The sequence below is a fragment of the Agelaius tricolor genome, unplaced genomic scaffold, assembly GCF_023055355.1.
Source record: "Agelaius tricolor isolate 1412-34295 unplaced genomic scaffold, bAgeTri1.0.p SCAF_23, whole genome shotgun sequence".
In the NCBI taxonomy this organism is placed as follows: domain Eukaryota; kingdom Metazoa; phylum Chordata; class Aves; order Passeriformes; family Icteridae; genus Agelaius; species Agelaius tricolor.
This window is the reverse complement of record NW_027269283.1, coordinates 12,726,499-12,796,636: the sequence shown is the minus strand read 5'-3', so window position 1 is coordinate 12,796,636 and position 70,138 is coordinate 12,726,499. Positions and strand designations below refer to the sequence as shown.

Below are 70,138 nucleotides of genomic sequence, written 5' to 3'. Positions count from 1 at the left end.
AGCATCCTGGCACCTCGGGGACATGGCCAGCACCCTCGGACACTGCCACCACCCTCGGACACTGCCACCACCCTCGGACACTGCCTGGGAGGTTCCCTACAAACAGGTCCCACCTTACATGACAATGGGACATCAAACAGGGCCCAGCCACAGCCCTGGGGACACACATTCCTCTGGTAAGCACTAAAGATTAAACCTGGCAGAGGAGGGGAGTTTGGGGAAATGGCATGTAAATGATCACACTGTGTGGGAACACTGATCCCTCTTCAAGTGACATCAGCCACGGACAGAAAGTCAGCCTTGCACATACTGGAAATGCAACAGGTAACGTTAGAACCACAAAATCTGAAACGACCACATCTAACGTTTACAAAAGCAAAACTTGTTGAGTCATTAATAATTACTCTGCCAGGGAGTAAGGCAATATAAATTGTTAGATTTAATCTCTTGATTACTCAGACAGAACAGCCTCAAGTACAGAGTGCTTTTCTTTGGCAAGTACACTTCCAAGACAAGACACTACAACATTTTAAGAAATTAAAAAAGACAACATTCTTAAACTACTTCACATGGCAGCAAACCTGAATATTGGAATATTGTGTGTGCTTTATTTAACAGCATCACCCATACCCTCAGCCACCCAAAGATGGGTCATGTTGTTTCCCACTGGATCATTTTCTGACCAGAAGGCAGACTTTGTGTCCCTGTGTGTGTCCAACAAGTCCAAATGAACTCTCTCCCAGGGAGTCCTCCCTGCAGCAAACACTTCTGGGTGAGGAGCCATCAGCCTCGAGAGCAGATCAGTGGCAATTACTGCATCAGGCTGATGACACTGAGCTCAGGGAAGTACTTCATCCCTGCTGGGTCTCCCAAACACTGAGGATCATTTCCCTGTGCTGTGCTGCTGACAAGGATCCCCAAGCATCTGGCATGCTTCTTATGTCATCCAAATGTCTTTGATTTTAGCCAGTATTTTGCCAGTATTTCAAGCTGAAGAAGTTACTGGTTTATACCTAAGAGCCCAAGACAGAATCATACATCAGAGCTGGCAGCAGCTCTGTTCCCCTGGGCAAGATGAAACAAGACTTGGTTTCTTGATACTGTGTATTTTATTTCCCTACTCCAGCTGCTTTTGAAACAAGGTAACTTTTAACAATTTGCCCAGCAAACTGCCTTTCATAGCCTGCTCTAGGAGCCAGCCACCAAACAGATTTGCAGAGAAGGCTGGTAGTGCAATGCTAAGTGAAATCTCTTAAAATACACGGAAAATATGCAAGAAAATGAACCTGTGGTTCCCACAGCAACAGAAAAGCTGCCTCTCTGTGTATGCAGGTTAAATGATGCTCTGTGGTGTGATGATGGTGTAGAATATTCTATATTCACATGAGGACAGTGATGGCCTGTCCCTGAGAACTGACAATTCCAGGACAGCTGAGCAAGGAACAGCGATAGATGGGAAGCACAAGGGTTATCTCAGGGAAGAGTGAGCAAGTGGAATAGAAGTATCAGAAAAAAAGGTAACAGAAAAAAAGGTATCAGAAAAAAGGAATAGAAGTATCAGAGAGAAGAGAGAATTTGGGAGAACAGAAACTGCTGAGAGCCCTCCTGAAAGTAAGAGTTGCAATTAACTCTCTCTGCTCCCTGTACAGAGAGAGTGATTGAAGAGTCTCTTCCAGCACACCTCTCACTGGCTGACATTGAGAATTTTCACTTTCTTCCCCAGGACTCTTCCCTTTCCTCCTTACTGAAGCATTTCTGACCTAGTTTTGCAAGGGCTGTGCACCCACACTCCTGGGAGGGTAATGAGATTTGCAGTTCAGCAGCACACCTGAAATGCCAGACACCGAGGGCTCCTTTGCGAGGCGCTGTGATCCCGAGGGAGGCTGTTCTGTAACCGTGGCACTTCCAGCTGAGGGCCCTCCTCTCAGAGCCCTGCCCCTGGCCCACCTGCACGGGAAGCTCCTGCCCCAGGAGCAGGGATGCTCCAGCTGCTCACAGCTCAGCTCCAGCGGGATTTGGGGTGCAGAGCCTGCTCTGAGTGAGCCCCAGCCCTCCCGCTCGGGTGCCTACCCAAAACGGGACTGGGCACACAGAAGAGGAATCAACACAAAGCCCGAGTGACGCCCTCTGGAAACCCCAGCTCTAGAGCTGAGGGTATCACACTGAAGGAAAGCCCCAGCTGCAAGCTGCTACCTGGACAAAGCACTGTAAGACCTGAGCCATCTGTGCACAGCACACATTCCAGCTCTCCCTCCCAGGCATGCAGGCAGTTTGTTAACAGCCCCTCTGCCAAAAAGCCGAGGATTTAAAAACATTAAAAACCACTTCAGAGACCAGATCAGCGACTTCCAAAACCAGTTTGAAATTGTGTGTCAAAACAAAAGGACCATTTCACACCACTTCTCAGGGCATCCTACACAAACATGGCCTCAGGAGAGAAGTCCATCTAAAATGTGGTACTAAAGAAAACCCCACCTTATCCTTGGGAGGAAATTCTGAGACTAAAAATGTTTAACATCCTGTTTCAGTGGTTACAGGCAATTTTCAGCAAAGGTTTATGAAACTCTGGTTTATACCTTTTTGTTTGGGCTTGCTGCCTAGCCTCAGCTTGACTCTTGCATTAGGAACTCCCAACTTGCCATCCAAGGAAGAACTATGGAAGGCAGTTGTAGTGAAAGGAATCGGTAAGGCTGACACGCCTCAGTCTCCATTCATTTTTTATTTAAAGGCTATAAAACCACCTTTTGCAGTCCTGCAGACAGGGATCTCCTAAGTCATTCACACACTTCTCATTCTTGCTCAATTTCTGGAATTTTCCACTGGAGCCCGAAGCTCCATCTGGTGGGTGTGGACACTCACTGCAAAACTGAGCAGGAATTAACTGTTTCCTCATCAACTTCGGTTCAGCAGGAGTCCTGGGCACTGTGGCATCTCTGTGCCCCAATCTGAAATATAAAATGGTCAAATTTTGATTGCTCTGGGAACCACAACTCCTTATTTCTGTTCTCACGAACAATCTGCTTCCCTAGGCTCTGCTGGGAACTCCTGGTGGATTTTCTGATTTTGATGATGTAGGCTGAGGTATGTAAAGAATGCTGGTAGCTGCAGTTGAATGTTTTCTGAGGGATCTTTTCAACACACATGATAAAGGCCACATCAACTCTGGCAACCTCTGCTACATTCTGAAAAGCACTTTGAAATCAAGTTTATTCTCTAGGCCACAAGAAATCCTGAATCAGAGACACTCATAGCTCCAGAATCATGCTTGCACACCTCCTGCCATCTTAGAGAATATCTTTTGTGGCTGTTCAAGACCTCCACAGATAAATGTTTATATGCACACAACATGGGCAGTTCAATCAATATTCAATCCACATCCTCAGTGTGAGAGCCGGGCTTGTTCAGGGCTATTTCTAAAAGATTTTGGTGTGAAATGCAATAAAGCCTGCACATCTTGCAGAAATTTGAAATCCAGACTGGAGATCATTGAAGCACAAAGGATATTATTTGCTTACACCGTGATATCCACACCTCAGTGATCAGGAAAAACGGCTGCATGAATATGCTCTACAATTCCAAAATAATCCTCATCTGGACTGTAGCTAAGCATGAGCAATCCCAGAATAAAAAGAATTTTAGAAACAGAAGCATGATTAATGAATGAGCAGTTACCATTTAAATTAAATCAAGAATCACCTTTAAATTTTCAATCCAAAGCTCACAAAAACATTTGTGTAATTAAACAAAGCAGCACAGTAGTTGCTGTAAAACGTGCAAGAACAAAGCAAATAATCAATATACACGTAATTTATGACTGGATTACACTGACTGGGAAACTGCAGCCAGATTGGACTGCAAGTGAAAATGGTCCCCTGCCCTCTGTGTCATGTTTCCTGCCATCAGCATTGTGTCAACAGCCAGAGCAGAGCCCTGATACAGCCAGAGGAGTGGTTTGGGGCAGAGCAGCTCCTTCCCTCACCCAAACAGCAGTGCTGGGCTCCAGCCAAGCCCCGGGGCAGCAGGAAGCAGCTCCAGCCCTGCCCTGGCAGCTCCCACACACACAGACATAGGCACAGCTACACACAAACACTCACACACAGGCACAGATACACACACAGACACAGCTACACACAAACACTCACACACAGGCACAGATACACACACAGACACAGCTACACACAAACACTCACACACAGGCACAGATACACACAAACACTCACACACAGGCACAGATACACACAAACACTCACACACAGGCACAGATACACACACACACACAGCTACACACAAACACTCACACACAGGCACAGATACACACACACAGGCACAGATACACACACACAGGCACAGACACAGATACACACAAACACTCACACACAGGCACAGATACACACACAGGCACAGCTACACACAAACACTCACACACAGGCACAGATACACACAAACACTCACACACAGGCACAGATACACACACACACAGACACAGATACACACAAACACTCACACACAGACACAGATACACACAAACACTCACACACAGACACAGATACACACAAACACTCACACACAGACACAGCTACACACAAACACTCACACACAGGCACAGATACACACACACACACACAGATACACACAAACACACACAGGCACAGATACACACAAACACTCACACAGGCACAGATACACACACACACAGATACACACACAAGCACAGATACACACACAGGCACAGATACACACACACAGGCACAGGCACACTCAAACACACAGACACAGCTACACACACACAGGCACAGATACACACACAGACACACTCACACAGTTACACACACACACACAGCTACACACACACTCAAACATAGATACACACAGACACACACAAACACTCACACACAGACACAGATACACACAAACACTCACACACAGGCACAGATACACACAGGCACAGATACACACACACACACAGATACACACACAAGCACAGATACACACACAGGCACAGATACACACACTCACACACAGGCACAGATACACACAGGCACAGATACACACACAGGCACAGATACACACACAGGCACACTCACACAGTTACACACACACACACAGCTACACACACACACACAGGCACAGATACACACACAGACACTCACACAGTTACACACACACACAGCTACACACACACACTCAAACACAGATACACACAGACACAGCTACACACATAGGCACAGATACACACACAGACACACTCACACACAGTTACACACACACACACACAGGCACAGCTACACACACACACACAGGCCCAGGCCCTCAGGTATTCACACCCAGAGCACAGAGCAGCCCTGCTGTGCCCTCAGCACACACACCAGCACACAAAAGAGCTCAGCAATACTTTCCCCAGCTCATCCCCAGCCCCGCCAATGCACGCTGTCTCAGCCAGCAGATCCAGCAGATACTGGAGGGATCTCGCCAACTGGCTGCATCTGAGTTTTCCAAGGGTAAAAATAGGCACTGAAGGAGGCTGGTGCCGCTTGTTTTCCCTTGCCTTACACTTCACACACGCGAGGCACAAACGCTGCCATTCCAACACGGGGAAAGGCTGTAAACAAGAGCTTCAGCTCAGTCTTCCACTGCATTGCTTACCTCCCCCTCTCTGTCTAAGCACACTCCCAAGGGCTCCAGTCCCTGCCTACATTCCAGTGTTAGCCCACCTCAGCTACTGCTGGCTCCCATCTGCCTCAGGAGCCTTCGAAAGGCAAAGGGCTTCATAGCAGCAGCAATGGGAAACAAAACAAAAAAGATCACAAACTTGAGTTTGACTATTTAGGTGAAAAAGCATTTTAAGACCACTATCTTGCCCACTTAGACTTCCAGAGTCATTTTGTCCCCTGACTGCTGCTGCTATGAAGCTGCACCACCAACAGCTTCCTTGGCCCAGCTGCAGCACGAGCACAAGCTGTGAGAGCCAGAGTCCCATCAGAAATCAATGCACACAGAGGGAGAACAGGGTGAAAGAAAGCATTGGCTGAGACCTGGGAGAGGAGCTGGGGCAGGGAAGAGACAGCCAAAGGTGAAGGCAGGCTTGAGAGCAGGCCCTGTCCTCCACCTGCAGCACTGGAGGAGTGGGAGTGCTCCCTCAGGGAACAGCTGCTCACACAGTTGCTTTATTTTTGTTTACTGTTAAGTGTTTTAGATACAACTTGAGAAGTAGATGTTAAATGAAAGATTTTTGCCAAGTGATCTGCATACATCTGCAGGTGTGATGTGTCCTCAAGGTCAACTACACAGGCCTTGGACTCAACAGCCACTGTCAGTTTTCATCTAAATAATCCTTAATGCCACCTTAAAAAAAACCAAAACAAAACCAGTAAGGATATAATGGCGGTAACTGAAAGTGACTCACTGCAGAAAAAATGGTATTTACTCCATTCTTACTCCAAACCATCAACCCTCATTCACATTCAAGAGCACTACAGAGAAATCAGAGACACTAAATACAAGCTCCAGTTTGCCTTCTGACACCAGAGCTGCCGTGAAGCTCTGAACAATGCAGTTCTTGCCTGGAGGCACACGGCCCTCAGGTAGATAAACGGGAGTTACACCCTCTCCAAAGCCTTTATTCAAATCTGGAGCACCCATCTGATTCTAAGCCAGACTTCAGTTCTTGCTGAAAGCTCCAAAGGAACAGGCCAATTTGGCCATCCTGCCTAGGAGAGCAAGGGCATTCTTCCCAAATGTGTCAGGTGAGGCAAAGGAAACCTCCCACATATCCTGAAAGTATAGGATTTCTTTTTAGTAAAACTAAATTAACATCAACAAGGGTTCTTGTTTTCCAATGCAGAGACTCAGACACCTTTCATTGTCATCTCCATCTCATACACTATCAAGAAACACCACCAACAACAGATTTATTTATATGAGCAGAACTATCTCCACATTAAAAATTATCCTGTTACAATTATGTTCATAGGAACCATTACCTATATATATATATATATATATATATATATATATATATATATATATATATATATATATATATATATATGTATGTGTGTAAATCTGGGCACAGAGCAGCTCTTGACTCAATAGAACAAAAAAATTGGTGTGATGCTGGTTTAGATACAGGCCAGCATAGCCAGCTGCTGCCTTTTTAAACAAGCATGGTGCATGCATCTTACAGAAAATAATCCTGCTACATGTAGCATTACTAATATACAATCTCAGCTGCACTAATGACTTTTAAAAAATTGTCAATTTTGCCCATGCAGGTAGAGCAGCTCCAGTGGCACCTGTGAAACAACACTGAGCAGCTGCAGCCCCAGAGCTGCTCCCTGCCTCTCCTGGCACCTCTCCCACAGTCTTTACACTAGTCCTCCTCAGATCTGATACTGCTTTGTTCATTCCCAGACAGAATTTTGTCTCCCTTAAACACTTTAAGTAGTGGAGCAAAGATGACTTTCCCTTTCTGAAAATAAAACCCCACAAAAACCACCCCAACACATTTCCTATGAAGCTGCTAAATGTTACTTGCAGCTACCTCAAAACAAACACATTAACCCAGGAGCACCATCTTTGCTTCCACAAAATCACTTGTTTCAATGTTTTTCTTTGCATCAATCAAATCAGCTGCCATCTTAATAACAAGCTATAAAATACATATTTGGGCCATATCTCTTATGACTACTGATAAGATTCTGATACATTTCCGTATTCCAGAAATTCTACTGTAAACTTCAGTGTTTACTTTCAGTATTTATGTTATTACAGAGTGGCAAAGCTGAGCTGGGAATAATCAGCTGTTATTCACCCTGCAGTGTGTGAGCAGCCCCAGAACAGTCCTGCCTTTCCCGCCAGCTCACAGTGCTCAGAACAGCACAGGGACTTGGGCAGCACCAATGAGAGTTCACACTTAACCCACAAACTGTGGCAGGAACAGGGACCCCTGTGTTGTTAGTGGTAGGGAGCACTTCTGACCACTGGCAACTTCTGCCCTGCACACACAGAAAATCCATCCCGTCCCTGCTCTCAGCCTGAGGGCACACACACCTTCCTGGGGGCTGTGCTTGTGCAGCTGATGCTGAACGCTGCAGGGCATGAACTCTCCAAAACAGTCAGGAAGTTCCTCCTCAGTCTTCCTCTCCCGTGAAGACTTTTCACTGCCAACTGTGACTCCAGGTCTGTCTCACCTGCAGGCAAAGGAGTCACCTTTCACCTTCCCCTGCACACCCAGCAGCAGCCACCTCCCTCAGCCTAACACAAGTGCACTGCAGGCTCTTCATGACAACACACCCTGAAGCAGAAATAGTGGTAACCTAAAGAGATGCCTTCTCCAAACCCTTCTGATGGACCAGCACTTCGATTCAAAACAACAAAAAAATTACTTTTAGTAATGGGGCACTAAAACGGTATTAGTTTTCAATGATCTCAGAGATGTCCCCTGGGAGCATCTCATGTCTGTTGGATACCAAAAAGTCACTCTTGAATGCTAGCTAAGAAATAATGCTAAGTTGAGCAAAGGGCAGCTAACCACCAAAACCAGTGCAAAACCATCTAGCTTAGTGTCAGTTTTGGAGAACAGGTTATTTATTGTGTGTCAAAAAGGACATCTCTAGCTAGACTGAAGGTGGAAATATTTGCTGTAATAATCTTCAGAAAAGGTAACCATCATGTTACAACTCATCAGCATCTGGTGAAATTCTCTTAACAATTCTCTTCTGTTGTCTCCTTTAAGATTTCAGCACATACCATGGTAGATGTTCATCTACTGATATCAAATTACTGCCCAACATCTGCAACTGCACATCTGCAAAGGAACCAAGCTTTGGTTTGGTTTGTTATTAAAAGCAGGAAAAAAAAAGGCTTTTCTGTTTCTTAAACAGACTGATCCATCTTTCTCACCTAGAAGGATGACAACTTGTGATTATGAGTTTGCAGAGTCCTGAAGTGAAAGTTTTCCAAGTAGGAGACCCTGCAGGAGGGAGCACTGCTGAGGCACACTGCTGGCACAGCAGCCAGCTAAGGTCGGTCCGTGCTACCCTGACAGGCGGGAGTCCTCTGCCCCTGTTACCTCACACCTCCAAACAGAAATAGAAAATAGCAGCAAAAGTAAATAGAAACACAGCTAGGGAAATAAACCCCACAACTTAAGAAAAAGGGGGCTTTCTCTATAACGAATGCAAACCTTTTTGACCTACCAAACGGCCTAAATACACTCAACAACCATCAACACCTGGCAGTGCCCAGTTCCGGGGGCTCTGCCCTGCGGTTCCAGACAAAGCCCCTCGAGGCTCGCCCCACAGCGGGGGCTGCAGCCCCGTTCCCGGAGTCGGGACAGCCAGCGGGCCTGGGAGCCCGGCCGGACGGTGACAGCAGCCCAGAGCCCGGCCGGACGGTGACAGGAGCCCCGGCCGGGCGGTGACAGCAGCCCAGAGCCCGGCCGGACGGTGACAGGGGCCCAGAGCCCGGCCGGGCGGTGACAGGGGCCCAGAGCCCCGGCCGGACGGTGACAGGAGCCCAGAGCCCCGGCCGGACGGTGACAGGAGCCCAGAGCCCGGCCGGACGGTGACAGCAGCCCAGAGCCCGGCCGGACGGTGACAGCAGCCCAGAGCCCGGCCGGACGGTGACAGGAGCCCAGAGCCCGGCCGGACGGTGACAGGAGCCCAGAGCCCGGCCGGACGCTGACAGGGGCCCAGAGCCCGGCCGGGCGGTGACAGGAGCCCGGGCCGAGCCGCCCGGTGCCCGCTCCGTCCCCCGCCCCCCGCCGCAGCGGTGCCCGGCGCGCAGGGCGCCCCCTGCCGGCTGCCGCCGCGCAGCGCCCCGGCCGGGTTGCGGCGCATTCGGGGGGGCCGGGGGTGTCACGCCCGCGGCCGCTGCCCGGAGGCACCGGGGGTGCGCCGAGCCCCCGGCACCGCGCACGCACTGCCACTTGTCTGGGAACCCCCAGAACCGCCCAGGCTGCAGCCGCCGCGGGAAGGGGGTGCGTGGCACGGGGGTATCTGTCCGGTGCGGCTGCCGGGCTCCGGGTTTGGTGTCCCCCGCCTTTGTTTCAGCACCGGGTGTCGGTAGCTGCAGCCCGGGGCAGGGATGGGTGAGGCAACGGCGCTCCATCCCGCGGCTGCGGCTCGGGATGGCAGCGGCGGATCCCGCCTTTTCCCGCGGGCAGGGACCCCTCGGCTGCTCCCATTCATCGCATCCCCGGCGCCGCTCCAGCACCAACTCCGCCGGCGGGGCCCGGTGCAGCTGCACACCGGGATGCCGGACGCGGCCGGCAGCAAGCGGTCCCGCTCCCTCGGGCTGCCGGGACACGTCCGTGTAGGGAAGGGAGGCGGCCGGGGCCGGCGGCGGGGAGGGAGCAGCGCCGCGGTCCCCGCAGCCGCCGGGGCTCCTCAACATGTGTGCGGGCGGGGAGGGGCCGCTGCCAGCTCCGCACGCCCGGTGCGGCGGGCAGGGCGGCGGGCACGGCGCGGGATGCCCGGGGGAGGGAGGGGGCGGTCGGGCGCTGTCCCCGCCCGGGTCGCACCGCGGACCCGCGCTCGCACCTACCTGACCGGGCTCTCCTCGCAGCGAGGGCGGGCTGGGGCGGGGGGGGCCGCCGGACCCTCCCCGGCGCCGCCCGGTCCCGGGGCGGGCGGGCGGAGCGGAGCCGCCGGCGGCGCGGGGGAGACAAAGGGGGAAATGACGGGGGGGGGTGCAGTGTGCGGGGCGGGCGGTGCGGAGCGGCCCCGGGGGCGGGGGCGGCGGTCACTGGGCCGGGTGCCCGGGGCGGGGGCGCGGGCGGGGGCAGCGCCCGGGCCCCTCAGACAATACAGCCGGGTCCCGCTGCCCAGAGCCTGCCCGGGCCAAGATGGCGGCCGAGAAAGAGCGGAAGTGACGCCAGACCCTCATTAGCATACGGGACTCATTGTCCGGCGGGAGGGGAGGGGGCCGCGCCCCGGGGGGGCGGGGGAGCCCCGGGGGTCCCCGCGGGACCGGTCCCGCCGCTCCCGCGGCACCGGGCGGTGACACGGCCCCGCCGCGGGGGGGCCCCCGCGGGGCGCACCGGGGCGGCCGCGGCCATGGCGGCGGCGGCGGCGACGGCGGCGGGATCTACCCCGGCCCCGCTAGGAGGCGCCGCGCCCTGCGGCTGGGTCCGGCGCGGGGATCCCTCCGCCGCGCCCCCGGCCGGGACTACATCCCGTCCTGAGGGGCCGCCGCCGCCGGGGCGGGGGCGCGAGCGGGGCGGGGCACGTGACCGCGGGGGGCGCGCACGTGACCGCGGGGCGGCCCCGGGAGCGCGCGCGGGCCTCGTGCGGCAGCGGCGGCGCCTCCGGGCAGCGCCCGGGCCGGGTCCGGGCCGCCCCCCCGGGCCCCGGGGCAGCCCCTCCCGGCCCCACGGGCCTCCCACCCGGCCCCACGGGCCTCCCACCCGGCCTCGAGGCAGCCCGGGCCCGCCGTGCCCATCCGTCGGAGGTCGCGAGGATGCTGAAGGGCCTGGAGCATCTCCGTGCTCAGGAAGGGCTGAGGGAGCTGGGGCTGGCTCAGGCTGGAGAGGAGCCCAGGGAGAGGGGCCTCAGCCCTGGCTGTCCTTGTGTCTATCCCTGGGTGCAGGGGGTCAGAGCAGGCCCAGGCTCTGCTCCAGACCTACCGATGGCCCCAGAGCCACAGGCAGGGACTGATCGCAGCGATTCCCCCTGCACAGGAGGCAGAGCTGCTGCCCTGGGCAGTGCCAGCCCTGAGCAGAGCCCGGAGAGGCTGCGGGGTCTCGTTCCAGAACAGTGTGGACACGGTGCTGTGCCATGTGCTCTGGGCTGGCGCTGCTGGAGCAGGGAGCTGGCACCGCCTGAGCTATCGGGTCCCTCCCAGCCGGACTGGCTCTGGCTCTGGGCTTGTGCCCATCACAGCCTGGCTGGGGCTGGGGAGCCCAGCCCAGTGAGGGGAGGAGGCGTCGTGTGAGGCGATGGCCATGAGGGAGCCTCGCTGGGACACCCTGCCCAGCGTGCCATGGGCTGGGACAGTGGCATTGATCGGGAATTCTGTGAGGCCACACAGGAGCTGTGTGATTTATGCACTGCCACGCTCTGAAATCCAAATTCCTCACAGAACCACAGAATGTGCTGAGCTGGAAGGTGCCCACCAGGACCATTGAGTCCAACAACTGGCCCTGCACAGGAATCCCTCCGTGTGCCTTCACGTTTTGGGTTAACACCCTGAGAACGAGCAGCGCCCAAAGGCAGGGCTGTGATCTTTCTGGTGAGCCCTGTGCACGTGTGCTCACACACGCCTGTGCAGAGCCACTGGACATCCCATTTTGCAGCAGGAACATTGGATCAGGACAAGACCCCACATGCAATTCTTCCTTGTGGCTCACGACACTGCTCAAGATCTCTTCAACAAACAAGGATGAATTCTAAAAAGCCCTCTAGGAGTGGCAGGGATGGATGGCTCTTGTTACTTCAGAAAGAAACAAGCACTTGGAGGAGGAAGTAAAGTGTAATTCCCTTCATCCTCAGTGTTCACACCCTTTCTGGTTCAGTGACACACTGGGGCTCAGCCTCACAGTGCTAGAAAGGAAATTTGATTCCTTTCCTGAAGTATAGAAGCAGAGAAAAGTTGTCACCAATTCTTTAGACTTCATGTAACTTAAAGATCTCTTGCATTTTCAGGTGACTGGTGTCCTGACAATCTGTACATGCTGTTTATCACAATTCACTGAATTAGTGTTTATGAAGACTTTGGTGACATTTTATTGTGTCTCTGAGGCTGCTTTGGGACTTTCTGGCTCAGTGGGGCATAGAAATCCCCTGCTTGTCACTGCAAGTCACACCTGGGTTTCACTGGGTGCTCCCATGGCATCTTCACATCAGTGGTCATAAGAGTCAGGAAGCCACAAAATCCTCTTACATGGGAATATAAATTAAAAAAAAACAGGAAATACACAAAACTTTAAAACCAAAGCTGGTGCTTTGGTGTTAAGGAGACCCTAGAACTGAGGTACTTTGAGAGCTCCCTGAGACACGTGTGGAATCTGTCTCAAGGAAGGAAAGCAAAGAGAGCTCGTTTGGTTTTCCTATAACAACATAATTCTGCCTTCCAAGAGTAGATATTTTCCCTCTGATGGCACAATTATTGAAGCATGTTATTGAAGCATGTTGGGAAACATTTTGAAACGTTGCTAAGGCAGGACCATATTCAGAATCTCTCAGTTAACTTCATGGCTGCTTGAGCCAGTCTGCTCCTGCCTAAAATACACAGCCCCAAACCTGAGCACCTTCCTATTTCAGCACTATTCTATTTGTGCCTTGCCACTGACCACTTTTTAGCCATCACTTAATACAAAAAATACAACAGCTCCAGTAGAACCACCCACAGACCTACTCTAAGGGCTGGAGTAAGCAGGAGTGTCTGAAGGTTGGAGGAACTGAGAGTAGTGGGACATGATAGTGCAGCTGGAGATAGAAATGGTACTTGAGAGGTATTTAAGGGAGTGAACACAGCACAAAGATCTGTGCAAGGGACACAACAGCTCAAGCACAGAAACCTGGAATCCAGAGAGAACTGAACAGGCTGTTGGGCATCATTCCCTGCCCTGCATTCTGGGAGCAAGTGAAGGCATCTGAGTAAATTTGTATCTTGTACATACTTATCAGAGGACAAGGTAAGAGAAGGTTGGGATGGAGACAGAGGTGGATAGAGAGTTCCCCCAGAGCAGCAATATCTGGGAGTTTCCAAAAGCTGGAAACAATCCCAGCCATGATGTTGGTACTCAGTCCATGATTACAGTGTGGAAAACCATTTGAGAAGAGCTTAGAATCTGGAGTTTGGCATGGGAGGGGGTGAAATTAGACCCAGATAGAAAGGAGAGTGTCGGGAGGCAGAAACACTCAGTGCACAAGAGGGGTGGTGCAGGCAGAGGTTTTTAGGCTGGGGAGAGAACAGGAGGGAAGGGAGACGTGGCAGCAGAAGCTGGAGCAGAGGGAGCCACTGCCTGCCCCGGGGTAAAATCTGCAATGGCAGGGCTGGGAAAATGGGGGAAGGATGAGAGGGGTGTGAAAGCAGTCCTGAATGATGGACAAGATCTTGTTCTCATTCAGCTCAGGAGAGTTCTTGTGCTGGTTTGCAGTGTGACAGCTGTCAACAGAGAGCTGGGGAAGAAAGATGAGAATTCACAAAGTTTGTGTGAAAAGATTGATGGTAAAGTTAAATTCGAGCAGTGGGGAAGAAGGAGAAAAGGAGTCTTGATATCATTTTCCTCCTATGTGTACAGAGTGAACAAAATTAAACAGAAGTTGATGCTAATAGTCTTAATCTACTTTTTCTGTTGCAGAAGTGGGTATTGTTTCTCACAATACAGCCACTAGAAAAATCAGTAAAATCACTGCATTATAAGAGACGAAGCACTTCACACCGGAGGGGAGACAATTAGCACTCCCAAGCTGAATAGGTTTAATTGCACATGTTTGGTGCTGCGGCTTCAGGTCAAAACTGCCCACATTCATCCTAGTACTAGTTCAGGAGCAGTGTCATGCTTGGGTTTTATTCAAATACAAAATAATTAGGACAACTATAGATGGTTTTACACACAATGTAATTAATTATATAATAAATACAAGTAAGTTAATCAGCATTAGGACCACTGATCTCACAGTGATCTTTAAGACCCACTAAGCCACCCAGCTCCTGTGCTGCTCAGACCCCTGCCAGCACTGGTGCCAGTTTCTGTTGAACAGTCAGTTCAGGGACAGCTTCCCACTTTATGCTCTCTGCTTTGTTGAAATCCCTCTCAATGGCTGAGCTTTCAGATGTAGTTTTGGATTAAAAGGTGCAATTTGTTTTTCTCTCTCTGGTTCCAATATATTTCCCCCTGAACAGTAACAATCAGTCTATAAGAAAGCTTTTAATTGCCACAATGCCCGGAGAGAGAGGGTAAAATGTGGCAGGAACAGAGGAGGAGATGATGCTCGAGGTTGCTGTGCTTGGCACTGGTTTCTCTCTTTGCCCGTGTCTCCTGCAGCATGGCCCAGGGGAGCTAATAAACATGTTCCACAGCAAGGAGGGGCTGATAAACACTCCTGGCCCCTGCTCCTGCTGATCCTGGTATCTGCACTTGCCTCAGCCCTGGAATGCCAGCACTGAAATGTGTCACTGAAGTCATCCCTGCACTGAACCCAGCAGGCAATCTGTCACTGAATTCATCTCTGCCAAGATTCCCATCCAGCCTTGTACTTGGGATCCTGACAGGCCCTCAAATAAATATTATTGATTAGTCATCATTATTTTTTACTGTTGATATGCAGAAGATTGTGGAGCCTTGCAGTTGGATTTCTACATAGTCCACTGGAAAATCTATTTGATTATATTGTTGTTTATATTGGCAGTGAGTTCATCCTTATTGCAGGCTGAGGTTAAAGTCTCAGATTTTGTCAAAAACCCAAAGCAGAAGTGAAGCTGACTCCCCTGAACCTCAGAGCAGACAAATCCTCACCAAAGAGAGCAGCTAGGGGTCTGGGACTGACTCTGGATTCACAACTCAGAACAGAAATAAGCCAGAACTTGGGCTCTGAGAGGATGTCCCAGCTTCAGCACCATCCTGGGTCACAGGGACTGAACTGCTGGGCCTTGTGCCTGAGCCCCTAAACCCGCTCAGGGACAGGGAAATCACAGTGCCAAACGTGGGTTACCTTCTCCCCTGCATCCAACATGCTGCAGCCCTGCTCTGAACTGATGGGAGCCAAGCAGCAATTAAAGCTCCTGCTCCTGCCAGATGATTGAGTGCTTGCAGACACAGATTCCTGAGAAAGTATAATAGAGAAAGTGCATTAGCAGAGTATTTGTGCCTTCCTAGGAAATGAATATGGATGTAATTAAGAAAAGCTGATTTATGTGGAACTGTAAAGCCAAGGACATAAAATGAAAAATTCTCAGTAAATGTCAAGTCAGTGTTTTGTGGTGGCCAAAACAAGGCAAGGAGAGTATTGCAATGGTATTAAGGAACTGAGAATTAAAATGCCACTATATAAATCCCTAGTACATGAATATTTAAGACATTATATGGAGTTCCAAGCATCTGATCCTTAAAGATTATAGAAGTGCTGTTCCACTCTAGTCTGTTACTAACATTTTGAGAACAGCAAGATCACAAGGCTTTCTTTTGCTAGGAAAAGCCAAATGGTTTCCATGGTGTGTGTGGTGAAATGTGTGTGTCTGCAGATCCCAGTAAGGCAGGAAACCCTGGATGTTCCTAATGCTTCCTGTGCCCATGGGATCCATGGATTACTTCCTTCAGAGCGGCTTCCTGAAGCAGGTGGGTGCAGACTGAGCCCAGTTTTTCTAATTTCAGGCACTATTGTGGTGTCTGCTCATGTCCTGATGCCATGGAGCCCTTGGCTTTGTTCCTTTACAGCACTTTTTTTCCTGCTCAATCCATCACCTTTAAGCATAGTGAGAAATGTCACCTATTTACCTGAAACCTGACTGCCCTGTCACATTCCAAACTTTCACACACTGCAGCACACAAAATGCTCCTGCACTGTGCCCCTGACTGATATGTGCAAGCACCTTCCTCCAAACGAGATCTCATCCATAAATGAAGGAATTGTACCGGGTAATTTTCATCATTACAAAAGTAGCCATGGACCTTCTAAAAGCTGAACCCTAATTCACAACAGTCAGGTGGTGAATAATTCATACACTGGACTTCAGTTATATATCCCTACATAAACATGAGGAAAAGATGAACTTCATGAGGCTTAATTTGCATTCCAGGAAATGATCAGCATTATGTAAATTAAAAAAAAAATCGAAACCCTCATTATTTGGTCATTAAAAATTTTGTAACTATTTTTAACTTAAAATAATGATTTTTTCCTATGAAACGTTGAAATGAGACATAAATAGATAAAACTTATTTACTGCAGATTTCACTGACCCTTAAATCCAGAGATGTATTTCTGTGTACATGATTGCTCTGATTAGTCTGCAGCCAATGAAATTGTATATAATTTCTGAAAAAGTACAGGCAAATGTCACAAAATGTACAGTTCAGTCACTGTGATCCAGTTACATGTGGATTCAAAATCTGCATCTTTTATTATATGAAAGCAAATTCCATCTGTAGCATTTGCTTTGGGCAGTCAGCAAAGAAGAAAGGATCAGAATCTGTACAGTCCCACTAGAGAACAGAGGACTAGCTCCAAAGCTGTCCACTAGAAAATAACCTTTATTCCAAGTTTTGTTGCATCATTTTTATCAATGTGATGACTGTGAAATATAAATTTATCATTTATCTACAGACTTTCTACGTTTTTTCTAACATTAACAACTGCATCTAGTGTGTAAAGGAATGCAGACAAACATGAGCAAAACAGGCAGCATTTTTAAGATACTTGTTGCTTCTCCTGTCCCACCATTAATGTTCTGATCCAGGTGTCCACAGACTCCACAGGTATCCACCAAAAAAAAAAAAAAGAATATATTTTTAATATAGATATATAAAGCCATTATTGGAATAATCTCATCTTCCTCCCAATTGCACATCTGATTGCAAGAGCTTCATCATTTCTGATTTCTGGCTCTATCAGGCCAGAACAAAACAAAAACTTGCATTGCTCTGTTTGTACTTCCTTCCTCAGGATCTGGAGCAACTACAGCCTTCACTTTGCAAACTGGAACTTGACATCAGGAAAATCTGATTTTCTGCACTACCTTCCCTGAGTGAATGGGGTCTTCTGTTCCCCTAAGCCTGCTGAGGTCCCACTTCACAGACCCTAAATGGGTTTAGTTTCTAAAGAAGGGAAGGGGAGGGACTCATCTGCTTCTGGACAAACACACAGAATACAGAATTATTCCACACATATAGCTCCCTTTCCTGTCCAAGGAATATTCCTTCTCCCCAGTCTAGGCACAAACCACTGAACTCTGAATTCTCTTCAGCTGCCCCAGCCATGAGCACTTCTTTGGAGCTGCTTCATGACAATGTGTACATGTGCTGAGGGAAAGGAAGACACTCATTAGTATCTATTTAAATTAATATCTACAAACCACAGAACAAAGACAGGACACATTCCAGGGGTTTTTGGTCCTTGCTTGTCTTTATTTCAAAATTATCCTTAGCTTCTGCTGAATAATGATTCATTTCCAAATGCAAAAGATCATTTAGCTTTGTGTTCTTTATTACAATTATTCTTACAAAAATAGAAAAGCATTAGCCTTTATTAATTTTCAGTTTAACACACAGTCCATTTCTGTCGGAAGGAGCATTCTGGGCTGCAGAATGTTTGATTTATTCTTGATGGTGTTTAATTGTTAGGTCATAGCAGGTCTCCTGGCCACCACACAAATACTCAAGCTTTTGCCATTATATGTTTAAATCTACACAGACATCAGAAAATGTTTGTCTAACAAAATGACTTTAGGATGAAGTCTCAGGTTGTAGCAAACAAGGTCAAGAGCCCCTTTAGGAAGGAGACAATTTCGTTGCCTCCCAGTTTGGATTCCCCATAGACACGGTCCACAAAGGAGATGGGAACCTGTTGAAACAAGCAGAATTGGTTTTGAGGTTCAAAACCGAAAGCATCAGAAATTCTGGGAACAAAAGAAGGCCCTTTGAGCTGGAGCTTGTTCAGGCATGGGGAGGAGGCAAGCACCAGGCTGGCTCCTCTGTGGCAGCTCTCACCAGGGCCTGCAGTGGTGCCCCACAGCTGGGCAGTGTGCAGTGACTTGGGTTATCACCTTTCAAGCTGATCCAAGGACATTACTCATGCTGGATGATCCACCCAGGCAGAGCACACCAACAGCTCTCAAAGCCTGCAGCATTTCCTTGTCAGCCAAACCCAGAGCCCTGCAGGCAGTGCCTGGGGAAGCACAAATCTGCCCCAGCACAGAACAGCTCAACCTCGCCCTGGCTGCGAGAGGACTTCAGAACATGACAGTGCCTATTGTACACAACCTGTTTTTATCAGTCTTTGGCCATTTTATAGATTATCTGCAGCATTTACAGGCATTTGACACATTAATTTTGGTCTCCTTCACAAAGTGATGCTGTCCAGATGAACTCACTGCTCATGAGATGTGGGAATGTTCTGCTTTCACTCCTCTGAGCACACACAAGGGACACGTGACAGAACATTCTGCCAACCCTGTGTTAGAATATTCAACCATTTCCACAATGTTTGTCTGCAAAATTGAAATACTTCAAGAACTAAAATAAAGAACTGCAATTGTAATAGGCACTAAAAAATTGGCTTGGTGTTTTGCTGGCAATGTCAACCAGAAATCATCTGGCAAGAGGAACACACCAATCCCCAGCCCTCTGCACGTGTGCCAGAGGGTCTCTCACAATTCCAGCAGGTCAGGCCAAGAGAGGAAAGAGCCCAGGACAAGATGCCCAGAAAGGCAGGCAGAGGCTCAGCAATGACTCTGCTGTCTTAGCAGGGTCACCTTGATGATCCCAGTGACAATCCTGGCAACTCCACCCAGCTGAACTGCAGGAAATGGGCAGAAGTCACTGAATATAGAGCCAGGGCAGGATGGCACAAGTGGCATTTCCTGACCAGGATGAAGAATAGTTAATATCTCATCTACTGAGAGGACTCCAGTGTTACCCTTCAGCACAGGAATTGAGCACTGAGCTGTTTCTGGGCTTCTGCCTTCCTTGCACAAGAGGTTCCCCCATTGGTCTCCCAGGCTCTATTCCATGTGCTGGAGACACTGCACACCTGGTGAAGTACAGCACAACAGGAGAGATGTGTGTGCAACTCTCCAGGTACAGCCTGTGTGAGTTCTCATCAGCCATTTATTTTAAACTGGCACAGCTCAATCTCAATTCTCAACTTTGCTGAAGAAGTATTTTTCCCTGGGATGCTGTTCCATAAGCAAAAAAGGTGGGAGAAAAGAGCTGCTTTGTTGTGAGGAAATGCTCTACCCTGTGTCGAGGGAGAAATGCCACGTGTGAAGTTTAAGAAGTACAAGCACCACAATTCTCTGACAATTCATAGTCCTGGAAACAAGGATGAAGAACTGGCTCTGAGATTCTCCTGCAGAGAAATTCCCAGTGAAGCATCTCTAAAGATGCAGCAAGAGCAATTCAGTGAAATAAAAAAGGCAGCAGACTGCTGGACATAGAGAATCTAACAATTGCATGGAGTTTTTTCATTGACTGTAGACAGCACATTCAAGGAGTTTAGAAGCAGAAAGTTGTGAGAGCTGAAAAGTTGGAAAATAACAAGGCAATAGTTGACAGAAGAAATCTGAAATAGAATCAGGCTGCTGGAAAAATGAAATCATTTGTAAAGACTTGAGTAGAGATGTCTGTACAATAGGAAGCAAGGAAGAAAAGGCTCAGAGCAGCTTTGTGGTGTATTTTGACTTCTTTCCCTCCTTTGAGGAACCTTGTAAAATTGTGTGCTACTGAAGGAATGGCAACAGGAAGAGGGGAATAAATAACTGCACTTCAGGTCTGGCATTCACCTAACAAAGCTGGAAAATACAACTCTACACATGTAATTTCTTGGTATAAATTTACCATCTTGGCTGCTTCTTGGCAGTAGCCAGAAGCCAGCAATGTGTGTGCCCTGGAAGGAAGCACAGTGCACCCATCCCATACCTCTCCCACAGTGAATCCCAGCTGCCGAGCCCGGACAATCATCTCCATCTGGAACACGTATCCTTTAGAAACACACCTCTCCATCAGCTTCTGCAAGACCTCTTTCCTGTACAACCTGTAAACGATTCCAAAGGAAATAAAGCCTGGAGCCCAGTTTCTGGAACACAGAAATCCAGACAAGAGGAATCTGAACTGCAATCACTCAGCTCATTACTATTTATAAACTCTCTAACGAGGTCATGGGAGCAGCAGTTCTTGCAATCTAATCCACTGTTCCTTCCACCCTTTCCAAACAGATTTCACAGTCCACAGTAAAGAATGTCTGCTCTTACTCCAGTTCCTTGTCCAGCAGTTTTCTAATTTCCAATAAACTTTAGGAATTGCAAACCAGACCCTACCTGAAACTCCCTGTTAGATCTGATGCCCCTGGTCTCAGCAGGACCTGAGTCAGAAAATTGGCTCCACGACTGTGAAAGAAAACATCGATGTCAGAGTTGTTTAGTACAAGAGGATGGGCACTTACTCCAGCCATGAAAAACCAGGAACAATCCAGATCCACCTCCAGATCAGACTGCAACACGGCTTGTGCTCCAGATTCTTTGCAGGATAAATAAACCACCATGAACGTCTGCCTGTTCCCTGGGAGGGACAGGAGCATTCCAGCTGGCCAGGTGAGGGGTCCCTCACTCACACCTGCCAGGGCTCAGCCTCAGCTTGTTCCCTGTCTGTCCCAACCTGAGGCCACTGTTCCAACCCCTTTTCCCAGCCCACCCACGTCATTCCAGCCCTCCTTGGTGGATCTGAACCAAAGAGCTGCCAGTGCTGGGTGCTCCTGGTGTTCAGTGTGACTGCAGTGCCCAGCAGGGACAGCACTTCTGGGGACTGGGGAGCTCAGCTTACAGGGATGCAGTACTTGCAATTATTATTTACAAGTAACAAATTTCTGTGTGAAGAGCTGAGAGGTACTAACCTGATTAACTTTCTTTTCAAATCCCAGCCATACACTCCTCCATTTCCTTTATATCTTGTTCCAGATACAATATCAAAATTGCCTTCTTTCTGCTTTCTGTAAACAATTGGTTTTATCAGAAAAACTGGAGGAATGTTTCAAAGTTCAAATTTCAAAGTAAGAACAATCACTCTTTCAGTACAAAATCTGTATTTTACAAACTTCTGAACAAATAAGAAGAGACGAAGGGTGGCTATGAGCATTATTCAAACTGTTCTCTTATAAAGAGCTACTTCAGGGAATCTAATCATTATTTTTTACCCACTATGGCACAGAATTTCATGAACTGCCTCATAAATAATTTATAAAGATCAACTTTCATACTATAACCAGCACCTACCTGATAAACTCTGGAATGAATTTTGGCTGAAATGAAAGAAAGACAGATCAGAAAAAAGGGCAGGGGTAAAATAACAGCAAGCACTGGAAAATGCATTCCAGCAGACTGTACCAGAGCAGATGACATGCAGCCTTACATGGTGGGAGAGGTCAGCATCCATGATAACAATGAAATCCCCAGTGGCATACTTCATCCCATGAATGTAAGCAGTGCCTGATGGAAACAGAAACAACTGCCCTCACTCTTCTGACCCAGAAATGCACAGAGAAACTTCACCCGAGGGTGGGCCACTACTTGGAATGTCATTTACAAAGCAGCACCTGCACTCAGGAGCCTCAGGAAACAGACTGGGCTCCAAATCATCCCCAATCCTTCACCCCCCGTCCTGGGCTCAGGGGGTCAGGGCAGCACCGAGGATCTGGTCTGAGGTTCTGCTTTAGAAACACACTGGGATTTTTATCTGCATTTTTTAAGCTTGTTTGTTTACAAACAACTTGATGAAAATGTGTTTCTGCTTTTGGGCTTTACTGTGATTTTTTCTGGACCTTTACACACTGAATCAAAGTATACAGCAGATTCTTTTATTTGCTTTTACTAATCAGAGTTAATAAGGACTTACCCAGGCCCAACTTCTTTGCTCTGGGTCGCAGAAGCTACAGGAGATACAAAAACCACATAAATGACTCGACATACAGTTTTAAAAAAGACTTTGAAATTTCCTATACATTTTTTTAAACAATCTTCATACATGCAACTTAGTCCAAAAATACTTAAAAAAACTTGGCATTCACACAGTAACAGATTGGAAAAGTATCTGACTGCCACTAAGTAAATGACAGCATCTTGTATATAACTGAGGGTTATGCAGTAATATATTGCATAGATAAAAAAATAAATAAAAAATTCCTGTTCTTGAGGAATGCAATGAGACAGATTAAGAATAAATCATAAGCCCAGCCCAGCTTTCATCTTTCCAATTTCCTTACTCCTGCAGTCAATTAAAATGAAATTAAATCTTATCCAAACCCCATCTTTCCCTCAGGCCTGCACCAAGTGCAGCAACACTCAGGAGTCATTGCTCAGGAGCACACAGCAATGCACCATGAATTGACAATGTTTTGCAAACAATTCATGATCTTGCATATTTGGTCAGAATGAACTGTCCTGAGCTTACACTTGTCTGAAGTGGCGTACGACAACTCAAGGATGGGAAGAAAGGGCAGAATCCAGGGAATCCATCCCAGTTCTCAAGGACTTACAGTACTTTCCAATACAAAAAAAAAAAAAAATAGAAAAAAAATTACCAAACACACAACTCACTATTTTATCTGATCCATATATTTTTTCCAGCTGCTGAGCAATTTCCTGTGTCCCATCCGGGCTTCCATCATCTATGATGATAATTTCGAAGTCGATCCCACTGAAAGGAGAACGATTTCCCAATGAGCAGGCAGGGCTGCCTAGGGAGGGTTGGAGTGCCCATCCCTGGAGGGGTCCCGAGAAGGGCTGGAGGGGTCCCGGGAGGGCTGGAGGAGTCCCGGGAGGGCTGGAGGAGTCCCGGGAAGGGCTGGAGGGGTCCCGGGAGGGGCTGGAGGGGGCCCGGGAGGGGTTGGAGGGGTCCTGGGAAGGGCTGGAGAAATCCCGGGAAGGGCTGGAGCGGTCCAGGGAAGGGCTGGAGGTGTCCCGGGAGGGGCTGGAGGGGTCCCGGGAAGGGCTGGAGGTGTCCCGGGAGGGGTTGGAGGGGTCTCGGGAAGGGCTGGAGCGGTCCCGGGAAGGGCTGGAGCGGTCCCGGGAAGGGCTGGAGGTGGCACTCGGTGCCCGGGACAGGGTGGGGATGGGGCACGGCTTGCACTGGATGTTCTGGGAGGGATTTCCAACCCGGTGACGGGTGGCTCGGTGCGGGTCAGGGACACCCGTGTGCGCACGGAGGTCGGCACTGCCCTCGCTCACTCCATGGCCGGGCATTCCCAGAGCCGCAGGCACCGCTGTCACCGCGCGGCCCTGCCCGAAGCCCGCACCGGCAGCGTTTACCCCTCTCCGGCCGTGCGCCCGGTACCTGTCGCTGAAGGTGCGGGCCAGCAGCCACACGACGAGGGGCAGGTTGTCGCGCTCGTTGTAGGTGGGCAGCAGGACGGAGACGCGGCCGGGGCCCCGCGCCGCCATGGCGGCAGTGACGCGGCGCCGCGCCGGAAGCGGCGGGGCCGGCGGCGGCGGCGGCGGCGGCGGCGGCGGCGTTGGCGGCCATGGCGGGGGCAGCGGCGGCGCGGCTGCGGGCCGAGATCCGCCGGCGGGAGCGCGAGCTGCGCGGGCTGCGGGAGCGCCTGGCGGCCGAGCTGGCGCGGGGGGACACGGCCGAGCAGGAGGAGGACGGAGAGCGGGAGCGGGACGAGGCAGCCTGCGGGGCGCGGCAGCCCTCGGCGGCCGAGCCGGCGCGGGGGGACGCGGGGGATGCCGAGGATGAGGATGGAGCCCGCGGGCTGCGGGAGCGCCTGGCGGCCGAGCTGGCGCGGGGGGACTCGGGGGATGCCGATGAGGAGGATGAGGACGACGAGGACGAGGATGAGGATGGAGCCCTCGGCTTCCCCGCGGAGCTGCCGCCGCTGCCGGCGCGGTCGGCGCTGAGCGCGGCCGAGATCCTGCGGTACAGCCGGCAGCTGGTGCTGCCCGAGCTGGGCGTGCGGGGGCAGCTGCGCCTGGCGCGGAGCTCCGTGCTCGTGGTGGGCTGCGGCGGGCTGGGCTGTCCGCTGGCGCAGTACCTGGCGGCGGCCGGCGTGGGCCGCCTGGGGCTGGTGGATCACGACGTGGTGGAGACGAGCAACCTGCAGCGGCAGGTGCTGCACGGCGAGGCGCGGCGCGGGCGGCCCAAGGCGCGCTCGGCGGCCGCGGCGCTGCGGCGGCTGAACTCGGCCGTGCAGTACGTGCCGTACCGCGGGGTGCTGCGGCCGCGCTCCGCGCTGCGCCTCGTGCGCCAGTACGACATCGTGGCCGACTGCTCCGACAACGTCCCCACCCGCTACCTGGTGAGCGACGCCTGCGTGCTGGCCGGCAAGCCGCTGGTGTCCGGCAGCGCGCTGCGCCTCGAGGGGCAGCTGGCCGTGTACAACCACCGCGGCGGGCCCTGCTACCGCTGCCTGTTCCCCCGGCCGCCGCCGCCCGACACCGTCACCAACTGCGCCGACGGCGGCGTGCTCGGCGCGGTCACCGGCATCATCGGCTGCTTGCAGGCGCTGGAGGTGCTGAAGATCGCCTCGGGCATGGGCTCCTCCTTCAGCGGCTACATGCTGATGTTCGACGCCCTCGAGGGCAGGTTCCGCAACATCAAGCTGCGGCCGAGGAGAGCGGACTGCGCCGTGTGCGGGGACAGCCCCAGCATCACCTGCCTGCAGGATTACGAGGCGTTCTGCGGCTCCTGTGCCACGGACAAGTGCCGGGCCCTGCAGCTGCTGCCCGGCGCGGACAGGGTCTCCGTGCAGCAGTACAAGGCGCTGCTGGACGCGCGGGCCCCGCACGTGCTGCTGGACGTGCGGCCGCCGGTGGAGGCCGAGATCTGCCGCCTGCCGCACGCCCTGCACATCCCGCTCCGCCGCCTGCAGGACAGGGACCCGGCGTCTCTGCAGCGACTACAGCAAAGGATCTGCGAAGAAAAGCAGAGAAGCGATGACCAAACCCCTCTCCCTGTATATGTTGTGTGCAAGTTAGGAAATGATTCCCAGAAGGCTGTAAAAATTCTGCAGGAGTTACCTGCCGAAGAATTCGGTTCTGTGTTAGCTAAGGATATCAAAGGGGGGCTCATGGCTTGGGCCACTAAAATCGACTCAACCTTTCCTCAGTATTAGAATTTTAAATGATGAAAAAACCACATATTTTCAGAGTAAGTTCTATAGGGTTCCATCTCTGTGTAATGGCTATATCACATGGAAAAACCAGACAGAAATACCATACTGCTTTTTTATGTTACCTTTTTTTCCTAAGAAAAATGCTTATTTTTGTAGCTGTCTGATTATTTTTATAAAAATGTAAGTCTGTCCATGAAAGTGGAAAGAAATGTTGGTTATGTGGAAAGAATTCCTTGGTTATGATTTAATAGTAAAAACTTGGCATAACTACTGACTTGTGCACGTGATGATTGAGAATATCCTAATTAGCAATTGTAACCTGGAAAACAACAAAACACAGGAATCGTGTTATTACTCAGTCTCTGAAGTGCTTAACAAATTGAAACAGTGCATGAAATGAATAAAAAATAATTACTGTTAATCACTAGCTGGTCTGTAGCACTATCAATCTGTGACAGGGAATTGCCAGGACAGCACTAACGAGACCATGGGGCCAACACCTTTCAGTTCTGTGTAGGAGCCGTGTGTATTTATGGACTGGAACAGTACCAGGGTGTTAAGAACTTCCAGAGCCATCCATCCTCCTCTGTGGGATGGCAAAGCCGTGATTCCCCAGCTTGGATAGAGAAACTGAGGTTAACTGTTAATAAGACATAAGTTTGACCCCGGAAAGTTGGTAAAACAGACAGAAAATGCTTTTATCAGTGCTTAGAAGATTGGAGAGATGGAGAGATAATGAGGAGGTGAGAGAGGGCAAGATTAGGTATTTATCCTCCCTCCTGCAAGAACAGAGATCTGTTTGCTGAGTTTCCTCCCTGTTGCTGTGGCAGTGGCACCTCCCCAGTTGGATTTGCTGGCTGGCATGAAGAGCTCTGCACATCTGGGAGTGTCTGTACTTAACTGAATGAAAAGAAGGAGAAATAAATAGCTTCTCACCAGAGCTGCCTGAGGCCTCATCACCTCAGCATAGCAATTATCTCCTTATATTAATTAAGGTATGGATTTCTTTACTTTCTGAGGAGGAAAGAAACACCTGTCATGACTAATCTTCACATTGTACCGGGGAAAAAAGGAATAGTGCCATTATAATTAGTAGCTGAAAATGTGTATTTTGGTAAAATAAATTTGAGAACAGCCACACTCCCAGCTGCATTATAACATGCCATGGTTCTAGCCTCGTGAATAACAGCAGTGGATTTGTAAACAGAGAGTCAGATCTTGCACTTTGGAGGACAGTGAAAACATGAAAGGCCAGGACTTAAAGTAAACTTCAGTGTTAGTGGTGTGTGCCCAAGAGTTGGAGGCACAGCTCAGTCACTGATTGTGACTGGATTCTGGGGTTTCCTCTCTTGGGAATTAGAAACCAGGGGGACTTGTTGAAATGCCTGACCTGGGTTTACATTTTTCTGTCTTGACTGTGATTTCTCTTCACTGTGATGTCAGGAAGAGACTGGAATGTAAAAGGCAGCAGGAGCAGTGGTTCTGTAATTCCTTTGGTGGGTCACACATCCCTGTGCCCTCACAAAGGCATTCCTTCCAGTCATTCCAAGCAAGGTGAACCCAAGGACTTGGAGAGAAGGGAAAAGCTCTTTGATTCTAAATCTGAGTGTGTAGAAATTGTGTGTGAAGTCTTTTCCCTTGTTGCAGGACAGTTTTGCCCATGTGTTCTGTAAATGCAGTCCTTGGCAGTGCTGGACTCTTTGAAGACAGGCTGAACAATCAAGGATCATGAAATCATAACTAAGCCCAAACCATTCTTATTATTGCAGGCTTATCTTTTGTTTTGACTTGCTTTAATTCTTCAATTCCAAACACGTAGTGGTGTCTCTGTTCACTGGGAGAAGCTCTCCTTAGAAATTCTAAAGAAGCACTAAAATTTATGATTTGTATTGCTGCCAAGGCCCTGTAGAAAGGCTGGGGAGTGCTGACACTGTGGATGGAGGGGAGCTGCTTTGCCAGGGGGCTCTGAGTGTGGCTGGGCTCTGTTGTCAGGAGGGAGGAGGTCAGGACAAGAGCTTGGCCTTTGCCCTTGATGTCTTGGGGTTGCATTTTCTAATAAAAACTTCACTGTTCAAAGCAAAACTTTGCATTAGGTCCTTAAAACACTCCAAGCATAAGTTTATCCTTTTTTTAAAATGTGAAAGCTTTGAGCTGTCCTTTGTGAAACTACAGCAAGAATAATGTGAGGGTTGTGTGCTAGGTGGCACTGCAAGTTAATAAACCACAGCTCTCCCGAGCTTGAGAGATGCAATTCAAACTTAGCAAGAGCTGAGGTCCCTTGTACAAATCCATCATTGTGCAGGTCTTTTGAAAAAGACACCAGGGAAATAAAAGAAAATGGAGATGAATGTTAAAATGGAGATAGATGGATGAAGATAGCAAAATTTGGAGCAATGTAAACAACAAAATGCACCCACCAACTGATTTGTGGCATTAACCCTTTGTGGTTTGTGTTGCTCGGTTAAATATAGCAGCCCTGCTGCTCTACCTCCCTCTGCAGCTTCAACATCTTGGTGGGGAAATAGGTACAGGGCTGGAAAAGAAGCAGAGAAAAGCAGAATAAGGCAAAAGACAGAGAAGAAATGCAGTTTACAAAGTTTTATCCTGCACTCCTCTGGTGCACATCACTTTCCCCCCAGTCTCTGCTCTGTGTATGTTTGTTGAAATCTTACTCCAGTGAGCAGGTTCCAAGGAACCAATTTAACAAGGAAGTTCTAAAAGTTGTAATAGCTCAAATTCATGGACTGTGGGACCTGGACAAGGCAGTGGGGCACTGCACCTGCTCTGATGGGAGCACTGACAGAGCTGCACCCTCTGTGCTCCCCTGACAGCAGCAAGGCAGCTGAGATACTGCTCCACCACAGGAAAAGAAAATCACCTCTGTTTGCCCATTCTGCAGGCTTTTAGCCTTGACTGTGCTCGTTTGATCTTGTCTTCACAATATATTCCATGTGACTGGTTCAGAGCCGACTGAAATGTACCTGCACATGGTGCTGCTTTGCCCTCTTGTTCTTTTCATTGCAAAGTACCTGCAATTTGCTATTTCCTACTCTTGCTAAGAACAAAAAATAGCTGCCCTCCAAAGTGATGGCTGTCATGTGAACCTTGGCAGAAAAGGAAGCTGCTACAAATTCAGTCTCGTCCTGCTGTGGTACAAGTTTTCCAGCCAGAGAAGAGACTATTCCTGGTCTGCATTAGGGATGATTGAAATGGAGGTGTCCACTGGGATCAGGGTACAGCTGACAGCCTCTGTCCTGGCCCTGGCCCCCTCAGCTGGGTGCTGCTGGCCCTCAGGGTGCCCTGGCCCCCTCAGCTGGGTGCTGCTGTCCCTCAGGGTGCCCTGGCCCCCTCAGCTGGGTGCTGCTGGCCCTCAGGGTGCCCTGGCCCCCTCAGCTGGGTGCTGCTGGCCCTCAGAGTGCCCTGGCACCCTCAGCTGGGTGCTGCTGTCCCTCAGGGTGCCCTGGCACCCTCAGCTGGGTGCTGCTGTCCCTCAGGATGCCCTGGCACCCTCAGCTGGGTGCTGCTGGCCCTCAGGGTGGCCTGGCCCCTGGCTGGGCTCGCTGGGGAAGGACCAGCACAGGGATGTTCCTGCTGGGAGAGGAAGCTGCGGTTTGGCTCTCAAGGTGTTCCTGCTGTTGCTAGGAGACCAGATCCCTGCTCTGAGGAAAGGTTATCTCCAAATTTAAAATGGCTGCTTAGCAAGTCGTCTGGGAAATGAAGTCTCCTGGGCAAATGGGCATTTACCTGCTCGGGAGCAGGGGAAGGAGTCATGGAACCACAGGATGGTTTGAGTGGGAAAGGGCCTTAAAGCTCATCCCATCCCAACCCACCTTCACCATCCCAGGTGCTCCCAGCCCCAGTGCCCAGCCTGGCCCCGGACACTTCAGGGATCCAGGGGCAGCCACAGCTTCTCTGGGCACCCTGTGCCGGGGCCTGCCCACCCTCACATTAATAAAATCTTCCTTATCGTTAGTCTGAATCTACCCTTTTTAGTTTAAATCAATTCCCCTTGTCCTATTGCTCCAGGCCCTGCTGAAAAGTTCTCATTTTGTGAAGCACACTTCTAACTTCACTATGTAAGGGTTTGAAATGATCAAAAATCATTAAAGTGTTTAAACTTGCTCTTTTTATATGTATGTCTATGGACACATATGTGTGTGCAGAGCCAGAGGTGTATTCCACATGGGGGACAGAAATGTTTTGGGCAGAATTTATTGAAATAATTTCCAGGACTTGCATGTTGTAATTTCAAACACCCTTCTGAAACTCTGCCCTGTTTCACTTTACTACTGGAGTAGTGGGAGGTAGCAGGGGTGACAGTGACTGGAACTCATTAAAACTCTCTAGAGCTGCCTTGTCATCTTCAATTAGATGAGTATTTTTTTTTAATCACTTGAATTAGATTCTATAATTTCTTTTATAAATAAAACCATAACTTACCAGGCTGCTCTTGCACCAGTGATGCAGTATTTACATTGCCCATGTGACCTGGAAAATCTTCAGTCACACGAATTGCATTAGCCTTTTGAAAAGTATCACTTGTCATTATTGCAACCAAAGAAATGCTGCAGAACTATTTCCAGCAGTTTCCCCCTTGCAGAAGTGATGGTGATGGTCTCTTCATCCTCGTTTCCTTGCACCTTGGTGATGGCATCTTCATCCTCCTTCCCCTGCCCGCTCTGGAAAGGAGAGGCCACGGCTGCAGTGCAATGGATCGAATGTTTTCATTTGGATTTTAAAAAGAACTTCCCAAAATACTCCATGCACCCTTTCGGAGTGGGCCGGTGCAGGTGGGAGCCCTAGGACCGGAGTTTGCCGGGAGCGGCCCGTAGATGGCAATGTGAGATCCTTGCATAGGGCATGCTCCTGCAAGGATGGGAGCCCGTCCCGGACTCACAGCCGGGTTTGGGGTGCTTCCCAGCCATTCCTGACTCTCCCAGCAGCACGGAGCCCCCTCTGGGGCCAGGTGGGCATCTGGGGCACTGTCCCTCTACTAGTGATAAATACAATTACACCCAGTACAGAAAACAGACAGAGCTGCATTTACCGGGAGCACTTGTCCTTTGGCTTTGCCTGTCAGGAACGTGCAAAAATGTAACTGTACCTCATCCCAGTGTCCCAGCATCCCAGCGTCCCAGCATCACAGCATCCCAGAATCCTAGAATCCCAGCATCCCAGCATCCCAGCATCCCAGCGTCCCAGCATCCTAGAATCCTAGAATCCCAGCATCCCAGCATCCTAGAATCCCAGCATCCCAGAATCCTAGAATCCCAGCATCCTAGAGTCACTGAGGTTGGAAAAGACCTCCACGAGATGCTTTGCAGCCTTAACTTTGCCCACAGATGTTCCCCAGAAATATTCCTCTCCAAAATTAAAGTCACCTGCAATTGTGCTGTTGGGTTGGGTTTGCATGAGGATAATATTTATTATTGATCTCCACAAATGTGCTTTTCTTTATGAGTGAAAGAAACTGAGTCATCTTTTCCTTGGCTGACCTGGAGCTGCCAGCACTGTGAGAGTTATGGATGATTCCTCTCAGCTGCTTTGTGACATGAGGAGCATCACTAATGAGAATGAGAGCAGCACTCCAATTTATCATTCAGCAATTCTGTGTCAAAACTTCGTTTCTCTATAGAATTAACTATAGAAATCTATGCTGGTGCCTCCTTTGTTCCTGAGGTGGGCACCATTAAAATGATATTGTTATCTTTAACGAAAAGATAAACATTATTATCTTGCTGACCACTTCACTTGCATGACTGAGAGCTGTCAAATGAGCTGTAAAGTTTCTTAAAGAATCCCAATCTGCAGATGATGGCTGGGAATTTCTTATATTCCAGGTCAGTCCCTTGAGCAGGCTAATTATTGTGGTTTACAGCCCAGTTTTTCTGGACCCACACTGAATGTAGGAGTTAAATTATGACCCTAATTAAGGATGGCTGCAAAGCTGCTGTCATTAATGAGGGGACCTGACAAAGGAGGTGCTGAGAACTCAGCCTGACAGAGTTACACAGGTTTCTGTGCCCTGCCTGCTTCTGGTGCTCCAGCTCCTGTCACAAGGGCTACAGGGACAATGAATGAATATTTATAAAGTGTAGCAAATATGCTCTAATTACCCTAATTGGCCTGCTGTGGTTCCAGTTATGGCAGAACTTAATTTCTGTTCAAGTGACATTTGCTTCTGGATTAGTTCCTGCAGGCAAAGAAAAAGTAAAAGCCTTGCAGAAGAGGGCAGAAGATCCCCTGATATCCTGATCCTGCAGTTCCCTCCCCATGCTCCTGGCAGGCTCATGGCTAAGAACACTCCTCATCTTCTTAGGGATTTCCAGGGAGCATTCGAGAGATGTGAGACACTGGGAAATGACAAAGAAAAACAATGAGCAAAAAGGGAGGGAGGACTAGTTTTATTATTAAAAATTAATAGGCCAAACTCTGAACACCTTCAGGGTGGCAGCACACAAAATTCTCCTTGACTTTACTGGTGGTGTAGAAGTGTATCTTTATTAGTGGTGCACGGTTCTGCAGAGTGACTGACAGAGGAGTCCTGTCCTGAGGGCTCCCAAGGAGCTGCTTCCATTCAGGGAACACCTTTGCCATCCATCCTGGCCTTCACCCTCCTTTGGCTCTGCCCATGACCGTGTCAGGAAGGCTGAGATCACCAGGGATGCTGGAATGGGATGGTTGAGATGCCACAGAGGGTGTGAGTGGGTAAATCCAGTGGTTTGCAATTTCTGCTGCAGCAAGAGAACTTTGGAGGTGCATTTTTGTTGACGGGGCGACATTCACCTGCTGAAAAGATGAATGACTCTAGTTCCATGCCTTCAGATCTTTTGGGATTCTGTAGGCTGCACTCTCTGTGTCTGGGATACTCCAGATCCACCAGCTCACGGGACTTGGGTTCTTTTCCTCCCTGTATTTTGCTACCACTGTCATCTTTTGGATAAATGGATATTAAATCCACTGTCAAATCTTGCATGAGGTAGCCAACAGAACTATTACCACAGAAAAAACAGGCCATGCAGTATTGTACCAACTCCTGGTAGTAAATGGTGAGTAGTGACTGTGGAAATGGTGACACCTGTGACACCCCAGCCAGAGTCAGCTGCTCAGGGCAGGGGTCAATGGCACCGACTGCTGTGAGCAGGGATTGATGTCATGGTCTTCAAAGTCACATTTGACACTTCTTTTATTTGTTTCATTTCTAATTATTCTAATTCAAATTCCAGTTATTAAGCAGTCAATTCACTCTAGAATTCAATTCACTTAGATTAGTCAACTCACTTAGAATCATCTACTTCAGTTTTCAGCCTGTTGCAAACCCCAAAGAGGGATGTGAAATTTTGCAGCAAACAATGTTGCTTTGCCCCAGGCTGAACCCCCAGTGAAATCCTTCCCACACGAGGCAGGGATGTGTGGAGCACACCAGGTTTCCTTCCAGACGTGCCTCTGACCATGTGGGAACCCGTGACTCAGCCCTGAAGGAGGTTTTTGTTTAATTAGACACTGCTAAAGCCTCTGACTGTGGAGCTCTGGGGTTCTGGATTACACTGGGAACATTGGGAAGGGTCACATGGAGACGAGCTCTGAATATTCCCTACAGAGAACTTTGGAGGACCTTGACCTGCAGTGAATGTGAGCACAATGAGAATGGTTTCAGCTCCTCAGCACCTTCTCTGCTGTGCTCTTAGAGCAGCCACGTGGCTCTGCCTTCATCCCTGTGCTGCACCCACCAAGGGGCTTGTGTTGGTTTTGAGGCAGGAGGAGGCTGGAAAGGGAAGGATTTCGGGGAAAGTAATTTAATGTGCCACCTTACCTGGAAATTCTGCTTTCAACAGGCACTTTTCTTCCTCGGTTTTTATGGATCCTTTTTGTTCTCTTCTGGATTTGACAGATTCTTTGTTAAAATATTTTAAAGTTCTGTCCCAAAGAGCTGTGACTGTGATTCTTGGAACAACATGCACGGAAGAGGTGTCCCTACACAATCTCATACCTGGGTTTTCCTGCAGGGGGATAATTTCCTTTGCTGCTGCTTTCTGGCCCTGCCCAGAGCCCAGCTGAGCCCCAGCCCCACTCCCTGTGCCACCCTCCACCCCTCTGTCCCTGAGGGAGCCCGGGACAGGCAGGGAGTGCCCATCACTTCACTAATCCAAGGAGTGCAGCTCCAGCTGTGGGATTCCAGCTGGCCAGACCCCCAGAGCAGGAACCAGAGCAACGCCAGCCCCTGCTGCTGCTGCTGCTGCTGCTGCTGCTGCTGCCAGACTCTGCCCTGCTGACTTCATCAAAGCACCCGATGTGCCTGCATTGGAGCTGTGCTGGCGGCTGCACACGCTGGGAAAAGCCAAACAGGGGTGACAGCCTCAGCTGTGTTCCAGGAACAGCCAGCTCTGAGCCAAGCCATCATTTCCATGGATTTGACTAAAAACCCAGACAACAGAGGGCAGAGAGGCATCATCTCTGAGACCCCCAGGAAAGCAGCACTGGGGCTGTGCTCTGGGGCCTCTCAGCTGGATTTATTTAGCACAAGGACCACAGCAAGAGTTCCCCCTGTAAAACACACCAGGAGGGTCACAGCCACTCAGTCACACACGCTGAGCTGGTCACAGGCACCTGCTCCACACAGGGTGGCACATCCCCAACAGCTTCCCTGGCACAGCCTGAACGGGCACGGTGCTTTCACAGCTCTGCTCAACCAACACCCAACTCCAGGGTGATGTTTTTATTTTATTTTTATTGGACAAGGGCTTTAGAATCAAGCTCTGGTTGTGGGATAAAAAAAAAATTAGGTGATACATGAAATAAATGAGCACTAATGTAAAGACAGTGAGAAAATGGATGGCCCTACAGCATTTATTAGCTAGCAGAACATGGAAATGAGCTTAGGTTTTATTTGGTAAGTCTTGATTTCTCCCTATATTCACGTACAGCTCCTTATTTATGGCTCAGCCTGTCAAACACATTCTTAGATAAGCAACTGTTGCTCACAGGACTAATCTAATTACCAGTTCTTTTTATAACGAACGCTGACACAAAGGTAGAAGATGCATAGCACTTGTGCTGGAGCCAATGCTCCAGATGATCAAACAGTTCTGAAATTTCAAAAAAATGGGGAGAAGAATTTTTTGTCACGATGTTCCTGTTTTTTGTCCAACTCTAATTAAAGATGAAGAACAAGAGTGAAAAGCTGCTTCATTTGCAGCTTTGGCACAGAGTTAATTGCCAAGAGTTTAGACTGGGTATTTTAGCACTCTGCAGTAATGTTCCATAGGCACATTTCCCTACCACAGGCTGGAGAATGCTAGAGCCCTAATTATTTGTAAAGTGCATTTTAAAAGTTTTGGAATTTTGCTTCAGGAACAAGCATATCAGAACTGCTTCAAATTTTGTATGTATTTTAAAGACATTTGAACAGAAAATCAGCGTGCTGTAGGTTTGGCCAAACGGCACAGACCGAGAAACTGATTTTACTTTTTTTGGAAGGACAATGTTGTGTCCTTGGCCTTCACTTAAACCATAAACCATTATGCATTCTGACGTTTTTTGCAACCTGCTCCAGAAATGCCAATAAGAAATAGTATTTCCGAAAATTAAGACAAAGAAGCACTGGTCAGTGTGATGGGGACTTCTAAATTCCCCAAGTTCTTAACTGCCTGTAAGTAATTTCACTGAAAAAGAGTGGGAATTGGTGAAACTCTTTAAATCAGCTTTTCTTTACCTCTAAGCACACATGAAATCAAACAAGTGGATTTAATTATTTTTTAAGTTCTGGAGTTTTTCTCCTGAGCTGTTCTGCAGGTCAGGGTCAGTCCCTCTAAAATAAAGGGGGTCTGTCATGAACATGCACAGAACCTGTGCCAAACCTGCGTGTCCCTGTGCCAGGGACAGAGCCTGGACCAAGATGAACAATACCTGGTTGTGCTTTAGGCTGTTCATTGCTTTTCCTGTCCTGTTTAAAACCTTCCCCATTACCAGCAGGGGGGTACTGATGGCAGAGCTGAAGTGAATCCTGTGCTGAGCCCCTCCTGACAGAGGACAGGGAGGCACAGAGCTCTCTGCGCTCCCCTCCACAACTCAAATCAGATTTTCTGCTTCCCTCACTGGCAGCTTCCCACGGGCACAGAGCTCCTGCTCCTGCCACACAAGTGACAGCTCGTGGGAAGGGTGGCCCCAGTTTGCCCAGCAGCGCTGGGGTCCCTGGAGGCTGCCCTCTCCCAGTTCCCCGGCAGAGCTGAGGGAGGGTGAAGCTGGGAACAGATGGTGGGGAAGGCTGGCATCTCCTCATGCATATTTCACTGGGTTTGCAGCTAGTCACCTCTTATAATAACATTAAGTGCTACAAAACTCCAAGGCTTTGTTCCTTGGAATGTTGCATTCGATGGCATCGGATCAATGCTGTAACATCAATTAAATTTTGAAGCTGGTGAGCTCTGAGTATTTACATCTTTAGCAAGGTTAGGCTATAAGCAGCTCGATTCCTCTGTTCTGCTGTGGTTAGGGCTGACTTGCAAAGAAAGAGCTGGTTCTGTGCTGAGTGACGAATCTTACGTGACGTTTTTTAAAAGCACAATGGGACAAACATCTGTGGTTATTTCCATTACCCTCTAAGGCGTGTTACTGGGAGACAATTCAGCCATTAATTCTGATCTATTTACATTATTTATATACAAGAGGAACGAGAAAAATGGTAGCCTGTTTAATGATTATGTACATTGTGATTCGGTTGGAAAAATGTGTATTACAAATGGCAAAACAGCCTGTCAAGTGCATAATTATATGTTGCTCTTTTTTTTGTTGTTGCCAGAGAAGTTTTAATTCCTTAAATCCCACTGCATGATCTCAGTGAAAGTTCTGCCCTATACATTATATGGGGGGAAGGAACAGCATAATAACAGACCTCTTTAACCACATCAGGTCCCGGCTGGAGCCCCTTCTCTTCGTTTTAATATGAGGATTACCTTTGTAAGGTGCTTCCAGAGCGAATCAATGATGGAATCTGATACAAGGACAGCAAGAGAAACAGGAACGTAAATTTCACTCATTGTCCCTAGTCTCGGAAGAGAGAGTGGTGAACAAAACCTCGCTGCCTTGTGACTCATTGCTCATCTGCGACTTGGCTTTCAGTAAGAACTGTGCTCTCCTGTACATGATCCTCTCCTGCTCCTGCTTCAGCTCCAGGTAGGAGCGCGAGAAGGTGTGGAAGATGGAGGTGACCGGGAAGGCCATGAGGAGGATGCCGCTGAGGATGCTGCTCAGGGCCACCACCTGCCCAGGGATGCTCCTGGGCACCATGTCCCCGTAGCCCACGGTGGTCATGGTGATGACGGCCCACCAGTAGCAGGCGGGGATGCTGGTGAACTCCTGCGAGTCGGCCATCTCGTTCTCGATGACGTAGAGCAGGGGCGCGAAGAGCGCGATGGCCACGCACAGGAAGAGCAGCAGCAGCCCGAACTCGCGCGTGCAGCGCCGCGCCGTCAGCCCCAGCGTCTGCAGCCCCAGCGAGTGCCGCGCCAGCCGCATCACGTACAGGATGCGCAGCGCCCGCAGGATCCGCAGCACCAGCCCCACCTTGTCCAGGTAGATGTTGCCCGAGCTGGGCTTCTTGGAGCCCTCGGAGCCCGTGTCCACCAGCAGGGTGATGTAGTAGGGCAGGATGGCGATTATGTCTATCAGCGTCAGCGGCCTCCGCAGGAACGCGAACTTGCTCCTGGCCTGGATGAATCGGAGCAGGAACTCCAGGGAGAACCATGCCACACACACGGACTCCACAATGAAAATATTGTAGCACATCTGGGAACACTCACCCTGCGGGAAAGAGGAGGAGATTGTAATCGGCTCTGGGTAATAACTGTTTTAGTCGGTGCGGTGACAGGAGGAGAGGCTTCTGTGTTGGTTTTTTTAAACCCAAAATATTAAAGGAATTGAAGCTGTTGCTATGGGGAAACACGTTGGCAGCTTGGAACATGCTAAATGCAAAACTTAGAAAGGCTCTGCTTATTCCACAGAAGATACTGCTCGGGAATTTCAGGCTTTCTAAGTAGCAAATACAAAGTCTAACAAGGTAATATACAGAAGAGTGCTAAGAGAATTTCCTTTGGACATAAAACTGGACGTGGTTAATTCTCTTACAACTAATTGAAGAGTCATGTAACATTTTAAATATTCTTCACAATATTTCCCCCCTCTAAAGACAGCTGCAAAATCCCCATTGAAGTCAATAACCTCAGACCTTGTACTTGCTCTGCTCTTCCCAGCACATATCACTTGGCATCCTGAAAGGTAACTTACCTTTTCCTCCTCCTCCCTCAGGTCAGGCATGGTGCTGATGGATAAGTTCACTGCTGTAATAGTTACAAACAAAACAGACAAACACGCAAACACCTTTCCAGGAAGGCCAGACTGGGGCCTTTCCACCATGTCTTGCAACTTTTTCATGCACAAACTAATTTTTGTCTCCTCTACTGTTTCACCTGTTGTTTCATTTTCTAGGAGGTCATCCTCCCGTTCACTAATCTCTGTGAGCTCCTCCATTTTTTGCAGGTATCTCCTTTTACAACACCAGTCCAAGTTGTCTTCCTCAATGCCCCAGTAGAGCAGCTCCTCCTGGAAGGACAGCGCGCACATCTCCCGCAGGAGCCGGAGTTTGCCGACCCGCAGGAAGGTCAGGATCGTCCTGAACGCCCCCGGGTTGCGGTCGAAGAAGAACTCGTTGCACGTCACATCATAATCGTCACAGATGTTCAGAATGTCGTCAAAATTCGTGCAGAACTTGAGCTGTCCCAGACGTGTCAGGGGGAACTCGTCGAGCGTGGTCCAGGGGAGCAGGTACTTGATGCCGCCCACGTTGATGATGATGTGACGCTTGCGGTCGTCGGGGTGGAAGCCTTTGAGGAGATCCTCCTGAGGGTGGATTAGCCTGGCTCTTTGGTAAAACACTCCCTTGAGGGTTTCAGATTCTGGAAAGAACGTGTGGTTGAAGGAAGCATCTGAAGTACAGCTCAGGGCACTATAGTCATAGTCGGAGTTCTCTCCAGGCATAAGAGTCATCTTGGAAGACAACTTTGCATCCCTTCGCTGCTCCCGCAAGTGTCTTCTGGAACAGAAAACAGACATGGGGGTGAGGAAGTGCCAGGCTGCTTTCAGGTTTCGGACAAGTGTAGCGCTTGGAGCCCAAAAGCATTTCTGGATGATGAGAGCAATTGGAAAGGAAACAGCAGTGGCTGAGCGTGGTCAGGCCTTTCTGGGCAGGCTGGGTCTGTCCAGCTGGGCAGCACTGACCCCATGCCAGGGGCTGTGCCTGGTTCAGGAGCTCTGCCTGGCATGTTCACCACACTGGAGGCTTCTCCTGTCCCAGATACAGTGGCCTCAGTTCACAGCAGGTAAAGATGGAGACCAGGAATAATTCCTTCATGTGGCAGGATGTTCCTGGTTCAGAGTGGAGGTATAAAAATGATGACAGTATCACATTAGTGACACTAATCTGTGAGCACACAGAATTCAAGTGTGTTTTGTAGAAAATTTAGTTGTATAATTTTTTAAAGTATTACTCATAAAACTTTTGAGTATTTTAGCACCCATGAAATATATAGAAAGGATCAGAAGTCAATTATGTTGTAATTCCGTGAATACACACTTCTAAAAACCAATTAGTACAAAACTAATTTCTAAAAGGCCATCTGGAAACAACCTGGGGGAAAAAGCTCACTTGCATTGGTGATCACATAAACATTTGTACAGAGTTTATACACAATTAATGACATGGCAACTCTCTTTTTATGGCCTCATTTACAAAAGATTGCACAGAAACACAGGATTTCCATACAGAGCTTGGAATGTTGTTTCAGTTATCACTGACACCCTACATGCAGTAATAGGGCTTTGTCCTTGCAGTACACTGAGCCAAGCTGCCTTTACCTCTGATTGTAAGAGCCCAAACATTTCTAATGACAGCTTGGAAAATCCTGTTCAAATTCAGCTCATGCAACACTGGCGTAAAGTCCAGGGAGTGAAGAGAACAGAATTCAACTGGGTATCAAGCACAGGAGCTGGAAATGTTCAAACTTCTGGCCTCCCTAAGTCACTGCCCTTCAGGAGTCAGCCTGGAATCTGCTCCTGCACAGGGGGCTGTGCAGCCCTGCCCCAAGACCTTTTACCTGCACACTCCCCCTCAGCTGAGTGCACGAGGCCCAGAGTTTCACTGCATAAGAGTATTTATTTATTAAGGAGATTGTACAATAGAGAGACATTAAATATGCACCGGTATTTTGGCTTTCTGGCCTCGGGTTCACAGGAAAGGAATAAATATTCCAGTTGATTGGCTTCAGCAGAGTTTTGTTCTTGTCCTGGCTGCACTTACCTCCCCTTGGATGGGCACCCCAGGGACACAACCCCTGCTAGGGCCACTTGCTGAGCCACAGAACCTCCTTTTCAGAAGCTGGGTTTATGAACCACACCAGGAGTGGCACATACCTATTAAAGAAGAAAAACCCATGATTACACAACAGCAAAGGACTCAAAGCACAGCTGCACATCAGTTTGAGAGCTCTCCTTGCTGCAAGGGCACTTACAATGCTTCAATTAAAAACTCTCTCAGTCCTGCTCCTGAACTTCCCAGGGGTTTGGGCTGAGCAGAGCAGCTCTGTGCACACTTATAGGCCAGCTTTGGGTGGAGAGCTATTTCCTGACTCCTCACTCATCCAGAATCACAGAATGGTTTGGGTTGGAAGGGACCTTAAAGCTCATCCTGTCCCACCCCTGCCATGGATCAGCAGAAGAAGTGCAAGCCATGGTTTGATATGGAAACCAGGGCTGCCTGATGGATATTTGTGTAGGGCTTCATCTCCCAGACCAACTGGTGTTTTATTTAAAAATGCCTTTTCCCTTCTGCCTCAGCCATGCCTAAAGCAGGGCTGGTCCAAACAGAATGAAGATTATGACTGATATAAGATATGGGTAAGTGGGAGCTGTTAACCACTTTCCCTTCTGTAATACCAGATGATGTTGGTTAGCAACAACTTATCCTCTGAATCTCAGCCAGGAAAAATGAGGAGGCAGCTCATCCCTGTCACTGGTTTGATCTCCCAGCATATCCACAGTTGACACAATGGGAAGAAACGGAGAGAGGGAAATGTAAATGTTCTGCGTGTGTCAGACACACGCTGTAACCCTGAGGCAGCAACTGTGAAAGAGCAGAGCAAAGAAAAAGGGATTTCTTTCTTCACTGCCAGCTCCTCGACCTGTGTGAGACAACAAATTGGACAAATGAATCCCCTGTGTGCCACACTGAGTGGCTGCACTTAGGAAGGGCTGCTCCTTGCTTTGCCATAACCAGAGCTGGCAAGCCTACAAATCCCACGTAGGATCTGCTGCTCCACATGGGTTATTTTCATGTTCTCTGCCTCAGATACACGCAGCATCATATCTACAGGGGAAGAGTAGGAGGAGATAAAGGACAATAATAAACGTGGCCTGACTTGAAGGAAGGGAGAAAGGAGAAAAAATAAACCAATGCACTTCTCTGTGTGTTTCTTCTTTTCCTTCTGAGGGTGCCTCGACAGAATGATGGTCAGCATTGCTTTAGGAGGAGAGGGATCTAATTGATGGAAGGACTCTTTGCTGTTGAGCTTAAAGCCCAAGCAGGCTGCTTTGTTCATCCATTGCAGCCTGATGACACCGGGGACAGCAGGCAGGAAATGCCTCCAGGAGCACACAGCAGTGTAAGGTCACACAAACACATCAGCCCAGAGCCCCAGCCTTCCCTGCAGCTACACGAGGTGAACTTTAGGGCTCTCTGTGACAGTGAAATCCTCTGCTCTGCCCTGCTCTGCTCTGGTAAGTCAGGCCCAGTGTAAAAGCCCCCCTGGCCTGAGCTCTGAGCAGCATTCTGCCCTTGGAGTGCCTGGGAGCCAGGCAAGCCCAGCTCAGCCTCCTGGCTGCTCTCCTCTTGAGCAAATCCCTTCTCTCTGAGCATCACTGCTCCCATGTTCTGTAAACTTACTGGGGCAAGAACTGTCCCTTCCTGCCTTATCCACCCTGGGAATTGCTCTGGCTTTTAGAACCTGCAGTAACACAGAATAACTGGCCCAGGGCAGGAGCTCTGGGTGCCTCCAAGGGGTGGATCGTGCATGGCAAGTAAGAGAGGACGCATTTTCAAAAATCTGTCCTGCACAAGATGATATCCATTATGTCTGGTGAGGAAATCAAATTAGAAATCCGTGCTGCCCTTACTTGCAGCCAAAATTCAGGAAGGATGCCAGACTCCGAGGCAATGGGAAAAGAATTATTAAAGATGCCCTTCTGAGAGAAGGAAATAGAACTCATGAGAAACATCACAAAATTCCACTGCAAGTCTTGTTCCCCCCCCAGTGTCCGCTGCAGTATTTTGAATTCTGCAGTGCATCTCTGATGTAATCAGAGCTCCTGCAAGGAGTCCTGCTCCTGCTCCACGGCACAGACAATCCAAAGTTGTGCCTGGATGATAACAAGCCTGCAAACAAGATGCAGAACTCCCCCCATGTCTCTTCTATCAATTCCAGTGCCTGCAGCTCATCTCTGTTGCTTTTTACCATTTGTAAATTAAGTTTAAAAAGACATTAAAAGAAGTTTCAGATTTCAGTGCAGGTTGAATATGAATATAGTGAATTTTTGGAAAGAATTCCATAAGGAACAATGCGATGATCCCATCTCCTTTAGTCTTTCCTTAGTTAAGCAGGCAGCATTTCCAAGCAGTGCCACACTCAGCTCTCTCCTGGCACAGGATTTCTGTGCTGTGCCTCACTGCCAGGCACCTCCTGCCACACTCCTGCAGCTCTTTACAGCCTGAGAACAGACCTCAAACTTCAACTCTGCTTGCTAAACTGCGCTTCCACCCAAATCAAAGTAAAACTTAGAAAGGTCAATGTATAACATGAAATAAAACTCTCCTGAAAAGCAGATAAGCTGAAAAAAATATTGTCTGTCTTGCTCTCCTTGAGCTGGACAGTTGTGGCATCTTATGACAACCTACAAGGAGAATTATGTCAAATATGCTACTCACTGTTCGGTTTAATAAAGCTGAGCCTTCTACTACTGATAATAATCAAAGTGAAATAACTTTGCAGATAACTTATACCCCCAGGAGAATGTTCTGAAATACATCAGGATTAATAACTGCAGTTACTCTCCTGCTGTGAAACATATTTATATAAACAAATTTTAGCAAGTCACATTCATAGCAATCTCTAAAACATAATTTTAAAAAGTAAAGGATTTGACATTTACTTGTACAGAAAAATATTTTGCTACCGAAATTAAGATACGTAGTCACGGAAGAGTTCTTTCCTGCTCGTCCTGTCCTCGACCCCTCCCCAAGTCTTTCCCAATGAAAAAAAATCTACCGGAAAGACATTGCCTATCAAGAACAGTTCGCTTGATGTGCCTGTCAGTCACCAACGAGCAGAAGTCAGTAAATGCACCAACATAAAAGACACCCCTTAATTATTTAGAAATGAAAGCTATAAAGGACCTTCAGCTCAGGCAAGGCGGCAGCAGCGGGACCCGCGAGCCTCCATGGTGCGCTGAGAGCCCCCGGCGCCGGCGGGGATCGGAGCCGCAGCAGCAGCGAGCGGCGGGATGAGCCCGGAGCGCCGTCAGCCTCCTCCGCGCCGGGGCCGGGCCAGGGCACGAGCGAGCCGAGCGGAGCCGGGGAGCAGCCGAGCCCCTCCCGCTGCGGGCGGCCCGGCTCCGGCGGGGGATGCCGGCCGCTCGCCGCCTTCCATCCCTGCGGACGGACACAACCTGTTGCTGCAGCCGAGGGGCCCCGCCCGCTCCGGGGGCCCGGCGGCTCCGGCCACCCCCGGCCGGGCGCTGCCCCCGCGGCTCCCCCGGGGCCGGGCAAGTTGCCCGAACTCGCTGCGAGTTGCCCGGGCGGCGGCGGCGGCGGCGGCGAGCGCGGAGCCCGGGCTGGATCGGAGCGGCCGCTACCGCGCGGCGCCCCCGCCGGGGCCGCGGGCGGGACGGGAGCGCTCCGGGCGAGCCCCGGCCCCGCGCATGGTGCGGCACCGGCACCGGCACCGGAGCGGCCCCCGGGCAGCCCTGCCCGCACCGCCCGCGCCGGACGAGCAGCAGCGGCGGCGGCAGCGGCAGGAGGAGGAGGAGGAGCTCCCGGAGCCGAGGAGGAGCGCAGCGGGCCGGGGCCGCCCGCAGCCCTGCCCCGTGCCCAGGGGGCATCCCGGGCTGTCCCGTCCTCCCGCAGCCCTGCCCCGTGCCCAGGGGGCATCCCGGGCTGCCCGCAGCTCCCGCAGCCCTGCCCCGTGCCCAGGGGGCATCCCGGGCTGTCCGCAGCTCCCGCAGCCCTGCCCCGAGCCCCCTGGGCATCCCGGGCTGCCCGCAGCTCCCGCAGCCCTGCCCCGAGCCCCCTGGGCATCCCGGGCTGTCCGCAGCTCCCGCTGCTCTGCCCCTGCCGTGCGCACCGGGCGGTCGATTCTTGCAGAAGTGGGATTAGGAGTAAAAGCACAAATCCCATCCCGTCTGTGTCCCCGATGTGCGCAGAGGCTCCAGCAGAGCCAAGCCCGTGCTTTGTTCCCGGGGCGCCCTCGCAGCTCAATGAGACCCTGGGTCGCTGTCACAGACTTGGAGAATATTGCCTCGCTCTACTTTTTAACGACATTTGTTTGACATCTGGGGGGAAGTTGCTCCGTGTGCGGATGCAATCTCCACTTGAAAGCAGCGAGTTGAATCTCGGAGCCAGGGTTAAGGAGCCAGCAGCAGCTCCAGCTCTGTCACAGACCCGAGTGACCGCTCCCATCCCGTGCGCTGCTGTCCCCCCGTGCGTGCAGAGACCACCACCCCTCCGGGCTCTGATCTCCCTTCCCTGCCCAGACACCGCTCCCGGAGGGAATTTCTCGCAGGTGATGTCCCGCAGCTCCGTGGGGGATGGGGACAGACACCTCGAAGGGACGGGGGCCGTCTGTTCCTGTGGGCATCGTGCCCTTCACCCGGAGCACTGCGGGGTCTCCGTTCAAGCCAAGTCCTTTGTTGCTATGGTAATACAAATGAAAAATCTATACGATGGTAATTTTAGCCAAAAACACCTCTCTTCTCCCCCTAAAGTAGACGGGACTGTGGCTCAGGATTGTGTGGGCACGCAGTCGTGCTGATTTTCCTCAGCCGGAGCTGTTGAGCAGCAGTTGTGCTCAGGGCTGGCAGCTCGGGCTGCTCTCCCGATATTGCACAGGATGCTTGTTTGACTTTGGAAAGGTTTCTGAGCAGCCTCCCAGCCTTTAGCAGGGAGGAGATTGGTGTCACTGGCCACACTGACAGACAGGTACGAGAGTTTTGGCTTTTGTACAAGAGTCTGGAATATCTTGCTAACAAAAGCCTGTATTTTAAAAGGCTTTGCTGTCAAAGAGGAAGGACATACTAAGTAGGGTCTCCCAGGGAGTAATCTGGGACCAGTTCTGGTCAATGTTTGCTGTAATAACTTGGGTGACAAGATGGAGGGCATTTCTAGAAGATGTGCAGTGCTTCCAGCACGGAGTGCCAGGCTGAGATTCCAAAGGACCCCGAGGTACTGCAGAGCATGTCTGAACTCAACACCGTGAAGCTGTAGGGGAGAAAACGATGTGGTGTGCCACAAAGGAGGAATATCACCCGTGAAATGAGCACTGTGAGGGGCACACGCGGCAGAGGAGACTCAGGCTGGAGCCGTGGCCCGGGCAGTGCTGCGGAGCAGCCGCTCCTGCAGGGCTCAGAGCGGGAGCAGCGGCCCGGAGACATCAGAGGGCGGCATCCCCGATCCTGCAGGGCTCAGAGCGGGAGCAGCGGCCCGGAGACATCAGAGGGCGGCATCCCCGCTCCTGCAGGGCTCAGAGAGGGAGCAGCGGCCCGGAGACATCAGAGGGCGGCATCCCCGATCCTGCAGGGCTCAGAGCGGGAGCAGCGGCCCGGAGACATCAGAGGGCGGCATCCCCGCTCCTGCAGGGCTCAGAGCGGGAGCAGCGGCCCGGAGACATCAGAGGGCGGCATCCCCGATCCTGCAGGGCTCAGAGCCGGAGCAGCGGCCCGGAGACATCAGAGGGCGGCATCCCCGCTCCTGCAGCCCTGGCCGGGCCCGGCTGGGGCGCTCCAGGCGTGTCACTCACCCTGCCAGGGAGATGAGGGCAAAGCAGAGAGGAGAACAGCAACCACAGCAGCGAGAGGCTCGGAAATGCGGGCTGTGTGCAAGGCTGGAATTCATTATTTGAGCCGGAAAAGAAAACACAATGTAAGGACTCAGCAACTGTCTTCGAATGTATAAACACATTTGCAAAGATGACAGTAAACACTTGTCCTCTGACCACAAGTGATGGGACAGAAAGCAATTTGCTGAAGTGCAATTAGGGAGATTACTTTAGATATCAGGGGGAAAAAAAACCAAACAAACCAGACAAAACGATTGCCCTGTGAGTAGATGGAGAGTAGCTGGAATCTCAGGAGGCTGTAAATCTGCTCAGTGGAGATTTAAAGAAAGATTGGGTAAAGAGCTCTCAGGACTGGCTGTGAGCATGCCTGGGGCAGGGGAGATTTCCAGCACCCTTCACTTGCTAGCCCTGATTTCTGTGAGTTCTGGCTGCCCATGGAGTTACAGCAATCCTAAAGGAGGAGGCACAAAAGGACAACTCACTGCCCCCCCATATGATTAATGCAGAGTCCTTCTCCTATCCAGTAAATCATCCCTGACCATGCTGTTTGGATCAGGATCCCATTTCCATCTGCAGACAGACAGAGTGGAACTCTCCATTGCAAGTAAGCAGTTCTCAAGTCCAGTTTGGAGCAGTAATGACTGAAAATGGTCATTACCATGGTCAGTGTTGATATGGATGCCCTGCAAACCTGCTTGGCACCCACTGCAGGACTCCCCCTCCTCTGGACCCTGGCTTGGCAGGTTCAGGTGAGGCCAAGGACTTTGTGGACACCACTGGGAGGAGTGGCTGCGAGGTCACTGACTGGGGCCAATATTAAATCTTCCCTGCTCAGGCCTGCCTCACCACATCCTTCGTGAGCACAGAATTCCTGGGGAACCAGAGGTGGTCCCTGCCCCTGAGGGTGACCAGGAATGCCCCAGGAGTTTTTCTGCAGTGATCAGCTGTTCATGGAGGACTGGCCAAGGATCCCCAGAGTCAATCAACTACTTCATGCTCCTTGAGGAACTGGCAGTGCTGCAGAGAAAAAAATTTAATCCCACTTTCATTACTTTTATAGCCTGTGGCTGCTTTTCCTTCTGTTCCTTTGATTGCTGACATTGAAATCCTATTCTATCAGTTTCTCTGGCTTTTTAAGATAGTTCCAGCATCATTCTGCACTCAGGTGGATTCCACGCTCAGGAGCAGTGCTGCCAGCAAAACAGGGAATTTCAGCTTCACAGCACCTTTCACCTGTCACCTCCCAAACAAATCAGGAGGCTGAATTCCTTTCTGCTGAAGAACTGCACTCATTTTGGGCACTCAGGGCAGGAAAGATGCCCAGGCTGGAGCGTGTTTGTGTTCAAAGAGGTTCTCCAGGGTGGTCAGTGCCAGGAGCACCTGCTCTGCTGGGACACTTGTGCAGCCTGGAGAAGGGATGGCCCTGGGGGCTCCTGAGGGCTTTCCAAGAGGGCTGTGCCAGCCTGGATGGTTTGGGTGGGAGGTAATTGCTGTTTGCACTATTGCTGCCATCCCCTGAGGTCAAGGAGGCTGCACTGAGGGCAGCTCTGGCCCCTCAAGGGGAGCAGATTTCCTGCAGGTGGACCCCATCCTCCTCTCACTGCATGCTGACACATTTCCTTGCTGATTTGGGGCCCATGCAGGCAGTTTTGTTGCTTGCTTCTCTTGTCTGTTCTCATGAGCAGCTCCATTACTCTCAGTGCAGCGCCTCTGCAGTGCACCTGCCTGTGGATAGAGCCCTGCTTGAGGTAAACATGAATTTGATCCCCTCATGGTCCCTTTATCGCCAGCTGAGGGGTTTTGGAGGAGCTGTGGGTGCCCACCATGGATAAACTGTGTCTGTCTCAATGGGTGGCTCAGGCTCAGTTCCCTGTGAGGGCATTTTACAGAATTCTGGCACTGATGTTCACTTCTGGCCAGCAGGATCCCACCTGCAGCCGCCTGGATTGGATCACAGAAGGTCTGCAGCAGAGAGGGGATTACATTGAGCTATCTTACTGTCACCTTTCATCATTTAACAGCTCCTGGGGCCCTTCCATTGGCAGGGAAGCTTTCCTTCAGCCTTATTCCTTGTACAGCTTGCTGGGAGCTGTGTGTTTGTGCACAGGCAGCACCAGGCTCTTCCCCCATTCTGCTTCTGCTTGTCCTTGCTGCAAATCATCCAGGAGAGCTCCTGAGGAGCTCCTGCACGTCTGTGTCGCGTTAGTGGCACTGGGGGAGCGAGGAGTAACACATCCCTCCTCCAAGCACCGCTCTGGGGACGCTGTGTTTGTGTTTGCAAGGTGCCCGGTGCGGCTAAAATTAATTTACAAACCCTTGAGAATCTACTCCAGTGCCTCGTGCTGCCAACCTCCCCCATATTCCCCTGCAGATCCTCGGGGAAGTGTCTGGATCCTCCCCTGGCTGGATGGGGAGTGCTGGCCCTGCTGCAGAGTGCCTGAGCGGGCTGGGACACCGGGATCAGCATCAGCCCCAGCTCTGCCAGGAAAACGGGAAACGAGCAGGAAATGAACTGGAAACCAGGCAGAAGTCAGGTGCTCAATTGGGCAGAAAACTCTTTAATTTGGAGAAGTGGAGAGGGGTGGATGAGCTCAGCCAGCCTGCCCAGGGTGGTTTCAGCTGTGCAGCTTCTCCTGCTCAGGGCTATCTCAGGTGCTTGGCTGAGCAGCCTCCGCTCCAGTCCAGGCTGCATCCAGCAAGGAAACCCTGGCAAACACTGGGAGTGAGGAGAGGAGCCTCTGCATGCCCGTGTTTGTGTGCTTAGCACAGCTCCTGCCTGCTCTGAGTGTGGGATTAACTCCCCAGCAAGGGAGGAACAGGGGGATTTCTGTCTGCAGGTGATTCCTGTGCCTTTGGGTTCCTTTGCAGCTGGGGAATGGGATTGTAACTGTGGCTCTGAACCAGGAGCCAGCCTTTAAAAATGTCTGTATTCCAAAATGTTTGGTAAAATGCAGAACTTCGAGTGTGTTTAAATAACTAATTTATATTGTGTATCAAGGAGAGCAGTGGAAAATGTTTACAGGAGAGGGAGGTTCTGGGGCTGAAATGAGCTTCAGGGAAGTGCTGTATTGAAACTGTCAGGACCAGTGGATTATTTATCACTGCTCTGGCAGGCTTCCAAAAACATATCATGGTTTTTTTTCAGATTACTGCACTGAAAGAGCCTTGCAAGGATCTGAGAAATGCCTTCCCAAGCATGTGCTTCAGCAGCAGCAGCAGCGTTGTTCAGCCTTGTGAGTGAGAATGGATAATGCTCCTAAACACTGCTCCTAAATACTGTTCCTGAATGCTGCATTACTGCCTGTGCCTCAGGTTAGAACCTGAACAGAGCCTGTGCTCTGAAACACTTCAGGGGCAAGAGGGTCCTTGAACCCAAGCTAAATCTGCTGCTGCCCTGATGATGGATCACTCAAACTGCCAAATGGCACCTGGCACACAATTTCCAGTCGTTTATTTCTGTTCAGAAATATACCTAAGAGGAGATCAGCTTCCATTACGTCTCTTTTTCTAGCTCAGTCGGTTTTTAATACTGGTGATATATTCAGTGGATGGGAAATAATTATCTTAGTCATAATACTTTTGATTCATACAAAAATATATATTGTGTTGAGCTTTTAAAACTATTTTGACAGTATAAAGGAAAAAATTTATTAGGCAAAAGCCATTGTGCATGACTCCTGTAATTGCTGTTACTAAAAGCTGGGGGGATGCAGTAGAATGGAAATGATTTTATCTCAGTATTTCTGCAAGTAAAGCAGTGGATGGGACAAGGGGAGATGGGACAGAGAGATTGGGGAAATTCCTGCTCAGCCTGGGCTGATTTCCCTCTCTCATTTGTTGTGTCTGCACAGCAGAACGTTCCCACCAGCAAAGAATGCACATGTTCACTGCTGGAGAGCTTCCCTTTGGAAAGGGAACCCTCTGGAGAGTCACTGGTGGAACGGGCCCAGGAGAGCTCTCAGGCTGGTGGGAGGTGTGGAGAGCTCAGTGAGGAGCAGGCAGAGCTGTAACCACAGTCCCACAGCCAGGCAGGGCTCAGGGGCTGCTGGCACAGGAATTCCCTGCTCTGTGCCCAGGCTGGGCACAGCAAACACACAGGAATTCCCTGCTCTGTGCCTGATCTGGGCACAGCAAACACACAGGAATTCCCTGCTCTGTGCCTGGGCACAGCAAACACACAGGAATTCCCTGCTCTGTGCCCAGGCTGGGCACAGCAAACACACAGGAATTCCCTGCTCTGTGCCCAGGCTGGGCACAGCAAACACACAGGAATTCCCTGCTCTGTGCCTGATCTGGGCACAGCAAACACACAGGAATTCCCTGCTCTGTGCCTGGGCACAGCAAACACACAGGAATTCCCTGCTCTGTGCCTGATCTGGGCACAGCAAACACACAGGAATTCCCTGCTCTGTGCCTGGGCACAGCAAACACACAGGAATTCCCTGCTCTGTGCCTGATCTGGGCACAGCAAACACACAGGAATTCCCTGCTCTGTGCTCAATCTGGGCACAGCAAACACACAGGAATTCCCTGCTCTGTGCCTGGATACAGCAAACACACAGGAATTCCCTGCTCTGTGCCCAATCTGGGCACAGCAAACACACAGGAATTCCCTGCTCTGTGCCTGATCTGGGCACAGCAAACACACAGGAATTCCCTGCTCTGTGCCTGGGCACAGCAAACACACAGGAATTCCCTGCTCTGTGCTCAATCTGGGCACAGCAAACACACAGGAATTCCCTGCTCTGTGCCTGGATACAGCAAACACACAGGAATTCCCTGCTCTGTGCCTGATCTGGGCACAGCAAACTCACAGGAATTCCCTGCTCTGTGCCTGATCTGGGCACAGCAAACACACAGGAATTCCCTGCTCTGTGCCTGATCTGGGCACAGCAAACACACAGGAATTCCCTGCTCTGTGCCTGGATACAGCAAACACACAGGAATTCCCTGCTCTGTGCCTGATCTGGGCACAGCAAACTCACAGGAATTCCCTGCTCTGTGCTTTGCTGAAGGGACCTTGATGGAGTTTCCTTCTGACCTCTTCAATTCTTTCTTTGTGAAAGAGGTGCAGCTCTGTGCAAGTCCCACATACATGAACTTGTAATGTGTTTACCTCAGATAAACCTGGGAGCAGAAATAATACAGGAACTCATTAATTTTTAGCTGTATGCAGCTCTGAAAGAAATGCTTTTGATCCTGCTTCTAACATTTCCCAGTGGGTTACTCCTTCTTTTGGGAAGTATATAGCTCCATAATATTATTTAAAATTATATTATAATATATATTTTATAATATATATATATAATATATATTATACAATACATATTATAAAATATATGTTATAATATATATAAAATATATATTATAAAATGATATTATTTTTTGGGAAATATATAGCTCCATAATACTGTTTCCTTTCTAAAATAGTAAATAAATCTTCCACATGGTGAACTTGAACATCTCTTCTGCTAAATCCAGACTAATTTCACCTTATTACTAATTTCACCTTATTATGATTCAATAACTGCTGAAACTCTTAACAGTTGATAAAAGAAAATGCAGTAGAGGCCAGGTAAGATATCTCATGGAGAGGTTTATCTTTCCTAGTATGTGATAAAATCAATATAAACAAATTCAAAGTTAAACCTATGTGTGATTCTTATAACTCAGAAGTGGAACCACACATCCAAGAAGCAAGGCTTGCATAGTGCAGTGATTTTACCTAATTACTGCTCAGCTCTAGGACTTGCTTACAGTGAAATCACCACAAAATGCAGACCAGATTTCTGCTTAATAAAATTCTTCCCCTTCTCATTAAGTTTATGAAATCTTGCTCTGAGGATAATTCTTATAGAAGTCATAAGAATAAGATCAGGTTCTCCACTGGCAGCCCACTGTGGGTTAGCCATTCACGTTTACTGCACTTCTGAAGCTGATATATTTATCTAAAAATAAACAATACTTTTGGGCATTTCCTGTCTGATTGAGCCCTGCTGGCTGCAGGCTGCAGCTGCAAACCCTCGGAACTGGGGCATGGCAGCTTTGGGCTTGCTTTGCCATTGGAATTCCTGCCTGAAGTGCCTTGGAGTCAGTGGGAGCTGCTGGGGGGTCCCAGCTCCGTCCTGGCCAGGGCCCAGACACACCTGGGGCTCCTCTGTCCCTGCTGCTCTGTTGCTCTCCTGGCATCCAGAGCTTTCCCTGCTCTGTTGGCACAGCGTGGACAGAAGGGGAGTTCACAGATGATCACAGTTCTTTTAATTTGGCATCTTTTTTGGCTCAGATTGTGAGCAAATTGAGGTTTAATTAGCACTGTGGATTGTTTGTCCTCGTGCAGCAGCGATGGGCTCTGCTGCTGCAGCTCCTGAAGCTGCCACCAAGCAAATAAAGAAGAGTAATTTTCCAGCATGAGCCCAATAAATCTGTGCTTTTTGCCACTTCTGTGTTTAATCTGGCAAAGGAGGGGAACTGAGGGGTGCACTGTAAAACTGAGTTCTCTGTTGGATCTCATGGCTGCTGGGAACTGAAGAACAATGCTAGCTTGTTGTTTCTCTCATAAAATAGATAAACCAGCACTGTCTTGACAAATCTGTTGAAATAACTCACAAATGGATGGTTCCTCTGCAGGAACAAACACACTCTGAGGTCACTCTGCTCCCCTGCATCTGCAGGCATTCCAGGACAGCAAAAGGTAAAGATTCATTTGATTTTATACACATTTAAGGAAAATCTCCATATTTTCAGTCTTTAAATGATCTCTGCAATGCCAAGTCATGGCTATAACAAGGTCTGATTGCTCTGCTGATCAAATCTTAGCTTAGCAGTGCTCTGATAGAAAGATATTAATGAGTTCTTGGCTGCTACCCTTTTTTTCTGTCAGACAGGAAGATGAACTGGAGCAGTTTAATTGGGCAATGGGCACTGGAGCAGCAGCAGCAGCACAGTGTGGGGCAGAGATCCCATCTCCTGCCTCTTGGTGAGTGCCTGAGCTGTCCTCTGGTGGGGAGTGCCATGGCCAGGGATGCAGAACAGGACTCACTGCAGTGTGGGCTTTTCAGAAGTGCTTCACTGGGGACATCTGGGAGTCACCCAGGTAGTTCTGCAATTCTAGTGTAGAGTGTGCAAAATTGCTTTAATAATTAATTCAGGCAGTTGTTTTTATGGATGTGCTGTGGGGTGTTTGGTACTGAATTCTGCCCGAGTTTGTTTTTCAGCCTCATTCCTCCTGGTTTATGGTTTTCCAGCCACTAGCACCTTAGAAAACTGGAGCAGTGTTAGCATTGTCCAACCTCTCTATACAGCACTCCAGAGAGAAGCAAGAGGAAATGGAATAAATCAGCTCAGGCTGCACTGGCATTTCTGTAAGAATTCCATGGGCTGGCACAAGCAGCAGGTGAAGAAGCTCTTACTGCTTTTAAAATACAGTGCAGGTGGGACTGCAGCTGATTGTGCCAGCAAAGGGGAGCTCAGGGCTGTTATTTCTCATCTCTGGCATTTTGCTAAACTCACCTGCCAGGGAGAACACGAGAACGAGGGTGCAGGGTGGTCCAGCAGAGATCCCCTTGCCCTCCTGCCCTGCCCGGGATGGGACAGGGACAGAGGGACAGGGATGGCACAGGGACAGAGCCGTTCTGCTGCAGCTCTGAGGCAGGCTGAGCTGGAGCAGGCACTCACACCCTGCCCGGGGCTTGGCTTGCAGTTCCACTTGCAGAGCAGCAGTTGCAGAGGAGCAGTTGCAGAGGTTGCAGAGGTTGCAGAGGTTGCAGAGGAGCACTTGCAGAGGTTGCAGAGGTTGCAGAGGTTGCAGAGGTTGCAGAGGAGCACTTGCAGAGGTTGCAGAGGTTGCAGAGGTTGCAGAGGTGCACTTGCAGAGGTTGCAGAGGTTGCAGAGGTTGCAGAGGTTGCAGAGGTTGCAGAGGAGCAGTTGCAGAGGTTGCAGAGGTTGCAGAGGAGCAGTTGCAGAGGTTGCAGAGGTTGCAGAGGTTGCAGAGGAGCACTTGCAGAGGTTGCAGAGGTTGCAGAGGTTGCAGAGGTTGCAGAGGTTGCAGAGGTGCAGTTGCAGAGGCTGCAGAGGTTGCAGAGGTTGCAGAGGTTGCAGAGGTGCACTTGCAGAGGTTGCAGAGGTTGCAGAGGCTGCAGAGGTTGCAGAGGTTGCAGAGGTTGCAGAGGTGCACTTGCAGAGGTTGCAGAGGTTGCAGAGGTTGCAGAGGTTGCAGAGGAGCAGTTGCAGAGGCTGCAGAGGTTGCAGAGGTTGCAGAGGTTGCAGAGGAGCACTTGCAGAGGTTGCAGAGGTTGCAGAGGTTGCAGAGGGTGCAGAGGTTGCAGAGGTTGCAGAGGAGCACTTGCAGAGGTTGCAGAGGTTGCAGAGGTTGCAGAGGTGCACTTGCAGAGGCTGCAGAGGTTGCAGAGGTTGCAGAGGTGCACTTGCAGAGGTTGCAGAGGTTGCAGAGGTTGCAGAGGAGCACTTGCACAGCTCCCTGGGCTGGCTCTCTCGGGAGGGGGCTGAGCACACACCGATTCCATTTTAATTACAGACATTACTGTTGGTCTTTTCCTCTCTTGCTGGAAGTAGCAGTACTTAGGCACTGACCTGGAGACATCCAATTAGCTCCCTCTGAAAGCCACCACATAATGACTCGTTAATATCTTCCCTGATGCTGCGTTGTAGGCAGGAATAATTATTTGCTGTGCTCAGAGTATGACTTCGTTCTGAGTCAGTGGATAACTTTGCTAATTCCTGGAAAATGCTTCTGTGTCCTGCTGTGAGCCACAGTTATTCCTCAAGAGCTGATGCAATGGTTTTGTCTGTATGGGGAGCTGCAGCCCCAACGCCCTGTGCAGGGCTGGGGCCTGTCCAGCCCTCTCTGGAGGAGCAGAATTCCTTCCTTGTCCATCCCACAGCCATTCCCAGTGTCCATTCCCAGTGTCCATTCCCAGTGTCCATCCCACAGCCATTCCCAGTGTCCATTCCCAGTGTCCATTCCCAGTGTCCATTCCCAGTGTCCATCCCAGAGTCCATTCCCAGTGTCCATCCCAGTGTCCATTCCCAGTGTCCATCCCACAGCCCATTCCCAGTGTCCATTCCCAGGGTCCATCCCAGAGTCCATTCCCAGTGTCCATCCCAGTGTCCATTCCCAGTGTCCATCCCAGAGTCCATTCCCAGTGTCCATTCCCAGTGTCCATCCCAGTGTCCATCCCACAGCCATTCCCAGTGTCCATTCCCAGTGTCCATCCCAGTGTCCATTCCCAGTGTCCATCCCAGAGTCCATTCCCAGTGTCCATTCCCAGAGTCCATTCCCAGTGTCCATCCCAGAGTCCATTCCCAGTGTCCATTCCCAGTGTCCATCCCACAGCCATTCCCACCTGCCCCATTGCTCCCAGGATTTGGGATGAACCCTCCAGTGATGCTAAAATCTTGCAGCATTCTACCACAAATGCTAATTCTTGTTATTTTGGGCAGGAAACGCTTCCCAATATTTTCAGTGCTGCCTGGGCAGTTCTGGCTCGTGCTCCAGAGGAAGATGTGCTGTACTCCCTGTGAGAGTTCCTGTGGCTGAGTTCTTGCTGCTCTCCTCTAGCCCCGCTTCCCTGAGTGCTGCCCTGAGCACAGCTTATTGCATTTTTAACCAACTCCTAATCCCCCCTGAAAATCCCTTCCAGTAAATAAAGCTTATTTCAACAGACCCATCACACCCATGCCAGAGTTACCTGCTCTCCTCTTGGAGAGGATCTCCTCACTGTTTACATTTTTTACACAATAAAATGAAGACATCCTGGCACAGCTGAGGTTTCCAGCAGGGCAGATTTGTTTGTCTCTGTCTCTGAGCCCTTTCCCAGAGCACCCTGAGCCCCAAGGCTGGCAGGTACAAATGAAACCTCTGGAATGATACAGTTCCTCCCTGCCATGACTCAGAACAGGTTTTCCATCAAGCTGAAAGGATAACCAGGGATGAGAAGGGTGGCAGGGTGCCAGAGGGATGATCCATGGGGCGAGGAGGAGACAGGAGGCACCACCCAGAGTGTGGAGCTGAGGGAACCATGGCCAAGCAGCTCAGGGCTGTCCCTGGTCCTGCTGCCCAGGAGAGGGGGGCACAGCACAATTCCATGCTCCTTAGCAGCACTCCAGCACTGAGAGCTGCCCCTGGGCTCAGCTGCTGCTCCTCAGGGAAGAGTCCTTGGATCTCTGGTGCTCTGGGCACCTCTGGGGTCCCAGGCTCGCCAGTCCCAGCCATCAGCCTGAGGTGCTGCTCTGGAGCAGGGGATTTCTGGGGCAGGAGCAGCTCCAGCTGTGCTGTGCAGTGCCACAGGGCCCAAAACCTGCCAGGTGCTGCCTTCCAGCTCCAGGCTAAGGCAGGTAAGTCACAAACACACCTGGAGGGACGAGTGCTGGACCACGTTCTGCCCAAGCTCAGAACAGCTGGGGCTGATTCTGGTCTTACTGGCCCATAGATTTTGTTTTCCTTATGCCTGTGACACTTTCTGGTTAAAGACAACTGTAATAATAACAGATTTAGGTTTGCTTTAATTTTTCTTACTCCAGTATTCTCCTGCCTAAACCTCTTGTGAGATATTCACACTCCAGGGTGAATCTGGTCCTCAGGAGAGGCAGTTTAGGATGAGAGTTGCTATCTGAAGAGGAAAAAGTAAATTTACCCCCAGAAGGAAAGGAAACAAAGGCAATATTTATCCACAGTGGTGCTGCTATAGAGACCAGGCTTTTTCAAAGAGCAAGAATAAAGAGAGATGTGTGCTAAATTATCTCTGCTTGCTTCTGTCACTGGCAGTCAGGTTACCATCACTGCCTGCTGCCCTGCCTCTGAACAGCTCCACCACTACTTCTTTAGAGGTTTATACTTACAAAAAACTCTGCATTTGTGCGACTGGATGATTTCATTTTACTTTGACAACGAGGTTTCAGCTTTCAGAAAAAAAGCTTTTCAGTCTCTTTCCCAGACTCCAAATTAAAAGAATAATTTGTCACGGAAAAGTACAAAAATGGGCTTAAGGAGAATGAAAGTAACATTGATTTTTTTCTCTGGATAAAGATGTACGTCAGGAGTTGAAAGGAAGAGATGCAAATGAAGGAGGCTGATGGAGGCACCTCTGCAGATTGCGCACATTCCCTGAGTCTTTGTTTATTTAGGGATGCAAACTGAAAATAAAACAAACGTGGTTCAGGTTTTTGAGTGGGTTTCCAGAAACCTTTCAGCCAATTCTGTTTTATCCTATTCATAGCCTGTCAGCATCAGTAGGTGTAGAACGACAACCCTGCACTGCACTGGGCCTCTGTGAGGGCTGTGTGAGGCACAGCGGTGTTCACACACCTGGGAAATGTTCCAGTGGCTCAGCTCACCTGGGGGCACCAAAACCAGCCCTGGCCATGGGTTTCCATCCAGAAGGAGTTTTCCTTCCCCTCTTGTTCACCATCCATCCATCCATCCGTCCATCCATCCGTCCATCCATCCATCCATCCATCATCCATCCATCATCCATCCATCATCCATCCATCATCCATCATCCATCCATCATCCATCCATCATCCATCCATCCATCATCCATCCATCATCCATCCATCCATCCATCCATCCTCCATCATCCATCATCCATCATCCATCATCCATCCATCCATCCATCCATCCATCCATCCATCCATCATCCATCCATCCATCCATCATCCATCATCCATCCATCCATCCATCATCCATCCATCATCCATCCATCCATCCATCCATCCATCCATCATCCATCCATCCATCCATCCATCCATCCATCCACCATCCATCCATCATCCATCCACCATCCATCCATCCATCCATCCATCCATCCATCCATCATCCATCATCCATCCATCCATCCATCCATCCACCATCCATCCATCCATCATCCATCCATCCATCCATCCATCCACCATCCATCCATCCATCATCCATCCATCCATCCATCCATCCATCCATCCATCATCCATCCATCATCCATCCATCCATCCATCCATCCATCCATCCATCCATCATCCATCCATCCATCCATCCATCATCCATCCATCCATCATCCATCCATCCATCATCCATCCATCATCCATCATCCATCCATCATCCATCCATCCATCATCCATCCATCATCCATCCATCATCCATCCATCATCCATCCATCCATCCATCCATCATCCATCCATCCATCATCCATCCATCATCCATCCATCCATCCATCATCCATCATCCATCCATCATCCATCCATCCATCATCCATCCATCATCCATCCATCATCCATCCATCATCCATCCATCCATCCATCCATCATCCATCCATCCATCCATCCATCCATCCATCCATCCACCATCCATCCATCCATCATCCATCCATCCATCCATCCATCCATCATCCATCCATCCATCCATCCATCCATCCATCATCCATCCATCCATCATCCATCATCCATCCATCATCCATCCATCCATCATCCATCCATCCATCCACCATCCATCCATCCATCATCCATCCATCCATCCATCCATCCATCCATCCATCATCCATCCGTCCATCCATCCATCCATCCATCCACCATCCATCCATCCATCCATCCATCCATCCATCATCCATCATCCATCCATCCATCCATCCATCCACCATCCATCCATCATCCATCCACCATCCATCCATCCATCCATCCATCCATCCATCCATCATCCATCATCCATCCATCCATCCATCCATCCACCATCCATCCATCCATCATCCATCCATCCATCCATCCATCCATCCATCATCCATCCATCCATCCATCCATCATCCATCCATCCATCATCCATCCATCCATCCATCCATCCATCCATCCATCATCCATCATCCATCCATCCATCCATCCATCCATCCATCATCCATCCATCCATCCATCCATCCATCCACCATCCATCCATCATCCATCCACCATCCATCCATCCATCCATCCATCCATCATCCATCATCCATCCACCATCCATCCATCCATCCATCCATCCATCCATCCATCATCCATCATCCATCCATCCATCCATCCATCCACCATCCATCCATCCATCATCCATCCATCCATCCATCCATCCATCATCCATCCATCCATCCATCCATCCATCCATCCATCCATCCCTGCAGGGCTCACAGGGGTCACTGCCCATGACTGAGCAGGGCAGGGATGCTGATCCCAGGCTCCTCCCTGATGATAATTCCCCATGCCCAGGGGTTCTGAGATGATTTCTGCTTTCTGTTCGTGTTTCTTGTCCTTTGACCTGTGGCAGAGGGAGCAAAGTGAAGTGCAGGGTGATTCCTTCCTGCCGTACATGGGCATACATGGAAGATTTGGGATGTTTTATTATCCAGCTGCAGCTGGTGTTTTCTTTGGTTTGCTCTGGTTCTTGGCATGTTTTATAGCAGTGTCTGGAAAATCAATTTTTCTTCTCCCAGCTACAAAGCAGTACATGTGTTCTTAAACAAAACCCTGTCATTCTGACCAACATCTTTAGTTTTTCTTCCCTGGTGTTGTCATGAAATCTACTTCAGTCCCATATATTTGCTCTTTAATTTTAGTGTTGCTTTTAGGGATCTTACTTAGTTTGAGAACACTGTCAAACAACAGATTATACAAAAGGGCTGCACATGTATCTAGTGTTTCTAGAAAAGGGGTTGCTTTATTTTGATTATGCTCTCTAAACTGTAAAACTTCACTGGTTTCTTTCTTCTCCCTTCCTTGTTTACTACATATCTTCTTGTTTAAGGAAGCCAGAAGGGTTAGTGGTGAGAGCCACAGTTTAACTGCTCCTCAGATGGGGATTTGTGGGAGAAAAGGGACCAGAAAGGCTCTCCTGCTGCCCTGCTAGGCTGCCAGCCATGTCCCTGTGGATGCAGAGGTGCAGCTCTGTGCCCATGGCAGGGATGTGTCTGTGACAGCATCCAGGGCACCCCAAAACCAAAGCGTACTCAGCTGATTGAAGCAGCACTTTGAAAAGGCATTTTTGTAATAGCAGCCTCTTGGATTTTTCTTTAGACCTTTAAGGCAACCTTAAAAACCAAATTCTGGGAGAGAGCAGGATGTTGCTCCATGGACTCCCAGCAGCAGGGCTGTGCCACGTGCTGGCTCAACAGTCCTCAGAGTGTTTTGGGGGTTAGTCAAAGATATTTCCATGAAAAAGGGCTTAATGTTGTTTTACTTTTCAGAAGAATATGTTGATTTCTCTTCAAAAATCAGCATCTTACTGCTGCATTTTTGGTCACACCTGTAACCGTGCAGGGCTATTTAACCCTCGTTACTGAACAGCTGAAAGCAATTTTTGTGTGTGGGGAGGTGTGCTCTTCCTGCTTCCCTGCTGCTCCCCTTTCCCACAAACACTCCCAGCGCTGCTCTCCTCCATGCCCTGTGTTGCTCTTGCTTTCCTGGTTTTTATTTTATATTTTTTTAAACTCCAGTAACACTTAAAATTCAGGCCAAGCCTGGAGCTCTGCAATGGAACACATTCAGCCATCCCTTTTCAATTCCTCCCATCAGAAGAGGCAGATTCATGAGCTGCTGCTGAGTCTGGGAGGTGAATGAGGAGGACAGCCCAGTGCAGGTAAGAATTTCAACATTCACTTGAGCTTCTGCTGTTTCCTGTGCTGCCACCTCTCTCCCTGGGCCCAGCCCCGGACCCTGAGCACAGAGAGGCTTTGAGGGCTGTGGGTGATGGAAAGGAAGGACAGAGCAGGGGCAGCTGCTGCTGCTGGGCAGTGCTGGGCTCTCCCTGAGGCTCCCCTGCAGGAAAGCTGCTCAGCTCTGTGCTTGTCCCTGTGCACACCTGTGGACAGGTGCAGCAGCTGCACCTGGCTCCAGTGCAGGTAATGCTGCTCCTGGCTCCGGGGGAGGCACCAACCCTCCCTGAGTCCCCGTGGTGCAGAGGCAGAGCCATTGTTGATGATAACAGAGCTTTTGATTCCCTTTCTCCGTGCAGACCTCAGTCCTGCAGATAAGTGCTGTCAGGGAGGGGGTATTAGTACATAATACAATTTCTTGCTGCTTGTCTCTTTTTATGAGAGCTCTTCATCTTGTTACCAGGCAGTCAATGCTATTAGAACCAAGCATGCAACCCCAGAGAGGCTGATCTTCTCTGCCCAGGCTCATTTGAAATTATACTGACATGAGAGTTTGGGTGATTTGAGATTTATTTATAGCTCTTGTGATGGCACCAGCACACTTGGAGCTGGGTTCAGGGCTTTGAGACCCTTTGGAGCTTCTCTGACTTGCAGAAGCTCCCATCCCTCTGCTGCAGGGGAAACGGGGACCTTGGTGGGGACATTGCTGGTGCCAGGTCAGCTCCCTGCACAGTGGCGTGGTGGGTGCCCTGATGGGGTTTGTGAAGAGGTCTTGGCTGGTTTGCTCTTGGCAAGAGAGGAAATTTGTCTTTCTTTACTGCTTTGTTTTCCCCTGTTTGTTCACATCCTGAACACCAACCATCCCAAGGGTTTCCAAAGGTCCTGCTGGGGCAAAATGACCTTGGGAAAAGGCAGGGGCAGAGCTTGGGGAAATCCAATTTCCTGCAACGAACCCTGTGCAGGGCATGCAGAGCTTGGGGAAATCCAATTTCCTGCAACGAACCCTGTGCAGGGCATGCAGAGCTTGGGGAAATCCAATTTCCTGCAATGAACCCTGTGCAGGGCATGCGTGTGCTCACACACCTGCAGGCTGGGAGGGTGAATCCATCTGGAGACCCAAGGGCTCATCCAGGGGCAGGGAGCAAGGCCATGGAATGCACTGGAACTAAAAAAATAAAAGGTGTGGGGGGGAAGTGTCCAGAGCAAGCAGAGAAGCCCAACCCTGAATGGGCATTTCCTATTTGGATTCTGAGCCCAGTCTCAGTAATGAAGCTGATTCTGTGAGACTGCACACAAGCAGGAGGATATTTCACAAGATGGGCTTTGTATTCAGGTCCCACAGGATCAGACTGAAAAGGCCTTAAACCTCCTTCTCTCAAGAAATTCAAGTCTAGCCAAATATTTAAGAAGCAATCAGGGCTTAACAAGCACCCAATTTATTCACTGTCTTAACAAAACAGGCTTGGTACTTTTCACTAGTTTGCTTCTCAAGAGTTGCAACCATAGCCAGTGGAGATTGCTAATAGGAAATGTCACCTGCTTTATTATTCTATTTGTTTGTGTGATTGGACTGCAGGGTAGTAGTTTTCATCTGTATTAAGAATGTAACTATTTTCCAGCTTGTGTGCTTAGAGTTCTCCTAATAATAATTTTTAAAAAAATGCTTACAAGAGGTTTTGTTAATGTATGAGCCTGGGCATAGGTCACAGTTTGCCACCTTCTGCTTTTGCCATTTGGAACAGCTAATTTTGTTGCAGGAATTGCTTCTGGCTCTGGTGAGCAGCAGCTGCAGTGAGGTGCAGCAAAGGGGCCCCTTCTGAGGCTTTTCTGTGCCTTTCAGAGACTGGATTATTTTTTTTTTTCTGTGTTCATTACTGCTTCTCTTTGCTTAGGGGAATGACCCTACCCAGTACCAAACTCCATTCTCTTCCCAAGGGCACCTTCTGTGCTTCCAGACAGTTCTGTAAGGCCCTGATTGGTGCCTGGTTAAGGAGAGCTCTAATGACCCCCGACATGGAAATGTGCATTTCACAGGGTGGTGCTGCTCTCCTCTCGCTGTGGGGAGTGGATCCCTGCCCCAGGCAGAGCCTCCAGGTTCTCCTGAAAAGGAGAAGGAAAACAGGCCCTGGCTGTAATCCCAAAGGTTTTTATTTTGTGGGTTGGATTCAGTTTAGGACTGAATGAAATAACTGCACTTGCTGGGAAGTGTTGGATGGCACTGGAATGTGAGACCTTTCTGGTCTGGTACTTAATTTCTTCTTGGCAGACCCAAAGTTCTGCCCACTCAATGAAAAGATTATAGTGAAATGATGCCTTTGCAATTCCTGATTTACAGATTGCTCATTAAATAATCTGAAGTGTTTGAAGGGGATGTAGGAAATGGTCTTCATCAAGAGGCAGTGCCCTTGAAAATCTGCTTTTAAAACAGTGATAAAAGGAGAGATTTAGAGCTATGGGGCAATATGATGATGTAAGAGGTAATTCATTCTATGAGACTTATTTTCTGTCTTTATTAGAGGGGCTGTTAATTGGTTCTTAAGTGCTACAGGTTTAGGATGTTTTGGGTTGGTGAGACTTCCCTTCTGAGATGCTGTTTGAGCTGCAGCAGTGCTCCAGGCCTTGTACCTGGGACAGGTGTTCACTGTCCCCTTGGTGCCTCTTAGGGGCAAACGAAGACTTGGACCTTGACCTAAAACGTTCATTAAAATGATTTCTTTGCATATTATCCAGTTTATATTTAGCATTTCTTGAGCATGTGCAAGCAGCTCCTGGCTTGAGCAGATTCCAGCCTAAGGCTTTGCAAGCAGAGGCCAGGGTGAGCAGGAGCTGTGTAAATGAATGAGTAAAATTCACTGTAACTCACAATCTGTCAGCAGAGGAGCTTTAAGGTCACTCTCCAATTGTTGCCCAGGCCATGTAAAGCTATTTTGCAAGTCTGGTGGTATTTTTCAAAGCTCAGCTATTTCCTTATCATCACGGCTGGTACATGGCTCCTTCAAAATTCCAATCGTGGGCTATCCCAAGTAAAATTTACTTATTTGTTGTAGGTTATTCTGTTGAGTCTTTAGTGGGAACAAGGACACTATCACTCTGCTCCTGAAAATGATTCCTTAAAGACATTTGAGTCTGGACTGTCTCGTTGTAACACCTCAGGATGAAGCACCAGGAACTGTGTGGCTGCTCCTTCTGTTGGTAGCAGGTAGGAGGGGGCAGAGTGTGAAATGGGGAGGGTGTCAGATTCAGTGTTATTCCACTGCATAGTTACAGAAATGTGAAATAATTTAAAATGCTCCAACCAGTGCTGGAGGATGAGCTTGAAGACTCAGATTTTATCACCCAGCCCAGTGTGGTGTTTTCATGTGGGATCTCTGTAAAGAATGGAGCAGAGGTGACCCTTCCATTGGGACACCAGGCCCATCTGCAGGACCTCTGTGCTGCACTGGCACTGATTCCCCCTGGATTCATTCCCATGTGGCAAAGCCCTGCATCTCAATGCCCTGAGCACAGGGGATGTGAACCAGCCCTGGGTGCACTCCTGGAAACAGGAACTGAGCAGGGCTGCCCTTTGAGCCCCGGTTAAAGGCGCTGGGGCCAGCAGGGAGGTTCAGCCTCACTCCTTCAGTCCCAGCAGCCTGGCTGTGCTGGTTTGGAGGCTGGTTTTGACTGGGAGCCCAAACACAGTGGCACCTGAGCAGCCAGTCCCTTTGCCTGCCACCTGCAGTGCTCAGAGCTGCTTGAGCAGGCTCTGAAGGGCAGGGCTGGGCACTCTCCAGGGGTGCTGCTGGGTTTGGAGCTGATGGGAGAGTCAGTCCCAGCTTCCTCCCTTCAGGTGGCACCTGTGCATGGGGGGTTTGGGGTTTTGTGTTTGAGCCAACAGTGAGGGCCAAAAGCTGCCGGGAGGAGCAAAGGTTCCTCCTGAGGAAGGCAGAGCAAGGCAGGGAGCAGCCTGCAGGGGCAGTGAGTGTGAGCATCTGCTGCTTGCTGGGCTGGGGGCTTAGGGTGGAGGGAGCTGGGAGGGAAAACCAGGGGAGAGGGTGGGAAAGCAAAGGTCAGGAGCAGTGCCAGGGCTGGAGGGGCACAAAGGGTGCTGGATGAATGGGGAGGTACTGAACAAATAGTCATTAAAATCCCAGCTGCTGTGTAAATGCCAGATCAGAGCTGTGATCTTTTTGCAGACTCTCCTTGGAGGTGAGTGGGAGTTTGGATGTTACCCTTGGGAATGTTTCAGCCCAAATAGGCTCAGAGCCAGGGGGTTCAGGGCTCTCCCTGGCATGGGCTGAGGTCCCTGGGACACAGCCCAGGTGTCTCTGAGGTTCCAGGGCCCAGGGCTGTTTGCAGCAGGGGAATTTCACTGCTCTCCTGCAGATGAAGGTGTCCCTCTGGCACTCTCCTTCCAGCAGTCCTGGGCTGTCTGGGTTTCTAACCTGATCCAGAGCTGAGCCCTTCACTGCTCTGGGGAGTGGGGCATGGGCTGTGTGGGGACAAGGCTGCTCTCCCACGGCAGGGAGGATTCCACACCCCAATAAAAACTGGGCTGGGTGCCCCAGGGCAGCCCAGGGTGCTGTGCTCCCCCTGAGGCTCCCAGGGCAGAGTGCAGGGGCTGGGGAAAGCACTGACAACTTATTTGCTGAACACATCTCTAGTTCTGTTTCCATGGCAACCCTGATGTGAAATGTGTTGCCAGAAAAACATTAGTTTCTATAGAAACATCTTCCCTGTGAAAAGTTTACTTTGTAACACATGATACCTAATATTAGTTTTTTTAAGTTGAACTGCCCACGTGTGTGCTGGGCTCAATAAACAGATCATTGCACTGGGGGTGACAGAGCTGGGAGGGGACAGGAGCCACCTGTCCTCCCCTCAAAGCCTCTGCTGGCCTTGCCTGCCCCACACTGAGCAGCAGTGGAGGCAGCAGGAATGCTGTGTTAGGCAGGATGTGATGGACTCTGGGCGTTTCTGTGCCTGAGGTACTCATTGAGACCTTTCATCTTGTGGAACATCAGTAATTTTGGTTTTCAGTGGATTTAATTTTTTCATATTTAAGGAAAAAAAAAAATCACGAATCCTGTCCTGAGTTACTGGGCTGCACACTCAGACTCTGCAGGACCTGAGCACTGGGGGAAAGGTTGGGCTGCCTTTGTTAGGCTCAGTCCTAGGAACAGCTTCCTGGGAGGGAGGCTTGGATCTGCTCCTTCTCAGAATCCTTAGGGTGGAAAAGGCCTCCAGGGGGGTTTCAGTGCCACCAAGGCAGCAGCCACCCCACAGGGAGGACTGAAGGCACAGCCCAGGAGGGAGGAAGGCAGGAAAGCTCTGTCCCAGAGGAGGGGCTGGTGACTGCAACTGCCTTGGGAAAGCGGCCCTGAGCATGAGCAGAGCCCAGCACAGTGAATTTCCTCCCCATTTCTGCTTTAGCTTTCCCCATGGCTGCTCTTCATGCACAGCTTGAGCGTCTCTGGCAGCTGCTCCTTTTTGGCACCCCGTGGATGCTGGGGCTCCTGGAGAGGAGGGTATTGGCTGGAGGCACTTCAGGAGTTCAGGCATTTTGGGGCTGTTTAAAGTGTGAGCAGTCCTGGGCATTCCTCTGAAGATCTGGGGGTAAATCCCAGCGTTGCTCCATTAATGTCCATGCACAAGGGAAGGAGTTCTGCACTGGGAACTTCAGGACAGAATATTCTAATTTGGGTGCCATAAATTATACCCATGAATAAGCATGTCCTGGTTTCTCAGAGGTGCTGAACACTTTCAATTCTATTGACTTTGGTGGAAGCTGGAATGAGCACAGTGCATGCTTTGGATAAATCATGTTATGTAACAGAAAAATGATGGTAATTTATGTCCAGGAATTTTTCATCCCGGCACTGAGCTCTGTTCCTTGCAGTTGGAAAGAATGGAAAGTTTGAGGAGTTATGCTGAGAATTAATTCACCTGCCCTGGCACCTGCACAGCACTTCTGGTACAGGACACCTGCCCTGAGCTGGCCTGGAGCTGTCCCAGAGCTGGGCCATGCAGGGACAGTGCCAGCCCAGGGTGTGACACCTGGAGCCTGGGATGCACAAAGCCCTGGCACAGGAGCTCTGGGGTTTGGGATGCAGGAAGCCCTGGCACAGGAGCTCTGTGCCATTCCCAGGGGTTTGGATGCAGGAAGCCCTGGCACAGGGGGTCTGTGCCATGTCCCTGGGGTTTGGATGCAGGAAGCCCTGGCACAGGAGCTCTGGGGTTTGGATGCACAAAGCCCTGGCCCAGGGGGTCTGTGCCATTCCCAGGGATTTGGATGCACAAAGCCCTGGCCCAGGGGGTCTGTGCCATGTCCCAGGGTGGCAGCACTGCAGGGGGTGCAGGGGGTGCCTGTGCCAGGCCCTGCAGGGCTGGGCTGCGAGCAGGGGCACCGAACATTTCTCATCCTCCAGCGTTTGCCCAGGGCTGCTCCCTGCCAGCCCTCCTGGCCTGCCTGGAGAAGGTGAGCAGGGCTTGGGTACCCTCCCAGTGTGCCTGCAGCAAGGGTGCAGGGAACATCAAGTGCAAATTAAAAATAGCACTAAAATGAAGTGAGGAAAGCAATCAGAACACCTAAAATCCAGCACTATCTTTAATCATAAGTGGAAAAAAAATATGTATTGAGTGTTGTTTGATCACAATCTAAACACAGCCTAAACAACTCTTTGAATTTGTAAATGACATGCAATAGAGGTATTTTTAGCTCATGTTGCTCAGATCTTGAGGAGGGTTTTTTGTATGTTTTAGCTTATCACATTTCTTGCATAATAAGCTCTAGTTTTGCACAGCAGTTTAATTTTCTGTGAGCCTATTCTGTATGCAAATAACTTCTCTTTTGTGGTCTCCAGTTGCAAGATTATCTCCACACTGAGTGGATTTAAGGTGAAAAGACCTTTACTGAAGGGCAAGATTGTAATCTGCTGCTTTACCTGGTTTGCATTTCTCAGGCATGTTGTTATCATCAGTCTGCTCTGCTCGTGTTTTGTTCCCTCTATTTGAAATTCCAGTGGAAGTGGCAAAACTTCTGGCATCTTTGGGAAGTGCTGAAAAGCCACAGTTTTTGTTGCATGTTCTGATTGAGATCTGCCCTTTTTCCTTCTCATATATCTGCCTGCCTGTGCTTGGCAGGGCCCATCACTTTTGTGTGAGTGGAAAATGCTCTTTAATAAAATGGATAACCTAGGTTTCTGATGCACTCTGCTGCTGGTAGGGCAAGAGCAGCTGGAAAGCTCAGCCTTATCTTCAGGGCACGCCAGGCTGGGTTTTGTCTCCTGGAAATGGATGGAGAACTGTGGGGTGTGGATGTGGGACAGCCACAGAAGCCATGCACAGCCTTGCCATGAAGGCAGGGCCATGGACAGCTGCTCTGGAGCCTTTTCCAAATAAACTGGTGCTCAGATTTAGTTTTACAACGAAACAGAATGAATTCTCTGCTCCAGGGACCCAAGGGCCAGGTGTTTGTGTGCTGTGGGCCCAGAGGGCAGGGGTGGAAGTGCCCAGGGCTGTGCTGGGGGGGAGCCTGGGCAGCTGGGAGGGAGCAGGAAAACTGAAAGGAGAGGCAAGAACACAGGAAGAGCAGGTGGGCTTGGGCAGTGGGGCCTTTCCTCAGCAATGCTGAGCCTCAGGCAAGCTCCTCTCCCTGCTTCTCACAGAGAGCTGGAGCTGTGGGGCCGTGCCAGTGGAACACATCTGCCTCTGGTGACCAATGAACCTGGAGCTGCCAGGGGTGAGTGCCCAGGGCCCTCTGTCCCCGGGTCTCAGGGGATGTGCTGCCATAAGCAGAATGGGAATCCTGGTTTTGACCAATAATTCCATTCCCACTTGTATTTAACACCTCAAGTACAGCAAACAGCACTGACAGAAGCGTGGCTCTTCCTCCCCCGCTGGCAGTGGTCAGCCCCAGCAGGGGCTGCAGAAATCAGCTGGACTGACTGCACAATAAACACCAGGGACTTGGCAATTGCAGTGCAACGAGAGTGCCTGGAGAATGGGAGCCTTTGTTTAATTACAGAACTGGCTGGGGCTGCGTTCAGCACAGCTTTGGGAACAGCACTGACCTCAGCCTGGCCCTTCTCTACCTGTGTGCCGCTGTCCATTTGACATTTGGGGATCTCTGCCATCCCCTGATTCATGGAGTTGTCATAGGAACTATTCCCTAAGCTGTGCTCTGACTTTTTCCATGAGGCACTTTATTGTGTTATAAAGTGTTGACAGCAAAGCACAGGGATAGATTTTTAAATGTCACCAAGGTAACTACTGGCATTCAATTACAGTTTGAGATAAAGATGAATCCCTTCTGCAAATGGGACTGTGTGAAAGTCAAAAACTCTGCTGAGGATGGGGCTGATTTGTGACACAGCAAAGAATTCTCCTGTCACTCTGCAAGGTTAATTGTGCCTGTTCTGGTTTGTGGTAACACAAATGGGGCTGCATTCTTCAGCTGGTGTCTTGAGAGGCACTGATCCCTGGGATCCAGGTGTTTGGGGTTTGTCCTGATCCCTGGGCTCCAGCTGTTTGGGGTTTGTTCTGTTTGAGAGGCACTGATCCCTGGCATCCAGGGCTCTGTTTGGGGTCTGTCCTGTTTGAGAGGCTCTGATCCCTGGGCTCCAGCTGTTTGGGGTTTATCTACTCAGAGACACTGATCCCTGGGCTCCAGCTGTTTGGGGTTTGTCCTGATCCCTGGGCTCCAGCTGTTTGGGGTCTGTCCTGCTCAGAGGCTCTGATCCCTGGGCTCCAGCTGTTTGGGGTTTGTTCTGTTTGAGAGGCTCTGATCCCTGGGATCCAGCTGTTTGGGGTTTGTTCTGTTTGAGAGGCTCTGATCCCTGGGATCCAGCTGTTTGGGGTTTGTTCTGTTTGAGAGGCTCTGATCCCTGGCATCCAGGGCTCTGTTTGGGGTCTGTCCTGCTCTGCTCTGTCTCTCTGTGGCAGGCCCAGGGCTTTTCTTGGTGATGCTGTCACACCCAGCCTGGCTCTGCTGTAAAGGGCATTTCTCTGGGCTTGCACAAACACCCCAGAGAGCAGAGCAGGACTTGTCTGCAAATCCCTTGGCACCTCAGATTCTCATTCATCTTCAGCCTGAGAAGATGAAAGTGCCAGAACTTGTGGGGATAAGGGAGAGTGGACAGCTGGGGAAAAACTTGTGCTTTGGAAAAGGCTTTTGGAGCCTGGGGAAGAGGTGGAAGTGCATTTGTGTGGGACCTGAGGGGTCAGGAGGGAGGGGAGAAGGGAAAGCACCAGCAGGGTGAGAGCCTGGCAGGGAAACCGTGGATGGTTTGGGGTTGGAAATGGTGCTGGAGCTGGGCTCTGGGCAGTCCCTGGAGGGCAGGAGGCCCCTGGGAGCTGTGCAGGCTCTGCAGAAATCACCCTTGAGCCCAGGGCTCTCATGGTTTGAGGCTGTGGCCTTGGAAAGGCTTCTTCCAACCAGTGCTGCCCCTTCCCTCACTCCTCCCCCCTTATCTCTTGTCCTTAGCATCTCAACATCTTCTCTCGCTGATAATCACTCAAATTTAGCCTATTATACATTCATTTCTCTCTCCCATTAAGAACAGTCCTTCCTTTCTCAATAAACTGCCTTATCTTTTATTTGAAGTTTCACATTAAATGTGAAAAGGACAGAACCTGACAATGTCA

At 50.0% G+C, this 70,138-nt stretch overlaps 4 protein-coding genes across 7 annotated transcripts in view; 1 reads left to right on the top strand and 3 right to left on the bottom strand.

Moving 5' to 3' along the window:
- The window catches only part of ADNP (activity dependent neuroprotector homeobox), a 22,447-nt gene extending 11,573 nt beyond the window's left edge, over positions 1 to 10,874 (bottom strand). For all 3 annotated transcript variants that reach the window (XM_071446491.1, XM_071446490.1, XM_071446492.1), the window contains exon 1: positions 10,546 to 10,874. The gene's annotated coding sequence lies outside the window, so the exon portion shown is untranslated. The remainder of the gene's footprint in view (positions 1 to 10,545) is intronic.
- A 7,172-nt stretch (positions 10,875 to 18,046) lies between these two features.
- DPM1 (dolichyl-phosphate mannosyltransferase subunit 1, catalytic) lies at positions 18,047 to 24,121 on the bottom strand. The gene is made up of 9 exons (XM_071446628.1): positions 23,987 to 24,121; positions 23,251 to 23,350; positions 22,550 to 22,583; positions 22,067 to 22,143; positions 21,931 to 21,956; positions 21,552 to 21,647; positions 20,980 to 21,048; positions 20,582 to 20,696; positions 18,047 to 18,506 (listed from the first exon to the last, which is right to left on the bottom strand). Exons 1-9 carry the CDS (start codon positions 24,091 to 24,093, stop codon positions 18,402 to 18,404), a joined length of 729 nt encoding a protein of 242 aa, XP_071302729.1. The 5' UTR covers positions 24,094 to 24,121; the 3' UTR covers positions 18,047 to 18,401.
- Positions 24,122 to 24,173: 52 nt separating this feature from the next.
- On the top strand, positions 24,174 to 26,193 carry MOCS3 (molybdenum cofactor synthesis 3). The gene has a single exon (XM_071446627.1). The coding sequence runs from the start codon at positions 24,174 to 24,176 to the stop codon at positions 25,764 to 25,766; it is 1,593 nt and encodes a 530-aa protein (XP_071302728.1). The 3' UTR covers positions 25,767 to 26,193.
- An 8,281-nt stretch (positions 26,194 to 34,474) lies between these two features.
- On the bottom strand, positions 34,475 to 43,883 carry KCNG1 (potassium voltage-gated channel modifier subfamily G member 1). 2 transcript variants are annotated; one of them, XM_071446574.1, is made up of 4 exons: positions 43,264 to 43,883; positions 40,117 to 40,229; positions 38,049 to 38,850; positions 34,475 to 37,565 (listed from the first exon to the last, which is right to left on the bottom strand). In XM_071446574.1, the coding sequence occupies exons 3-4, from the start codon at positions 38,805 to 38,807 to the stop codon at positions 36,795 to 36,797; spliced, it is 1,530 nt and encodes a 509-aa protein (XP_071302675.1). In that variant the 5' UTR covers positions 38,808 to 38,850; positions 40,117 to 40,229; positions 43,264 to 43,883; the 3' UTR covers positions 34,475 to 36,794. The 2 variants fall into 2 exon arrangements, with proteins under 2 accessions (XP_071302675.1, XP_071302673.1); XM_071446572.1 differs by having other exon boundaries at positions 38,049 to 38,853; positions 43,264 to 43,882.
- Positions 43,884 to 70,138: the final 26,255 nt, after the last annotated feature.

Excerpts from the sequence above, each read along its gene's own strand:
- MOCS3 (XM_071446627.1), top strand. The coding sequence starts at position 24,174 with ATGGCGGGGGCAGCGGCGGCGCGGCTGCGGGCCGAGATCCGCCGGCGG.
- DPM1 (XM_071446628.1), bottom strand. The coding sequence starts at position 24,093 with ATGGCGGCGCGGGGCCCCGGCCGCGTCTCCGTCCTGCTGCCCACCTAC. Across the intron at positions 21,049-21,551 it reads TTGAAAAGAAAGTTAATCAG|TCGTGGAGCCAATTTTCTGA; the intron begins GTTAGTACCTCT and ends TTTCTTTCACAG. Across the intron at positions 20,697-20,979 it reads GATCTAACAGGGAGTTTCAG|GTTGTACAGGAAAGAGGTCT; the intron begins GTAGGGTCTGGT and ends AATCGTTTACAG.
- KCNG1 (XM_071446574.1), bottom strand. The coding sequence starts at position 38,807 with ATGACTCTTATGCCTGGAGAGAACTCCGACTATGACTATAGTGCCCTG. Across the intron at positions 37,566-38,048 it reads TGAGGGAGGAGGAGGAAAAG|GGTGAGTGTTCCCAGATGTG; the intron begins GTAAGTTACCTT and ends TCTTTCCCGCAG.